This window comes from Hemiscyllium ocellatum, chromosome 33 (assembly GCF_020745735.1).
Source record: "Hemiscyllium ocellatum isolate sHemOce1 chromosome 33, sHemOce1.pat.X.cur, whole genome shotgun sequence".
Lineage (NCBI taxonomy): Eukaryota > Metazoa > Chordata > Chondrichthyes > Orectolobiformes > Hemiscylliidae > Hemiscyllium > Hemiscyllium ocellatum.
The window spans coordinates 19,325,529-19,397,617 of NC_083433.1; the positions used below are offsets into that span (position 1 = coordinate 19,325,529).

At 49.1% G+C, this 72,089-nt stretch overlaps 2 protein-coding genes across 2 annotated transcripts; one reads left to right on the top strand and one right to left on the bottom strand.

Moving 5' to 3' along the window:
• Window positions 1-6,138: 6,138 nt before the first annotated feature.
• LOC132831441 (small integral membrane protein 45) lies at window positions 6,139-6,345 on the bottom strand. The gene has a single exon (XM_060849593.1). The coding sequence runs from the start codon at window positions 6,343-6,345 to the stop codon at window positions 6,139-6,141; it is 207 nt and encodes a 68-aa protein (XP_060705576.1).
• Window positions 6,346-18,684: 12,339 nt separating this feature from the next.
• On the top strand, window positions 18,685-39,438 carry pane1 (proliferation associated nuclear element). The gene is made up of 6 exons (XM_060849587.1): window positions 18,685-18,843; window positions 20,777-20,856; window positions 25,921-26,019; window positions 33,609-33,688; window positions 34,892-34,983; window positions 39,070-39,438. The coding sequence occupies exons 1-6, from the start codon at window positions 18,787-18,789 to the stop codon at window positions 39,208-39,210; spliced, it is 549 nt and encodes a 182-aa protein (XP_060705570.1). The 5' UTR covers window positions 18,685-18,786; the 3' UTR covers window positions 39,211-39,438.
• The last annotated feature ends 32,651 nt before the right edge of the window (window positions 39,439-72,089 follow it).

Consider the following 72,089-nt stretch of genomic DNA (forward strand, 5'->3'; position numbering starts at 1 on the left):
GTCTCTGAAGGAGCACGGTGTTCTGTCTCTGCAAGATAAAGATTTCCTCTTCAAAATGTCCCCCCTGTTTGTTTAGCTCAGAGTTAATAATGTAAGAGATAGCAGCAGAATTAGGTCATTCCTTCCACAGCTCTGCCATTCTGATAAGATCAAATGCTGATATTCCTCCTCAAACCCATTTAACAATCCAGACCGCATCCAGCTTTGACTTAAGAGTGTGAAAATCTGTCAGTTTTACTCAAAGGTGAACTCGATGACCGAGCCTGCATTGCCTACGGGGCCAGAATGCTACTGGCACGGTGGTTCAGTGGTTAGCCTTATAGCAGCCAGGACCTGGGTTCGATTCCAGTCCTTGGGCAACTGTGTGTGGAGTTTGCACGTTCTCGCTGTGGGTTTTCTCCCACAGTCCAAAGATATGCAGGCTAGATGAGTTGGCCATACTAAATTGCCCATAGTGTTAGGGGAATGGGTCTGGATGGATTACTCCTCTTGGGAGGTGTAGACTTGTTGGCGGAACTGTCTGTTTCCACACTGTAGGGAATCTCTTCATTAGATTTCCTAGCCCCTTCAGTGAAAGGATTCATCCTCATCGCAATTCTCAGTGAGATCCCCCCTCTCTGTGATCACCATGGAGATGCAGACAGGCTGTTTCCCCTCGAGGGAGGATCAGGATCTGAGGGGACAGCTTCCAAAGAAAGGGAAGACGGAGGTGAGGAGGAATTTCTTCTCTTGCGGCACCTGTGAAATTCTCTTCCTCAGAAAATGTACTTTAGGGGTCCTCACCCAGTCTGGGCCTACATGTGACTCCATACCCACAGCAATGTGGTTAACCTCTGGGCAATTACGGTTGGGCAATTAAGGCTGGTTTAGCCAGAGATGCCCTCGTCCCCTGCATTAATTGAAAGAATAGAGCAGCTGTCAGTGAATCTATTCAAAGCCACATTTGATGGATTTCTGACCAACAAAAACCATAAGACATAGGAGCAGAAATTAGCCCATTCAGCCCATCGAGTCTGCTCCGCCATTCCATCATGGTTGATAGGTTTCTCAACCCCATTCTTCTGCTTTCTCCCCGTAACCCTTGATCCCCTGACAATCAAGCACCTATCTATCTCAGTCTTAGATACACTCGATGGCCTGGCCTCCACACCCTTCCGTGGCAATAAATTCCATAGATTCACCCTCTCTGTGGCTGAAGAAGGAATAGCATGGATGTTTTGGAACCAGATAGAAAATGGAGATAACACCACAACCAGATCAGCTGTGACATTACTGAATGGAGGATCAGGCTGAATAGCCTACACCAGTTCCTCCTTCTTATGTTCTTAAGACATTACCCTAACATCTAGCTAGGCTAATATATTAGTTGGGATTTTTACCTCACGAATGTATTCTACTTCCTGACTGTGGGATATAGGTAAATTTATGTTACTTCTGCAATTCTGCAATTATAATTACTGATATAAAAATAAGTGAACTCATATCAGTGTGTAATTGTTTCAGCCAGGAGCTGAGTCAACAAGAATGGAAACTATGTGGAGGAAATGCATAATTTTTTTTTGTATTAGCTAAAATTGTACGCAAGAAAGAAAGGGGACTGCAAAACAATGGTAGAATTACAGGCACTAGATAAGATGCTGTGAAGAGAGGCAGTTAAACTAGATATGCCTGTATAAACAGTAGGTATAAACATCTGTTTCCCACTTTTACAGAAACACAGGAACAAACCCTAATTAAAAGGGCTTAGTGATAAGATGCTGAGAGGGGAGGCACAGATGGAGGGAGTAGATAATGGTAAGGCAAGAAATGCCTAACAATAACCCACAGTGGGATGAGGTCAAATGGCCCTGTGAAGCCAGACATAAGCATTTTGTCACAGACAAGGCCGGATAAGACACGAGATAAACAGGAGTAATGGGTACCGGTCTTAGGGAAGTGGAGGATGTAAACGGGGGGGGGGGGGGGGGGGGGGGGGGGGGGGGGGGGGGGGAAACAATGAAATAAGAAAACAATATGAAGGAACCAAATTATATAAATATCGAGCATTTGTTGAATTCAGTGTGTTTTGTCCCTGCCTTGTGGACATCGCACCCACTTGCAAGTGTGAAATAAAGGGCACTACTGATTCGGATCTTGTCTCGACTGAAATTATTGAAGCGAGTGAGCTTTGTTTCTCACACTGACCCTCTTTCATAATAATTATTTATTCTGGGCAGCGGATTGCTGTTGGCTCTGTTCTGGTGGATGGATGGTTGCATTAAAATGGCACAATCAGCAATTAAACAAATCCGCATTCAGCATAGATGGCATTAGAAATAATGCTCAGGAAAGATCACAAGCCACTCAGTCCTTGGAGGTTGTACGTGATGTTGGTGAGGGCCTCTTTGGGAGTACTGTATCCAGTTCCGGTCACTATGTTAAAGGACAGGGAGAGGTTATTAAACTGGAGAGGGTTCAGAAGAGATTTACCAGCATCATCATCATAGAATCGCTACAGTGTGGAAACAGGCCATTTGGCCCACCAAGTTCACACTGACTCTCTCGAGAGTAACCCACCCAGATCCATTCCTCTACCTTATTTTCTACATTTCCCCCTGACTAATGCACCTAACCTACACATCCCTGTGGACAATGGGCAACTTCCCACAGCCAATTTACACATCTTTGAACTGTGGGAAGAAACCGGAGCACCCGGAGGAAACCCACGCAGACACAGGGAGAACGTGCAAACTCCACACAGATAGTCACCCGAGGCTGGAATCGAACCCAGGCCCCTGGCGCTGTGAGGCAGTGGTGCTAACCACTGAGCCACCATGCCACCCATATATTGCCAGGAATGGAAGATTTGGGTGATAAAAATAGGATGGACTTTTTTAACTGGCATGTAGGAGGTTGGGATGTGACTTTACTGAAGTTAATACAATCATGAGGGGCATAGATAAGGTGAATAGCCAAGGTCTTTTCCCCAGGGTTGGGGAGTTCAAAACTAGGGGCCTATTTTAAAGGTGGAACAAGAAAGATTTAAGAAGGACATGAGGGGCAACATTTTACAGAGAGAGTATGTGGAATGGACGTCCAGAGGAAGTGATGGATGCGGGTACAGTTACAATGCTTAAAAGACATTTGGATAAGTTCATGATTAGGGAAGGTTTGGAGGGATCTGGGAAAATGCAGGCAGATGGGACTAGTTTAGGTTGGGATCAGGGTCAGCAGAGACTGGTTGGACTGAAGAGCTTGTTTCCATACCGAATGACTTGATGGAATGGATTTGTGAAAGGGAGGTTGCAATCTGAACAGGAGTAGGTTTTATAGCCTTTCAAGCCTGGTCCTCCCTTCCATAAGATCACAGCTGCTCAAACTTCCTGATCTAACAACCATTGAGCTTGTAAATGCTTCATAGAGCCATAGAATCATAGAGCTGTACAGCATGGAAACAGACCTTCGGTCCAACCCGTCCATGCCGACCAGATATCCCAACCCAATCTAGTCCCACCTGCCAGCACCCAGCCCATATCCCTCCAAACCCTTCCTATTCGTATATCCATCCAAATGCCTCTTAAATGCTGTAATTGTACCAGCCTCCACCACATCTTCTGGCAGCTCATTCCATACACGTACCACCCTCTGTGTGAAAAAGTTGCCCCTTAGGTCCCTTTTATATTTTTCCCCTCTCACCCTAAACCTATGCCTTCCAGTTCCTCCACCACAAGGAAAAGATTTTGTTTATTTAACCGATCCATACCCCTCATGCTTTTATAAATCTCTATAAGGTCATCCCTCAGTCTCCGACGCTCCAGGGAAACAGCCCCAGTTTATTCAGCCTCTCCCTATAGTTCAAATCCTCCAAACCTGACAACATCCTTGTAAATCTTTTCTGAACCCTTTCAAGTTTCACAACATCCTTCCGATAGAAAGGAGACCAGAATTGCACACAATATTCCAACAGTGCCCTAACCAATGTCCTGTACAGCTGCAACATGACCTCCCAATTCCTGTACTCAATACTCTGACCAATAAAGGAAAGCATACCAAACGCCTTCTTCACTATCCTATCTACCTGCGACTCCACTTTCAAGGAGCTATGAACCTGCACTCCAATGTCTCTTTGTTCAGCAACACTCCCCAGGACCTTACCATTAAGTGTATACGTCCTGCTAAGATTTGCTTTCCCAAAATGCAGCACCTCACATTTATCTAAATTAAACTCCATCTGCCACTTCTCAGCCCATTAGCCCATCTGGTTCAGATCCTGTTGTAATCCGAGGTAACCCTCTTTGTTGTCCAGTACACCTTTAATTTTGGTGTCATCTGCAAACTTACTAACTATACCTCCTATGTTCACATCCAAATCATTTGTATCAATGTTGGGGCACTTAGGGGCATTGAATGGGATTTCCTGTCAGCAGTACTCCCATATTCTCTCTTGCCCAATCATTGACCTTCGCCCCCTGCCCACCATCCTCTCCTTTGCATCTCCCCATCTTGGTGCATGACCTTCCAAAGGTTTGGGAATTTGACTGGAGCTGCTCCCCCCTCCATCCGCTTGGCTGTGAGCTCAGGAAAATGGCCATTTTCTGCCAACAAGGAACAAGAGCGACTCAGCAAATTCCGAGCACCATGTTCCTTTTGTTAGTCAGTCACTGTCAAACGTCCCTACTGCCAGGGAGCTGATAGACTTTAAACTTGAAAACCTATTTCGGGGACTCCCATCCTTCTCACCTCATCGTGGAGGATAGTAACTTCTCCAGATGCTCAGTTCTGAGGAAGGGTCACTCGACCTGGAACGTTCACTTTGATTTCTCTCCACAGATGCTGCCAGACCTGCTGCACTTTTCCATCAACTTCTGTTTTTGGTCCAGGTGTTACACTGGGAGTAGGAGTAGGCCATTCGGCCCTTGAAGCCTGCTCCGCCCATTCAATACGATCATGCCTGATCATCCAACTCAGTCCCCTGTTCCTGTTTTCTTTCCCGTACCCTTTAATCCTCCCAGCTGTAACGACTGTACCTCTCTCCTCCTTGAAAACGTTCAATGTTTTGGCCTCAACTACTTTCTGTGGCAGAGAATTCCACAGGCTCACCACTCTCTGGGTGAAAATTCTCTGTATCTCTGTCCTAAATGGGCCATAAAGATGTACAGCATGGAAACAGACCCTTCAGTCCAACCCAATCTAATCCCACCTGCCAGCACCCGGCCCATATCCCACCAAACCCTTCCTATTCATATACCCATCCAAATGCCTTTTAAATGTTGCAATTGTACCAGCCTCCACCACTTCCTCTGGCAGCTCATTCCATACATGTACCACCCTCTGTGTGAAAAAGTTGACCCTTTTATATCTTTCCCATCTCACCCTAAATCTATGCCCTCTAGTTCTGGACTCCCCCACCCCAGGAAAATACCTTATCTATTTATCCTATCCACGCCCCTCATAATTCTGTAAACTTCTATAAGGTCACCCTTCAGCCCCCAACGCTCCAGGGAAAACAGCCCCAGTCTGTTTATAGCTCAAATCCTCCAACCCTGGCAACATCCCTGTCAATCTTTTCTGATCCCGTATCCTTAAACACCCTAGTCATCGGGAATATCCTTTCTGCATTGACTGGGTCTGGTCCTGTTAGAATTTTATAAATTTCTGTAAGATTCCCCCCTCATTCTTTGAACTCCTGTGAATATTATCCCAAACATCTGTTCCTTCTTCATACATAAGGCCTCCTATCCCAGGAATCAATCTGACACACTAAAACAAGTTATTGAACTTTCACAAATAAATATTGCTTGCTATCCTCCTATTAGGATGAACTTGACAATCAACTTTTAAGGAGAATTTTCTTCATGACCTCAAAATTAAATTGTAATTGCCATGCCAAAGGATCTATTTGAAGAATTTGGTATTTTATTACAGAGGAACCTCGATTATTCGGCATTTGATTAACCAGACTTCAGATCGTCCGAACAAGATCACAAGGTTGCGATGCTTGGCTAACTATGTTATCCGGCATCGATTATCCTGCATTCAAAATACTTTCCGCCCATTTCCTTCGGGATAATCGAGGTTCCTCTGTAAATGCTTATGGATTGCGCCAATGTTTGAGGACAGAAGCTAATGTTTGTTCACGTGGATCTGCAGTGGCCACTCTCAGACCTCGGGGGCCCGAAATCCCAGATTGTCCCGGATCATCAGTGTTTTCCGGACCTCCCGCTCCGTGATGGGGCGCTGGGTCCGCCACTTGTGCGCCTCCTGCAGGCCGGGCTCAAAGTAATAGATGCAGGCCCCGAAGCCGACCAGGATCAGAATGGAGATCATCAGGTAGACGGGCACAAACCAGTCCAGGAAGTGAGGCATCTCTGGAAAAGAATGGGAAACTAAACGGGTTTAGTCAAGACATTTTTATTTGTCATTGATTGTTTTATTTGAAACAGGCGAATGCATGGACTTGACGAATGTTGCCTCACTGAGTTGAGCAGCTTCAGGGTCAAAGCTTGGAGGGTGGGGGATGGGTGGTACACCCGCAGTGAGGGTGTAATGGGCCAAGTGTCCTCCATCTGTGCTGTAATCATGGAACCCCTACAGTGTGTGGAATCAGGCCATTTAGCCCATCAGTCCACGCTGACCCAGCAAAAATCATCCCATCCTTGCATTTCCCATGGCCAATTCACCTGGCTTGTGAGAGGAAACCGGAGCACCCGGAGGAAACCCACACAGACACGGGGAGAACGTGCAAACTCCAAACAGACAGTCGCCTGAGGCTGGAATCAAACCTGGGCCCCTGGCGCTGTGAGGCAGCAGTGCTAACTGTACCATCTCTAACCATCCTGTGAGTTTTAAAATCTAAGAAGGTGAGGCCGTGGCGAATGGTTTATATCAAAGCCAGATTCCAAGGAAGTGCGTGCCTCAGGAAATGGAGCGGTTTGAAAACTAAGGTAACAACGTTCGAGTTGGGATGCTGCTTGTTTGGGAGGCTAGTGCAGGTCAGCTTTCTTAGGGGAAATGGGATGTGAAGTAGTCAGCAGAGTTTGCGGGGAAGAGTGTGGTGAACATGGTGACTGTTTGGGAAGGGACAACACAGCTACAATGTGCTTCAGTGCTGAAGTTAGACATTAATATCTCAGCCCTCTGACCTTATTGTATACATATACTCGAGTAATAGTCGATCTCATGTCAAAATCGACCCCCTATTTTTGGCCAAACAAATTTTTCATGTATCTCATGTAAAAGTTAACTGTAGTTCTTCACAGATAACAGATCAACGTTTATGAGTCAGTGTGCCGACCGTCACATCCCTCTCCAGCTTTCCAGTCTGCTCCACGCCCCGTCTTGCAGTGCTAACTGTACCATCTCTCACCATCCTGTGAGTTTTAAAATTTAAGAACGTGAGGCCGTGGTGAATGGTTTAAATCAAAGCCAGATTCCAAGGAAGTGTGTGCCGCAGGAAATGGAGCGGTTTGAAAACAAAGGCTGTTGTGTTCCACTCCGGATTTACAGAATTACCATAATTTGTTTGTTTTTACTGTATTCATTTAGAGATCAGTTGGGCTTCTGCTAATGATACAGGACGAAGTTTTATGGGCATGAAGTTCAGCCCCTCAAAAATAGTAAGTAATAGTCGACCCTGTAAATTTAACCTTAAAAAGTAGTCAAAAGAATTCGACTATTACTCGGGTATATTCGGTAATGTGAAGTATGGTCAATGTAAAAACATTATCTGAGATGGATTGGGATGTCTTTTCCAGACCTCAGAAGGAATGGGACTATTGACCATGACCTTTCCCGTCAACAAGTCTTGCCCAGGGAGAGTGCGGGTGAGCTGTTGACAGAATTAGTTCATATTGATGCACAAAAGGTGTCTGAGATGGAAGAATACAGCTTTGCATTTATATCGGATCTTCCATGACCCCCAAGTGTTTTACAACTCGTTCAGATATTTTTACAAAGTGAGGTCACCGTGCGCAGCAACAAACTTATACACAGCAACCTCTACCAAACAGCAACGTGCGAAAGAGCAGATTGTGCAATGTAAAGATTGTTAAAAACAGGAGCAAGAGGCACTTGGACCCTCAAGCCTGCTCTGTCATTCAAGAAGACATTACTGGCTTGGTCATGGCCTTAACTCTAACTTGCGGCCTGCACGACCCTCTACCCCCAAAGCCTTTGACTCTCGGCTCAACTGAAAACCTAACGCAACCCTGAACCTAATCAACATCCCAGCCCCCAGTGCCTGCTGGGAAAGGGAATCATAAAGACTAAAGACCTCCGAGAAGAATAAATGTGTCCTCCCTTTATTCTGAAACTGAGGGATCAATATTGATCTGGTGAAATAAACCTCGCTGACTTTCTCTGAGATAGATTTTGATTTAGGTTTTATTATCAAGTGCATTCAATTACAGAGGAAGAGAGGACAGTGTACACTACACAAGGCCCCATCTTGGTACCAAGTACCTCAGTACAAAATCTTAGTTAGCGAGATAGAAAAATAAAGACATTATTTAAAAGGTTCAACACTACAGTCTTATTAGTGTAAAGGTAGAAAAATAAGGAAATGCAGTTTAAAAAAAAATGACAATCCTTTCTGGGTCTGAAGATGCTCCAAGCTGGGCTTTTCCCAAGAAGATTTGCTCTGCAACCACCCCCCCCTCACCCCACCCCACCCAAACTGGGATCACTCTCCCCTTCCCCCACACTGGGCTCACTGCACCCCCCCAACACTCGACTCACTGCCCCCCCTCACCCCACACTGGGCTCACTCCCCCTCCCCCACATTGGATTCATTCTACACACACACACACACACACACACACACACACACACACACACACACACACACACACACACACAGACACACACACACGGCTCACTCTCCCCCATACTGGGCATGCTTTCACCTGCACTCGGTCAACACCCACCCATGCTCACCAGTCACCCTCGCCACTGACTGTCACCACTGACCTCCATTCAAGCATGCCAGGCTGGAAGGTGCTGGGGGATATTTAATACCACCTCAGAGAGCAGCTTTGTGTCTCCTCGGGGAACAGCCCCTCTGATAATGCAGCACTCCCTCACAATCCCGGTCCATTCCTAGCTCAACCTGGGGCACAGTTCCATTGCTTGCCAGTAATGTCTCAGGTAGCACAAAGAAGTAGAGTGGGTGGCTTGTGAAATGGATGTTTCTAAACCCAGCAGAGTCCTGTGAGCACTATGCAACAGTGATCATGCTGAGTTACATCAAACAGACTGTAGCATGTTCCCTCTGTCTCAGCGAGTGCAGCAGTAGCAGTGTCCCAGAGGCTCACTGCTCATTATGGCAACATAGTTCAGACTTGACTACTATCTTTCTTCAGAAATGGTTTGTCCTCATCGCTCTCTTGTCAAGTTTGTAACGAAACCGTGGATAGACTTGCCTTTCCATCTTGTCACCCTGCAGCTTATTACTGTACATAGAGGTTAATGCTACAAAGCATCACTTTGGGCCAAAGGACCATCCTAACAATTTATCAGTTTTCCTCCAGTTGATAGTACACTTTGTCAGATGGAGTCAAAAATGCTTCTGTGTACACTCCACTGAGGCAGCACAATGGTTAGCACCGCTGCCTCACAGCGCCAGTGACTCAGGTTCGATTCCACCCTCAGGCTGTGTGTGGAGTTTGCACATTCTCCCTGTGTCTGTGTGGGGTTTCCTCCCATGGTCCAAAGATGTGCAGGTTAGGGTGGATTGGCCACGGGAATGTGACCAGGCTGGGTGGGTCAGCCGTTGGGAACAAGGCTGGGGGCATGGGTCTGGGTGAGATACACCTTGGAGGGTCAGTGTAGGCTTGAGGGGCTGAATGGCTTGCTTCCACACTGTAGAGAATTCTCTGATTACTAACCTCAGCACTGTGAGGGTAGGGGGTCACTGCAGTCTTGTCTGGGGACATATATTCCCCGCAAGGTGGGCAATTAGCATTGAGAGGGTGGGTGGGAAGTGAGGGCCTCTCTCCATTGTCCCCCTGATCCTATAGAAAGGAGCCAGCATTCAGTTCAGAGAACTGCTCAGGTTGAAGGTGGGCCCCACTGTACAGCAGCTGGGTCTAAGGCTCAAGGCCTAGTCGCTGGCTAAGGCAACATCTCAAGCTCTCATTATTTTTAGAGGAGTTGCCGATGGGAGATTGGACAAGAAGACTCCTTTCTTACTGAGACACGCTAACACATGTTAATCTGTGTGTGTGAAACCTCCCCTCCTCCCCCCACCCAACTACGAGGCCTTAAGGGAAAGATAACTGTGTTGCCTCATGAACAATAGATCACCTGGGGGTGGGGGGGGAGGTGCTGAGATTAATGAGGAAGTGAGGACTGCAGATGCTGGAGATCAGAGTCAAAATGTGTGGTGCTGGAAAAGCACAGCCTGTCAGGCAGCATCTGAGGAGCAGGAGAGTCAACGTTTCGGGCAACAGCCCTTCTGCAGGATGTGGGGTGGTCCAAGGGGGCTGAGAGATAAATGGGGATAGGTGGCATGGTGGCAGAGTGGTTAGCACTGCTGTCTCACAGCGCCAGGGACCTGGGTTTGATTCCTCCCTCTGGTGACTGACTGTGTGGAGTTTGCACGTTCTCCCCATGTCTGCGTGGGTTTCCTCCGGGTGCTCCGGTTTCCTCCCACAGTCCAAAGATGTGCAGGTCAGGTGAATCGACCGTGCTAAAATTGCCTGTGGGGTTAGTGCATTAGTCAGGGCTAAATACAGTGTAGGGGAATAGGTTGGTGTGGGTTATTCTTCAGAGGGTCGGTGAGGACTTGTTGGGCCAAATGGCCTGTTTCCATACTGTAGCGAATCTAATCTAAAGCTATGACCTTCTCCACATCCGCTACCTGGACCTGCTAATGGCCAACTTGGCCAAGCACCAGAGCTGGCCCACACACCCCTCTGCACCAGATGAAAAACCCAGCTCTTTATTTTTTCATGTGAAGAATCCCACACCAAATTCCAAGGAGCATTATCCTAATCACCTCTGGAGCTGTTCTGATTTACCCTTAAAGAGTTTCTCTGAGTCTACACATGTATATAAACGTGAACCATAATAAATATTTTGTTGGATTCTTCAATACCATCTTACACACGTCTTACATTATGGGAGGTGATGCCAGCGTTATCCCAGTTGCGAAAATAATCTGCTGGAGATAAAACTCACATTACCGTTACCCGATGGACATTTTTCTCACCCCCAAAGTCAAAATGTGTGGTGCTGGAAAAGCACAGCAGGTCAGGTAGCATCCAAGGAGCAGGAAAATTGAGGTTTCGGGCAAAAGCCCTTCATCAGGGCTTTTGCCCAAAACGTTGACGTTCCTGCTCCTCGGATGCTGCCTGACTTACTGTGCTTTTCCAGCACCACACATTTTGACTCTGATCTCCAGCATCTGCAGTCCACACTTCCTCAGTAGTCTCACCTACCACGCCCCCCCGCCAACCACGCCCAGTTAGCACTGCTGTCTCGCAGCGCCAGAGACCTGGGTTCAATTCCTGCCTCAGGCGACTGACGGTGTGGAGTTTGTACATTCTCCCCGTGTCTGCGTGGGTTTCCTCCGGGTGCTCTGGTTTCCTCCCACAGTCCAAAGATGTGCGGGTCAGGTGAATTGGCCATGCTAAATTGCCCGTAGTGTTAGGTGAAGGGGTAAATGTCGGGGAATGGGTCTGGGTGGGTTACTCTTCGGAGGGTGGGTGTGGACTTGTTGGGCTGAAGGGCCTGTTTCCACACTGTAAGTAATCTAAACTGTAATCTCTGAGGTCGAAATACCGACCTTCACTCTGGCTGTCTATCATGACAATGTAATCTGTCCTGCAGTATTTCCCCTTCTTTCTCTTAGAGTCATAGAAATGTACAGCACGGAAACAGACCCTTCGATCCAACCTGTCCATGCTAACCAGATATCCCAACCCAATCTAGTCCCATCTGCCAGCACCCGGCCCATATCCTTCCAAACCCTTCTTATTCATATACCCATCCAAATGCCTTTTAAATGTTGCAATTGTACCAGCCTCCACCACTTCCTCTGGCAGCTCATTCCATACACGTACCACCCTCTGTGTGAAAAAGTTGCCCCTTCGGTCTCTTTTATATCTTTCCCCTCTCGCCCTAAACCTATGCCCTCTAGTTCTGGACTCTCCCACCCCAGGGAAAAGATCTTGTCTGTTTACCCTATCCATGCCTCTCTTGATTTTATAAGTCTTTATAAGATCACCCCTCAGCCTCCAAAGCTCCAGGGAAAACAACCCCAGTCTATTCTACTTCTCCCTATAGCCCAAATCCTCTATATCTGGCAACATCCTTGTAAATCTTTTCTGAGCTCTTTCAAGTTTCACAACATCTCTCCAATAGGAAGAAGACCAGAATTGCAAGCAATATTCCAACAGTGGCCTAACCAATGTCCTGTACAGCTGCAACATAACCTCCCAACTCCTATACTCAAAACTCTGACAAATAAAGGAAAGTATACCAAACACCTTCTTCACTATCCTATCTGCCTGCTACTCCACTTTCGAGGAGCTATGAACTTGCACTCCAAGGTCTCTTTGTTCAGCAACACTCCCTGGGACCTTACCATTAAGTATATAAGTCCTGCTAAGATTTGCTTTCCCAAAATGCAACACCTCGCATTTATCTGAATTAAACTTCTCAGCCCATTGGCCAATTTAACCAAGATCCTGTTGTAATCTGAGGTAACCTGTTTTGCTGTCCACTACACCTCCAATTTTGGTGTCATCTGCAAACTTACTAACTATACCTCTTATACTCACATCCAAATCATTTATAAAAATGACGAAAAGTAATGAACCCAGCACCGGTCCTTGTGGCACTCCACTGGTCACAGGCCTCCAGTCTGAAAAACAACCCTCCACCACCACCCTCTGTCTTCTACCTTTGAGCCAGTTTTGTATCCAAATGGCTAGCTCTCCCTGTATTCCACGAGATCTAACCTTGTTAACCAGTCTCCCATGGGGAACCTTGTCAAACGCTTGACTGAAGTCCATATAGATCACATCTACCGCTCTGCCCTCATCAATCCTCTTTGTTTCTTAGAACATAGAACATAGAACAGTACAGCACAGAACAAGCCCTTCAGCCCACGATGTTGTGCCGACCATTGATCGTCATGTGAGGTAAACCTAATGTACGAACGCTCAAATTTCTGTGACCATATGCATCTCCAGCAGTCTCTTAAATGTCCCTAATGACCTCGCTTCCACAACTGCTGCTGGCAACGCAGTCCATGCTCTCACAACTCTCTGTGTAAAGAACCCGCCTCTGACATCCCCTCTATACTTTCCGCCAAACAGCTTAAAACTATGATCCCCCGTGTTAACAATTTCTGCCCTGGGAAAAAGTTTCTGGCTATCAACTCTATCTATGCCTCTCATTATCTCGTTCTCCTCAATTAGGTCCCCTCTCTTCCTTCTTTTTTCCAATGAATAAAGTCCGAGCTCAGTCAACCTACCTTTGTAAGATAAGCCCTCCATTCCAGGCAGCATCCTGGTAAACCCCCTCTGAACCCTCTCCAAAGCATCCACATCTTTCCTATAATAGGGCGACCAGAACTGGACACAGTATTCCAAGTGCAGTCTAACCAAAGTTTTATAGAGCTGCAACAAGATCTCACAGCTCTTAAACTCAATCCCCCTGTTAATGAAAGCCAAAACACCATATGCTTTCTTAACAACCCTGTCCACTTGGGTGACCATTTTAAGGGATCTATGTACCTGCACACCAAGATCCCTCTGTTCCTCCACACTGCCAAGAATCCTGTCTTTAATCCTGTACTCTACTTTCAAGTTCGACCTTCCAAAATGCATCACCTCGCATTTATCCAGGTTGAACTCCATCTGCCACCTCTCAGCCCATCTCTGCATCCTGTCAATGTCCCTCTGCAGCCTACAACAGTCCTCTATACTGTCAACGACACCCCCAACCTTTGTGTTGTCTGCAAACTTGCTGACCCATCCTTCAATCCCCTCATCCAAGTCATTAATAAAAATTACAAAGAGTAGAGGCCCAAGAACAGAGCCCTGTGGAGCACCACTCATCACTGACTTCCAGGCAGAATACTTTCCTTCCACTATGACATCTTAAAAAATCTCAATCAAGTTTGTGAGACATGATTTCCCACTCACAAAGCATGTCGACTATCCCTAATCAGTCCTTGCATTTCCAAATACATGTACATCCTGTCCCTCAGGATTCCCTCCAACAACTTGCCCAACACCGACATCAGGCTCACTGGTCTATAGTTCCCTGGCTTGTTCTTACCATGTTTCTTAAATGTTGTGTCCTTATTCAAAAAGGGCAGTAGAGATGACTCAGGTAATTAAACACCAGTGAGCCTTACGTCTGTTGTAGGAAAAGTTTTGGAAAGGATTATAAGACATAGGATTTATAATAATCTAGCAAGCAATAATTTGATTTCAGATAGTCAACATGATTTTGTCAAGGGTAGGTCGTGTCTCACAAACCTCATTGAGTTCTTGAGAAGGTGACCAAGCATGTAGATGAGAGTAGGACAGTTGACGTGGTTTACATGGACTTCAGCAAAGCCTTTGGTAAAGGTTCCACATGGTAGACTGTTGGAGAAAATGCAGAGGTATGGGATTGAGGGTGATTTAGCAGTTTGGATTAGAAATTGACTTTCTGAAAGAACCTAGAGGGTGATGGTTGATGGAAAATATTCAGCCTGGAGTCCGGTTACTAGTGGTGTGCCACAAGGATCTGTTTTGGTACCACTGCTGTTTGTCATTTTTATAAATGGCTGAGACACAGGCATAAGTGGATGGGCTAGTAAGTTTGCAGATGACACTAAAGTCGGTGGAGTAGTGGACAGTGTGGAAGAATGTTACAGGTTGCAGGGGGACTTGGATAAACTGCAGAATTGGGCTGAGAGGTGGCAAATGGAGTTCAATGCAGCTAAATGTGAGGTGATTCACTTTGGGAAGAATAACAGGAGGGCAGAATACTGGTAGTGTGGATGTGCAGAGGGATCTTGGAGGCCATGTATATAGATCCCTGAAAGTTGCCACCCAGGTGGATAGTGCTGTTAAGAAGGCATACGGTGTGTTAGGTTTTATTGATCGAGGGATTGAGTTCCAGAGCCGCAATATCATGCTGCAACTATACAAAACGCTGGTGTGGCCGTACTTGGGATATTGTGTACAGTTACAGGATGGATGTGGAAGCATTGGAAAAGGTGTAGAAGAGATTGACCAGGATGTTGCCTGGTCTGGAGGGAAGGTGTTATGAGGAAAGGCTGAGAGACTTGGATCTGTTCTCATTAGAAGGAAGAAGGCTAAGGGGGATTTGATAGAGACATACAAGATGATCAGAGGATTAGATCGGGTAGACAGTGAAAGTCTTTTTCATAGGATGATGATGTCAGCTTGTACGAGGGGGCATTACTATGAATTGAGGGCTGATAGGTTTAAGACAGATGTCAGAGGCAGGTTCTTTACTCAGAGAGTGGTAAGGGCATGGAATGTCCTACCTGCCAATGTAGTCAACTCAGCCACATTCGGGAGATTTAAACAATCCTCGGATAAGCACATGGATGATGATGGGATAGTGTAGGGGGTGAGCTTAAATTAGTTCACAGGTCGGAGCAACATCGAGGGCCGAAGGGCCTGTTCTGCGCTGGTATTGTTCTATGTTCTATGATATCTGGATGGCATGGAGGAGTTGGACTGAAGGGTCTGTTTCGGCGCTTTACATCTCTATGACTCTACGAGTCTAAATTGACCTTCTGGAGAACAGGGAAAGAAATCTGCCATCCTTATCTGGTCAGGCCTGTGTGTGACAACAGACCCACAGCAATAACTGCCCTCTGGGGTAATAATCATAGCCAAGGGAGTGCAGATCCTACAAACAAATACTTTTTTTAAAAAACACAGAAATGCTGGCCTCTCTCAGAATCAAAGGAGACTTCGCAAGATTAATTTCTCATCAATCAGTTGACAGACAGGACCCAAATTCCCAATTATCCAGGGGATTTGGGAGATGTCAATGTTAATCCCAGGAGGGACAGGGCTCAGCAGAGACTCCTGTGAGAGTGTGAGCATTTGCTGGCACCTTTGGGAATGCAGGGAATGCTGGAAGAGGCAAGGATATAGCGCAGGAAGCATGCAGATCTGTTGGACCAGTGCCCACTTACCCGATGGGGATGGAGCTGTTTTCCTGATGGACTTGAGACCAGAGGACAGACAGGGTGTAGGGCTGGAGGTCTCACCAGGATGGCCACTTCCTCGTTGTTCTCTTCAAGGTGCCCTTGACCAGGTTAAAGCCATGGGTTCTGCAGTGAGTCACCAGCCCCCAGTCTCTCCATTCCTGGCCCAGTCCTGCGCTCTGTCTCTCTCTCTCTCTCTCTCTCTGCATAACATCAATCTGGCAAACGTCCAGCCTGCACAGACCCCTCCCTGAAGGCTTCTCTCAGCCAATCGGAGTTTATGTTTTGGGGCTGAATAGATCTTTTTCTCATCCCTCCGTTGCCAAGGTAACCGGCTCACCGAGCTGTTTCATGTGGTGCTGAGGAGAGAGAGAGAGAATGGGGGAGGGTGCAAGGGATTGGAGGGAAGAGAGAGGGGGACAGAGGGAGGAGGGGAGAGAAAGAATGGGAGAAAGGGAAGGAGAGAGAGGGACAGAGAGGGAAAGGGGAGGGAGAGAGGGAAGAGAGAGACAGAAAGACAGCAGGAGACAAGGACGGTAGGGAGAGAGAGTGAGTCGGAGGGAGACAGTGTGGGAGAGAGAAAGGGATAGAGAGAGTGCATGACAGAAAGGGAAGGAGACAGTGTATGAGAGAGTGAGTGTGGAAATGAGACAAAGGGATAAGGAGAGAAGGACAGAGAGAGTGAGGAAGAAAGAGGAAGAGAGATAACAGGGGAGAGAGAGTGGGAAAGGAGAGAAAGGGACAGAGAGAGGGAGATAGGAAAGGAGACTGAAATACAGTGTACAGGAGGGGGAGAGGGAGTGAGAGAAAGAGGGAGGAGGGAGACAGACAGTGAGGGAGAGAGGAAAGATATTGAAAGGGAGAGAAAGTGAGGAAAATAAATGGGGAGGGAGAGATGGTGGGGGAGTGGGAGAGAGAGAGAGAGAGAGAGAGAGATGAAACATCACATCAAAGGTTGACCTAGAAACGCTCAGAAACAGTGTCAACAAAGGCAGGCAGGGTCTGGAATTTTAAGTGATGGTTCCTTTCCTCTGGCACTGGTTGTTGTTCAGTGAATAGTCTGATTGTCCTGATTATTGATTATTGATAGTATGTTTCAGACTGATGGTGATGATTTGGAGATGCCGGTGTTGGACTGGGGTGTACAAACTTAAAAATCACACAACACCAGGTTGTAGTCCATCAGGTTTATTTGGAAGCATGAGCTTTCAAAGCGCTGTTCCTTCGTCAGGTGGTTGAAAGCTAGTGCTTCCAAATAAACCTGTTGGACTATAACCTGGTGTTGTGAGATTTTTAACTCAGGCTGATGGGTTTTAAATAATTTTGTACAGGAACACTTCAAATCCATAGCATTACTTTTAGTTACATACAGAACGAACAAGTAATGCTCACATCAGTTGGTGTTACTGGTTTAGCTGTTGCACATTCAAATCAGTGTGTCTGCTGGTTCATGCTCCGAGCCAGGGATTTGAACACAGTATATGCAGACTAATGCACTGGTGGGGAATTGAGGGAGCTCTGTCCTGCTAAACCGAGGCCCCATCTGGTTTTGTGCATAGATGATCCCACTGCACTATCTTGAAAGAAGAATAGGGTTCCTTCCTGATGTCTGGGTAAATGATTGCCCCTAAGTCAATACAAATGGAAAATGATTCAGTCATCGTTACCAGCCTGTGGACATATTTTTAAGGTGTCAGGAGAAAGATTTAAAAAGAGGAAGGGCAATTATTTTACACAGACTATGGTTTGTGTGTGGAACAAATGTCCAGAGGAATGATGAGGAGGTGCTGGTGTTGGACTGGGGTGGACAAAGTTAAAAATCACACATCACTAGGTTACAGTCCAACAGGTTTATTTGAAAGTACTAGCTTTCGGAGCGACGCTCCTTTATCAGGTAACTGGTGGGGTGGCATCAAAGGACACAAAATTTAAAGGAAAAAAAATGTGTCTGAGATTACGGACAACATGGACTTGGGGTAAGGCTGGGAGAAGGGGAGGGGAGGGTGAGGGATAGAGGTGAGGTAAGAGGGTAAGGGTGGGGGAGGTGGATGTGTAGAGGTAGGGTGGGGAGGAGGAGTGGTAGAGTTGAGGGACAGTGTGAGTGGGGGAGGGGTAGAGGTGGGGTAGAGGGGACGGTGGGGGAGAGGTAGAGGTGGTGGCTGGGGGGATGGTGGGGGAGGGGTAGAGGTGGGGGACGAGGGGATGGGAGGATGGCGGTGGAGGGGTAGAGGTGGGGATGGGGGGACAGTGGGGGAGGGGTAGAGGTGGGGGATGGGAGGGATGGTGGGGGAGGGGTAGAGGTGGGGGATGGTAGACGGTGGGGGAGGGGTAGAGGTGGGGGATGGAGGGACGGTGGGGGAGGGGTAGAGGTGGGGGATGGGGGGGCCGGCGGGGGAGGGGAAGGCGCTGCACTGTCGCTCCTCCGGCCTCTAGGTGCCGCTCTGACCGCGCTCCCCGGGACCCCGTGACGTCACGACCCGGTTTGAGCGGGCGGCGGGAACGGGAAAGGGAACAGCGGGAGCGCGCGGGCGGCGGGAACGGGAAAGGGAACAGCGGGAGCGCGCGGGCGGCGGGAACGGGAAAGGGAACAGCGGGAGCGCGCGGGCGGCGGTACCGAGATGTCGGTGTTGAAGCCGCAGAACAAACACCCGGATCTTAACAACGGCACCGTCCTGGTGGGTGAGGGCCTGAGGGCGGGGCGATACCCCCCTCCCCCACCCACTCACCCCCCTCCCCATCCCCTCCCCATCCCCTCCTCACCCCCTCCCCCCCTCCCCCCCCCCATCCCCTCCTCACCCCCTCCCCCCCTCCCCACCCCCTCCCCATCCCCTCCTCACCCCCTCCCCCCCTCCCCACCCCCCTCCCCATCCCCTCCTCACCCCCTCCCCTCCTCACCCCCCCCCCACTCACACCCTCCTCACCCCCCTCCCCCACTCTCTCACCCCCCTCCCCCACTCCTCACCCCTCCCCATCCCCTCCTCACCCCCTCCCCATCCCCTCCTCCCCCACTCCTCACCCCCTCCCCATCCCCTCCTCACCCCCTCCCCATCCCCTCCTCACCCCCTCCTCACCCCCTCCCCATCCCCTCCTCACCCCCTCCCCACCCCCTCCCCATCCCCTCCCCACCCCCTCCTCACCCCCTCCCCACCCCCTCCTCACCCCCTCCCCACCCCCCTCCTCACCCCCTCCCCACCCCCTCCCCATCCCCTCCCCACCCCTCCCCACCCCCTCCCCACCCCCTCCTCACCCCCTCCCCACCCCCTCCCCATCCCCTCCCCACCCCCTCCCCATCCCCTCCCCACCCCTCCCCATCCCCTCCCCACCCCCTCCCCATCCCCTCCCCACCCCCTCCCCATCCCCTCCTCACCCCCTCCCCATCCCCTCCTCACCCCCTCCCCATCCCCTCCTCACCCCCTCCCCTCCCCTCCTCACCCCCTCCCCTCCCCTCCTCACCCCCTCCCCTCCTCACCCCCTACCCTCCTCACCCCTCCCCCACTCACACCCTCCCCCACTCACACCCTCCTCACCCCCTCCCCCACTCACACCCTCCTCACCCCCCCCCACTCACACCCTCCTCACCCCCTCCCCCACTCCTCACCCCCCCTCCCCCACTCCTCCTCACCCCCCTCCCCCACTCCTCACCCCCCCCTCCCCCACTCCTCACCCCCTCCCCATCCCCTCCCCATCCCCTCCTCACCCCCTCCCCATCCCCTCCTCACCCCCTCCCCATCCCCTCCCCACCCCCTCCCCATCCCCTCCCCATCCCCTCCCCATCCCCTCCTCACCCCCTCCCCATCCCCTCCTCACCCCCTCCTCACCCCCTCCTCACCCCCTCCTCACCCCCTCCTCACCCCCTCCCCATCCCCTCCTCACCCCCTCCCCATCCCCTCCTCACCCCCTCCCCATCCCCTCCTCACCCCCTCCCCATCCCCTCCTCACCCCCTCCCCATCCCCTCCTCACCCCCTCCCCATCCCCTCCTCACCCCCTCCCCCACTCACACCCTCCTCACCCCCTCCCCCACTCACACCCTCCTCACCCCCTCCCCCACTCACACCCTCCCCCACTCACACCCTCCTCACCCCCCTCCCCCACTCCTCACCCCCCTCCCCCACTCCTCACCCCCCTCCCCCACTCACCCTCAATTCCCCCTCCCCCACTACTCACCCCTCCCCCACTCACCCCCCCACACTCACCCACCCACACTCTCCCACTACCCCACCACTCACTTTCCCCTCCCTCTGCCTTTGATCCCCTCCCTTTCCTATTCCCCCCTTTTCTCCGTGCTTCTCTCACATCTTTCTTCCCTCCTGGCAGACACGTGATGGGCTGAATGGCCTTCGCCTCGTTTTACGTTCCCTTGTCTCAGATTCTCTCTGATCCCGCTACCATTCTTACTGATAATCAAAGGGGGCGGATTGTGGGCTTTACTGAGGGGGAGGATCAGACTTGTCCATGATTCCCCCCCTGGTCTGTATGTGTTACTGAGGGGAATGGGGGAAGGCATCAAATATATCCATCAGGTGTACTGCCTTTAACAAATGGGAGGATGTTCTTGATTCATTGTTGGATAATTTGGAGCTGAAGAGTTTTTTTTCTTCTTTTTGCAGCTGGTGGGAGCTGATGGTCTTCATTTGGACCAACTCGCGGCTGCGATCCTGAAGGAGAACAAATCCTTTGAAGTGAACATGTAAGTTCTAAAGACAATCACAAGGACATCAAAATCATTGAGAAACTACTGTGTCGACATACCAGCAATCATTGGTACAGCTGAATATTTTTCTGTGCATGTGTCATTCAATGATTCCGTGTTTAGATCAGAGTGGTGCTGGAAAAGCACAGCAGGACAGGCAGCATCCGCGGAGCAGGAAAATTGACATTTCGGGCAAAAGCCCTTCATCAGGAGGGGATTGGCAAATAGATTGGACTTGTTTCAGATGGAGGAATTGTTGTTGCTAGTTCAAGTGACCAGCCACATGTTCTGTCCCTCAGTTAGATCAATCCTTTATACATACCTAGCCTCCTACCCCATAATACCTCCTGATGAAGGGCTCTGGCCCGAAACGTCGAATTTCCTGTTCCTTGGATGCTGCCTAACCTGCTGTGCTTTAACCAGCAACACATTTTCAGCTCTGATCTCCAGCATCTGCAGACCTCACTTTTTACTCCTACCCCATAAACCTTACTGAGGGGGTATGCCAATGTTTTGGAAGATTTTACACCTTTCCTTCCCCTTTTATGTGAATTTGGCACGAGTCAGTAAGGGCCCGCAGGAACCAAGGCGAAGTGACATATTGAATTCAAAATTGGCTGACAGGTAGGAGGCAGGATATAGAATTCCTACAGTGTGGAAACTGGCCCTTCGGCCCAACAAGTCCACAATGACCCTCTGAAGGTTAACCCACCCAGACCCATTCCCCTATCCTATACTTATCCCTGACTAATGTCCCTAACCTACACATCCCTGAATGCTATGGGCAATTTAGCACTGTCAGTTAACCTGCACATCTTTGGATTGTGGGAGGAAACTGGAGCACCCAGAGGAAACCCCACACAGTCACCCAAAGCTGGAATCAAACCCGGGTCCCTGGCGCTGTGAGGCAGCAGTGCTAACCACTGAGCCACCGTGCTGCCACAGATGATGGTTACAGAGATGCTTACAGAGAGTCTGTTTTCCAGTAGGGTTACGCAGGGCTAGGTGCAGGGAACCTTGGTGCTTGTGGTGTGTGTTAATGATTTGGACTTAGACAAAGTGGGTGTGTTTCAAGAAATTTGTAGATGGCACAAAAATTGTTGAGGTGGTGAGTGGTAACCATAAACTGCAGAGAGATACTAATGGTCTGGTCAGGTGGATAAAGCAGTAGCGAATGGAATTTAACTGGGAAAAGTGTGTTATAATGTACTTGGGGAGTGTTAGTATGGCAAGAGATTACAGTATGAATGATAGGAATGTGAAAAGAACTGAGGATCTGATGGACTTTAGTGTGCAAATCCACAGATGTCTCAGTCTTAGAGCAGGCAAATAAGATGCTGAACAAGTTAAATGGGATACTTTATCAGCTGAGACATACAGAATACAAATGTTGGAACAGGGCAGAATGCTGGTTGAGCCACAACTAGAGTACTATGTGCAGTTCTGATCACCACATTATAGGAAGGATGTGATTACACTAGGGAGGGTGCAGATTTACCAGGATGCTGCCAGGGCTGGAGAATTTAGAAGTCAGCATCTGAATGAGCGGTTGAGTCTGAAATTCTTGTAACATTTAAGACATTCACTTTCATTGCCATAGCCTCAATGACTGAGAGCTGGAAACTGATAATAATGTAGTCAGATCTTAGATCAGCATGGATACAATGGGCTGAATAGTCTCTTCTCTGCAACCATGTCCTGAAACAAACTCGCTACCACGGCCACATTTGCTTCCTCAGTGCCTGCCTCCGTAACCAACTCATCCCACACGGACTCTGGACCACCTTTAAACCAGCAGAGTTTGGCCGACCTGCCTAGCTCCTTTTCCACCCATCCACTCCACCCTCTCCTCCCTGACCTATCACCTTCATCCCCTCCCCCACTCACCCATTGTACTCTATGCTACTTTCTCCCCACCCCCACCCTCCTCTAGCTTATCTCTCCACCCTTCAGGCTCACTGCCTTTATTCCTGATGAAGGGCTTTTGCCCGAAACGTCGATTTCGCTGCTCGTTGGATGCTGCCTGAACTGCTGTGCTTTTCCAGCACCACTGATCCAGAATCTGGTTTCCAGTATCTGCAGTCATTGTTTTTACCTTGTAAACATAGAGTCCAGCACAGCCTGATGGGACCCAACTCTTGGGCTAGAAATAGCTTAAAAGAGGGCAGTGTTGTCAGGAAAAGTATTAAGCCTGAGCATGGGATCTGGTTAAATATTAACAAAGGTTTACCATTGAATTGATAAAGATGGAAAAAAACTAAATATGAGAGTAAGCTAGCCAGAAATATAAAAACCATAAGAGTTTGTATGAAAAAGGAAGAGAGTTGAGAAAGTAAATGTGGATCCGTTACACACGAGTGAAATAGCGATAAGGTGAAAAAGAGCTGAGATGGTAAACTCATTTTGTCGTCTTCACAGTTGTAGAAATTGTGGGAAGCCAGGAGTCTTAATGAGAATGAAAAACAAAAATTGACAGGTGAAGACAATGTATGGGAGAAATTAATGGGGGACTTAAAGCTGATAAATGTCCCGGGACTTGATGGTCTACATCCTTGGGCTTTAGAAAATTTGGCTGAAATGATAGTAGATGGGACATTGCCTTTGAACATCCAGAATTCCTTGCTTCTGTAGTGATCTGGAAAGCAAAGCAAAATGCACCCCTGCTGTTTCAGAAAAGAAGGGGTGAAGAAAATAGCCTGTTCCAGATGAGTAGGAAAAACGCTAGGTGGAGTTATTAAGAATATAGCATCAGCACATTTGGAAAATCATAACATAACTCAGCAGTGTGAACATGGCGTTGCGTAAAGGATATTATGTTTTATAAATCTAACAGTCCAGGGGTCTAACTAGCAAGGCCGTCTCTGACTCTTATTCAAGGTACATGCCGCATATTTGAATTGTAAGAAAATGTTTGATTAGGTGCTACATAGATGTTGCGCGGAGTTAGGGCTCATAGGCGTGATGGGAGGTCATTGTATTGAAACTTTTGTAACTGAGGGTAGATGTTGAGGGGCTGTTTCTCCATAACTGGGGTGTCCTGTGCCAGGGATCAATGTGGTGAAAGTGAGGACTGCAGATGCTGGAGATCAGAGTGGTGCTGGAAAAGTACAGCAAGGTCAGGCAGCAACCAAGGTCCAGGAAAGTCGACGTTTCGGGCAAAAGCCCTTCATCAGGAATTCCTTCATCAGATTTTCCTGCTCAGATACTGCCTGACGTGCTGTGCTTTTACAACACCACTCTAATCTTGCCAGGGCTCAATGTGCCAGACTAATGGCATCAAACATTTAAAACTAAGTGAGAAGTTCTCACTTGTGAATTGATGGGCTGAATGGCTTACCTCTGCTCCATGTCTTATGTGAATTATTCAGTTATTGAATATATTCAACACTAAAATTGATGGATTTTAGACAGTGTAGGAATTGAGGAAAATGCAGATAAGAAAGTGGGTTTATGTAGAAGCTCAACCAAGAACTGATTGTGGAGTAGACTGAGAAGGAGATGGTGTGGCCTGCTCCTCCTGTTTAATATAAAATTATACAAAGTTACTTCTTGCGGTAATCCTGAATAATCTGAAGCTGTTTTCATCAAAGTGTGGCTGATGGCAATGGATGGAAATAATAAGGATTACTTGGCTTTCCTTTCTGTGTTGTTGGTCTGTACTCAGCTTGACATTTGCACATGTGACTTAACAAGATTTAACTCTGTGTAATTTGCCCTTGTTTTGTTTGCTTTCCTCATAAATAAGGCAAACTTGGCAGAACAGTGGAGGAGGAGGATTATATCGTGGGTGGCAATCAGAAAAAAATCTTGTGTTTTAAACCTAGATCCTTTATACTGCAGGAGAGGATGAGGAAAATTGTCAAATGGGCAAATTAGAATCATAGAGATGTACAGCACGGAAACAGACCCTTCGGTCCAACTCGTCCATGCTGACCGGATATCCCAACCCAATCTAATCCCAGCAGCCAGCCCATATCCCTCCAAAGCCTTCCTATTCATATACCCATCCAGATGTCTTTTAAGTGTTACAATTGTACCAGCCTCCACCACTTCCTCTGGCAGCTCATTCCATACACGTACCACCCTCTGAGTGAAAAGGTTGCCCCTCTCACCCTAAACCTATGCCCTCCAGTCCCGGACTCCCCGACCCCAGAGAAAAGACTTTGTCTATTTATGCTATCTGTACCCCTCATGATTTTATAAACCGCTGTAAGGTCACCCCTCAGCCTCTGACTCTCCAGGGAAAACAGCTCCAGCCTATTCAACCTCTCCCTATAGCTCAAACCCTCCCGACCCTGGCTATATCCTTGTAAATCTTTTCTGAACTTTTTGTGGAGTGTTCAAATCCTAGAGGCAGAGTTCATGTCTGTTTGTTTTTGTCCGGTGATGGACTACTGTGTTGTTTGGACGGTTGCACATTATGCACTGGCTTACTGCGCGATCCGAAAAAGCCCTCAAATGAATACTTTAAAGTAATTGCAAGAAATGATTTTTAATAAGAAACATGGTTAGAGCTGTGTAAATCGGTATGTAGTGGCAATTCACTGAAAAGCTTTGCATACTGTATGCCAACTCAATAGCAAAGGAAGTTTTCCACCTGCCGCATAGCCTCTGTCCATCTGGAAGCGTGTTCATTTCCAGCCCTCTGCAAGTGCTGCTTTGAATCAACCATGAGGTGTTGTCATGTTATGTAAGACTGAGGACAATGGTCAGTTTCACACTGCCATTTCACTCTTGTAGAATGTCAGTCACACAACCTGCCATCCCAGCCATTGCATTTTTCTCCAAAATTGTGTTCATGAGACTTTTAACTAGATAAATTACAACTAAGATAAGCCCTTCCTGAAGAAGGGCTTATGCCCGAAACGTCGATTCTCCTGCTCCTCGGATGCTGCCTGGCCTGCTGTGTTTTTCCAGCACCACATTTCTCAACTCTGGTCTCCAGCATCTGCAGTCCTCACTTTCTCCAAATTGCAACTAACATCAACACACCTTCAGGTTTACTTGATAACTTACAGTTGGGGTGCTTGTATAACTCTCATACTTTTTCATTTCTTGTAGTCACTTAGCAAAACGCCTGCCATTACCTGCGGAGAATGAGCACAGCAGACCACGGATAGACCTCATTGTCTTCCTCATGGACTTGCGCAGTCAGCACAGGTGAGCTGAAGCTGTCTTTGAATGTGCAGACTGAATCCAGTTACCATAAAGTCTAGGCGGTGAAACATTGTCCCGTGGTGCTGGAGAGTAGCAGTTGCGGAGACCGGCAACCAGTGAGGCAGCTGTTCCCAATATCTGTTCCTCACCATACTTAAAGTGTGCCTGGGTGTTGCACTGCCTCGACAGCTATAACAATCAGATCCTCTGTAGGCACAGCTACATTTTATTGCAATGGTTTGGCAGCACAGTGCAGGGAACTTTTCGTCTTGATCAGCTTATTGTCCTAATTTAGGCAGAATGGAATGTTCTCTTTACACAGAAGTATTTAGCTTGTCTGCTGGGACGAACCTCAGTATATTGCAAGAATAAAGTAATTCAGATATCAGAATTGGCATTAACATTCGAATTTTAGTTCTGTACTGCGAGCATAAACCCAGACAATTCCAAATTAACATCAACATGTGTTACTGAATGAAACCATTGACAGGAATGTTGCCTCACATGATCACAACAATATAGATGCAAAGTCATCTTTTGAGTCTTTTCATTGAATGTGTGCAAATAACTGAATGCAACTGTTTTAAGTTGATTTAATGAAAACTCTGCACACCCGAATAGATGATGTAGCAGTCGGATGCTGTCGAGGTCCTGTGCTCATTAATATTTGCATCGGTTGCTATGAGAAACATGTTTTGAGCTTTAATTGTATTTCTTATACCGCAGACAATGCATTCATAATCTTTGAATGTGCAGCTGCCTATACAGATTTCCTTATACACCTTTGTCAAGCACTCAAGTTTACTTTTAAGGTGGGGCAAGCTCTGCTCCCATTTCTCGATGGAGAAATTCTTGTTTGAGAAATTCACTAGTGAGTTCTCCACAACTGTCAACTGCAAACCTACCTTTGTCGGTCAATATACGTGTTGGGATTCATATGATTGCATATACTATAAGACCATAAGAAATAGGAGCAGAATTAAGCCATTTAATCCAGCAAGTCCCACAGTGTCATTTGATCATGGCTGATCTGTTTCTCAACCCCAGTCTCCTGCCTTTTTACCGTAACCCTTGATCCCCTTACTAATCAAGAACCTATCTATCTCTGTCTTACATACACTCATTGAGGGGCATGGATGGGATAAATAGGAAGGGTCTGTTCCCTGGGGTGGGGGAGTCCAAAACTAGAGGGTATAGTTTTAGGGTGAGAGGGGGAAAGACTTAAAAGGGACCTGAACCATAACTTTTTCATGCAGAGGGTGGTGTGTGTATGGAATGAGCTGCCAGAGGATGTGGTGGAAGCTGGTACACAGACAACATTTAAAAGGCATCTGGATGGGTATATCAATTGGAAGGGTTTGGAGGGATAACAGCCAAGTGCTGGCAAATCAGACTAAATTAGGTTAGGATATCTGGTCGGCATGGACGAATTTGACTGAAGTGTTTGTTTCCGTGTTGTACAACTCTATGACTTGGCCTCCACAGCTTTCTCCAGCCATGAGTTCCACAGATTAACCCCCCCCCCCCGCTTGCTGAAGAAATTCCTCCTCTGTTCTAAATAATTGTACCTTCACACTGAGGCTGTCCCCTCGGGTCCTAGTCTCTCCTACTAATGGAAACGTCTTCTCCATGTCCATTCTCATCAAGATCTGCCAGTATTCTGTAAATTTCAGTCAGATCCCTCTTGTCTTTCTGAACTCCATTGAGTACAGACCCAAAGTCCTCAACTGTTCCTCATAGGACAAACCCTTCATCCCCGGGATCATTCTTGTAAAACTCCTCTGGATTCCCTCCAAGGCCTCACATCCTCCCTTACATATGGGCCCCAGAACTGCTCTCAATATTCCAAACTTCATCTGACCAAAGCCTTGTGCAATCTCAGCAGTACATCCCTGCTCTTGCATTCTAGCCCTCTTGAAATGCATTTGTCTTCTTCCAACTGAACCCTTATGTTATCCTTTCAGGAATCTGGAACTAGGACTCAGAAGTCACTTTGTGATTTAGATTTCACAAGCCTTTCCATGTTTAGAAAACAGTCTACACTTTCTTCCTGCTAAAGTGCATCACACTTTTCCCACAGTAAATTGCATCTGCCACTTCTTTTCCCACCCTCCTAGCCTGTGCAAGTGCTTCTGCAGATTCCCTGATTCCTCAACACGACTGATCCTTCTGCCTATCTTTGTGTCATCTGCAAACTTCCCAACAATGCTGTCATTTCCTTTATTCAACTTGTTAATGTATAACATGAACAGTTGTGGTCCCAACACTGACCCCTGCGGAACTCCACTTGTCACCGGCTGCCATCCTGAAAAGGACCCCATTATCCCCATTCTCTGCCTTCTGCTGGTCAGCCAGTCCTCCACCCATGGCAGTAACTCGCCCCTGATACCATGGACGATTCTCTTATTTAGCAGCCTCCTCTGTGACAACTTGTCAAAAGCCTTCTGGGAATCCAAATTAATCGCATCCACTGGCTCTCCTTTGTTTAACTTGCTTGTTAACTCCTCAAAGAATTCCAGTAGACTGTCTGGCATGATCTCCCCGTGATGAAGCTGTGCTGACTCAGCACTATTTTACCATGCACTTCCAAGTACCACTCAATCTCATCCTCCGGTAATGACACTCAAATCTTACCAGTGATTGAGGTCAGTCTAAGCGACGTATAATTTCTTCTGCCTCCACCCCTTCTTAAACGGACATGTTACATTAGCCATTATCCAGTCCTCAAGGGTTCTCCCTGACTCCAATGATTTCTGAAAGATCACCACCAATGCCTTTACAATCTCCAGTAATGTTCACAAACTGTACTACATAATAACAGTTTAAATTATTGTCCAGGTCTTCCAAAGAGTGGCAATCATTGTAGGATTGCCAGTCCTCTTGATTATTCTCCTGATTTGAGGCTGTTCTGCATTTCCTCCTGGATGCTGAGAGTCTGGCTTTATCATCAATGTGGTGTGCAGCGTTTCTTGTTACAGCAGACTAGAGTCGGGGGCTAGCAGGTTTGAGTGGGGCAGGCAGAATATTTGTCGTCTTTTGCTGCCATCTGGTATGTTGGAAGTTTAAACATGAGTGAATACATGAGTAGCTGAATGAAGTAAGTGGGTAGGATGGGTGCAGTGATGGTCGGGGGAGTTTTCAAGTGGGTGTAGTTAGGGGGGGTCTGGAAAGTAGTGGCAGTAGGGGTTTTGGTAGCAGTTGTGAAATTATCCAAGAGCTAGATTTTGTTTATCTGTTTCACATCTCCTGGATGACTGTCCAGGTAAGTCTCTCAGTACTGTCTAAAGTCTTTGGCTGTAGCACAGAATTGTCGATGTTCGCAGAGGATTGCACATCTGAAGTTGAAACCTCCTGGCTAGTTCCTACATAAGTCAGCATGTTGGGACCTCCACAAGGTACTGATATGCATTTCAGTCATATGTGCTATCTCTGATGATCTGGAGACCAGGAAATTTGTTTTAATGTCTTTTGACTGTCTTCACTTATTTCCCTAGTTGTTCTTATTTTTGCTTTACTTTGTATTTCTGAACAATGCACCCAATCCAAATCTCTTTCTGGTTTTATATGTTACAAAATAATCTGTATTTTCAAAGTACCTTTCATGATCTCAGGCTATGGCAAAGTACTTTACAGATTGATTTAAGTACTTTTTAAATGTTGTCACTATTATATTGAGTTGAATTGAATTAAACGTATTGTGACGTGTACCGAGGCACAGTGAAAAGCTTTGTCTTGCGAGCAATACAGGCCGATCACAGAGTTAAGTAGCATAGATATAATGTGACACAGCAAGCTTTGTCAAACAGCAAAGAGAGAAATAGCCAGTTATCCAGTTTTAGTTAACAGGTATCTGCAAAGAACTGGCTAAGAATTCATTTTTAAAAGCTTTTGCTATGATAATCAAACCAAAATCAATATAAATTAAACATATTAAACTGTGTTCAGTTAAAATTGTAAACTGTATTTTTAAGTACCTGGGACAACAAAGGTTCTATAGATCTCCAGTTTACTGATGGTTCCTAGCACAAATGGCACCATGTGCAGTCCCTTCAGAACTCTGTTCTTCTAAGGCAGAGTTGCTTCATTTGTGCAGGAGATTGGCACAAAATCCCATTTAATGTAAGTGTTTGTATACCTCACATCCAGCAAACGGCACACCTTTCCTGATCCTTCAATGCTGTACTCAAGGAATCACCCCTGCAACTATGCCACAACGTTTGGCGTCTTACACACGGAGCTTCCTCATTGCTATTGTTTTGTCATACAGTCACAGAGACGTACAGCACAGAAACTGAACCCTTGGTCCAACTCATCCATGCTGACCACGAATCTGAAATTAATCTCGTCCCATTTGCCAGCATTTGGCCCATATCCCTCTAAACCCTTCCTGTTCATGTACCCGTCCAGGTGCCTTTTAAATGTTGTAATTGTACCAGCTTCCACCACTTTGTCTGGCATCTCATTCCATACATGTACCACCCTTTGTGTCAAAAAAGCTGCCCTTTAGGTCTCTTTTAAATCTTACCCCTCTCATCTTAAACCTATGCCCTCTAGTTTTGGGTACTCCTAACCAGGCGAAAAGACCTTGTCTGTTCTGGCTATCGATGTTCCTCATGATTTTATAAACCTCTATAAGGTCACCCCTCAGCCTGACGCTCCAGGGAAAATGGCACCAGCCTATTCAGCATTACCTATAGCTTGAACTCTCCAATCCCAGCAACATTCTTGTAAGTCCTTTCTGAACCCTTTCAAGTGTTTAGACCACAAGACATTGGGCTGAATGGCTAAATTTCTGCTCCATCGAGCCTGCTGTACTTTTCAATCATGGCTGATAGCTTTCTCAACCCCATTCTCCCGCTTTCTCCCTGTAACCCTTGATCCCTTTGATATTCAAGGACCTGGCCTCCACAGCCTTCTGTGGCAATGAATTCCATAGATTCCGCACTCTCTGGCTGAAGACGTTTCTCCTTATCTCTGTTCTAACAGGTCTTCTCTTTACTCTAAGGCTGTGCCCTTGGGTCCTTGTCTCTCCTCCCAATGGAAACATCATCACCACATCCACTCTGTCCAGGCCATTCAGTATGTTTCAATTAGATCCCCCTCCATCGAGTATGGACCCAGAGACCTCAAACATTGCTCAAATGTTAAGCTTTTCATTCCTGAGACCGTTTGCGTGAACCTCCTCTGAACATGCTGCAGGACCAGTCCATCTTCCCTGAGATATGGGGCCCAAAACTGTGCACAATACGCGAAATGTGGTCTGACCAGAGCCTCAGAATATTCAAGTCCTCTCAAAGTAAATGCTATCATTGCATTTGCCTTCCTAACTACTGACTCAACCTGTGAGTTTACCTTGAGAGAATCCTGGACTAGAACTCCCAAGCCTCTTTGCATAGAATCACAGAGATGTACAGCACGGAAACAGACTCTTTGGTCCAACCCATCCATGCCGACCAGATATCCCAACCCAGTCTAGTCCCACCTGCCAGCACCCGGCCCATATCCCTCCAAACCCTTCCTATTCAAAAACCCACCCAAATGCCTCTTAAATGTTGTCATTGTACCAGCCTTCCCCCCCTTCCTCTGGCAGCTCATTCCATACACGTACCACCCTCTGTGTGAAAAAGTTGCCCCTTAGGTCTCTTTATATCTTTCCCCTCTCGCCCTAAACCTATGCCCTCTAGTTCTGGACTCCCCGACCCCAGGGAAAATACTTTGCCTATTTATCCTATCCATGCCTCTCATGATTTTATAAACCTCTATAAGGTCACCCCTCAGCCTCCGACGTTCCAGGGAAAACAGCCCCAACCTGTTCAGCCTCTCCCTGTAGCTCAAATCCTCCAACCCTGGCAACATCCTTGTAAATCTTTTCTGAACCCTTTCAAGTTTCACAACATCTTTCCGATAGGAAGGAGACCAGAATTGCTCACAATATCCCAACAGTGGCCTAACCAATATCCTGTACAGCTACAACATGACCCTCCCAACTCTTATACAGACTTAAATTTTCTTCCCATTTAGAAAAGAGTCCATGCCTCTATTCTTACCAAAGTGTTTGACCTCATATTTTCCCACGATGTACTCCATCTGCCACTTCTTTGCCTACTCTCCTAACCTGTCCAAATCCTTGTGCAGCCTTCCTGTCTCCTCAATGCTACCTATCCCTCTATCTCTCTTTGCATTGCCTGCAAACTTAGCCAGAAGGCCCTCAGTTCCTTCATCTAGATCGTTAACATATAAAGTGGAATATTGTGGTGCCAACTTGCGGGACACCACTTGTCACCGGCTGCCACCCTGAGAAAGACCCTTTTATACCCACACTCTCCTGTCTGCTGGAAAGCGGAAAGTTGTCTCCTTCAACGGGGAAACCGTTAGACTGCTCAAGCGCGATATTCATTATGACAGCTGGTTGTAATTTTACCCCTCCGATTTGTGGTTTCCATGAACTTCCATTCACTAACAACCGAAACTACAGGCTGATTTTACCCCAGATATCTGATGTCACAACCAGGAATTCCAATCAGCAAACCCTTCTCAGAAAGCTGGGCCTTTCAGTTCCTTTTCCAAATAAGGACTGTCAAAAATAAAACAGGAAAACAGGGGCTTTGACAGAAAACACAGCTTGCAAATTGGATGCCATCACACAGTGAACACGTTGATGGGATAAACTATAATTTTATTCTATAATCTTAATGAATTGCATAGAATCCCAACAGTGTGGGGACAGGCCACTCAGACCAATAACTCCACACCGATCCTCCGAAGAGTAACCCACCCACACCCAGCCTCCTACCCTTTTCCCTGTAATCCTCACTTTCCCATGGCTAACATACCTACACATTCCTGAACCCTATGGGAAATTTAGTGTGGCCAGTTCACCCTGACCTGCACGCCTGTGGACTGAGAGAGGAAACCAGAGCACCCAGAGGAAACCAATGCCTACACGGGGAGAATGTGCAAACTCCACACAGACAGTCGCCCGAGGCTGGAATCGAACCTGGGTCCCTGGCGCTGTGAGGCAGCAGTGCTAACCACTGAGCCACTGTGTTGCCCTTGATGTGAATTTTCTCCTTTGATATATTGGGACCAATGCGTGAGATAAACTTTGGAGGGCCATTATCCCTGTCGTGTTAATCAGTGGCAAAATCTGAATGTAGACAATAAGAACCAAATCATCCACGTGGGCTGTAAGGTTTGACTCTGATTATTACTCCTCAGTAATTATGCACGCAGGCTGCAAATGCATGTTTGAGACCTCAACAGTGTCATTGTCATCAAATGGATAACTTATCTGTGATGGGTTAAAATGAGCATGGAATGGATGAATGAGGAATTTGATGAATAAAGACATTCTGGTACAGAATGCTGACAGGAGTTTGTTCTGAATGCTGGCTGTCACTTTTGGCTTTATTGTTAAAACATTGTCAACAAAAATGATTTGCAACTCTAAAAACTATGGATCTGTTTATAATCGGCTGTAAACTTTAAAGTATGTTAGTTATGTTTCTGTGTCATATTCACAACATTGCACGGTCTCTGTTTCCCCATTTTGATATAATTCTGCACTAAACCGCACTTTATATTTATTTTAGTGTTGAAACTGTGAAGGCATCCCTGGCTTACGTGGATGTGAATTATTTCCTCGGGAAAGTTTGCTTCCTTGCAGTTGGGGGTAAGTTTGAAATGAAAATTGAGTGAAAATCTTGGAAAGACTTTCATAACACTTAAGAGCAAAAATAGGCCATCCAGCCCACTGAGTCTGCTCCCCCAATCAATGAGATTGTGGCTGATCTGATAATCCTCAACTCCACTTTCCTGCCTTTTCCCATAGCCCGTGATTCTCCCTTACAGAGATAAAACTCTGCCTATATTAACCTTGCATATACTGAATGACTGAGCCTCAAAACCCCTCTGTGGTAAAGACTTCCACAGACTCACCACCCTCTGAGAGACAAAGTGTCTCCTTGTCTCTGTTTTAAATATATGATCCCTCGTTACGTCCCCTGGTGCTACATTCTCCCACAAGAAGCAACAACCTTTCTGCATCGACCTTGTCAAGTCCCCTAAGAATCTTGCATATTTCAGTAAGACCGTCTCTCACTCTTTTCTTTTCCAACGAGTTTAGGTCCAATCTACTTAACCTCTGCCTCAGGAATAATCCCTTCATACACAGCCGAGTAAATATTCTCTGGACTGCCTCCAATTCCAGTGCAGACGAACCTCGGTTCTCCGAATGACACAGGCGGGGAGTATTTCGTTGAGTCTAATTTTTAGGGTTTGGTGGGGAAGTGGACTTTTTTTAAATTTGGGAATTGGACAATGCTGACCGTGCCAGCACTTATTGCCCATCCCTAATTCCCTTGGAGAAGGCAGTGGTGAGCTGCTGCCTTGGAGAAGGCAGTGGTGAGCTGCTGCCTTGGAGAAGGCAGTGGTGAGCTGCTGCCTTGAAATGCTGTAGTCCATGGGGTGTAGATATACCCAGAGTTCTGTTAGGAAGCAATTTCCAGGATTTTGACCCAGGGACAATGAAGGAAGGGTGGTGTGTGTGGCTTGAAGGGGCACTTGTAGCTGGTTTCTGCTGCCCTTATCCTTCTGGATGATCCTGGGTTTGGAAGGTGCTGTTGGAGAAGCTTGGGTGAGTTGAGAAGTAAATGAGGGATAGATGAACAAGAATGAGTAAGGGACAGGACTGGGTGCAAAGCATGGGGATAAAAATTCCTGCATTTATAAGGTCCTGTTTTTGTATGGACTGCGAAATGATCAGAGAGAAGTCCACATGCGTGATGCTTTTGAATTGACCAGGGTAAATGAGCAGTGGAATGATATCCTCTTGAGATTTTGGCATTCCAGTTCAGATATGCCTTCTCTGGTGCAGGCCGGGCTGTGAAACACCAATCAATAGAGATGTATACCCTGAAGCAACTGGCAGATTCCTACTCGAGCCCCCTGATTCCTGCTGAGCTGGAGGTAAGGACAGATCATCATTGCGTTGGTTGTGATGTCAGAGTGCTATATGTCGGACATCACTTCCTCGTCTGGATTATTATGTAGCTCTGATTCTTGCTGGATTCAATTGGTTTTTCATCTGTTCTACGAGCTTGGCTGTCTTTTGAGACATATGGAATTATAAATCTGTTTGAGAGAGGGAAGAAGATAAACTAACGACCACTTAGTTCATTTTTATTCTATATCTCGAGGTATTGATGACACTTTTCGGGAGCTGGTGTCCGCCAGTTTTTGCCCATCCCTACTTCCCTTGGAGAAGGCAGTGGTGAGCTGCTGCCTTGGAGAAGGCAGTGGTGAGCTGCTGCCTTGAAATGCTGCAGTCCATGGGGTGTAGATATACCCAGAGTTCTGTTAGGAAGCAATTTCCAGGATTTTGACCCAGGGACAATGAAGGAATGGTCCAAATCAGGGTGGTGTGTGTGGCTTGAAGGGGCACTTGTAGCTGGTTTCTGCTGCCCTTATCCTTCTGGATAATCCAACAGCTTTTGGAAAGGAGTTGCTGTTTTCAGCAATGGCAGTAGGATTATTTCTGTAACTGCAGCTTCCTCATTTAAAGATGGCACCATCTTGCAGTTTAAATGTGATGCGGGAAGCTTAGTTTAATGTTAGTTTTCCCAGGTACGCTGACCATATCACAGCTCTAACTCACCCAACTCCTCCACTGTCGCTAAACGGCACTGACGTCCCAGTACTGGATGGACTGAAATTTCTTCCAATTAAATATTGGGAAGATAGGAATCATTGTTTCCTGTTCCTGACCAAACCCCAGTGCTGAATTCAAGGAGCAGGAGAATCGACGTTTCGGGCACAAGCCCTTCTTCAGGAATCTGAGGACTGCAGATGCTGGAGGTCAGAGTTGAGGACTGCAGATTTCCGAAACGTCGATTCTCCTGCTCCTTGGATGCTGCCTGACCTGCTGCTCTTTTCCAGCAACACATTTTCAGCTCTGATCTCCAGCCTCTGCAATCCTCACTTTCTCCCAGTGCTGATTTGCCTGCTTTACTTCTCTTCCTGGCAATAGTCTGAGTTCAGTCAACCTTGCAGTGACATTTCATCCTGAGCTGAGAGTCTAATTTCCTATCCATGCCATTAGTAAGGCTCCCTAATTCCTCCTCCTTCCTGACTGCATCCCACCTCAGCTCATAGTTTGCTGAAACCCTAAGTTTTGCCTTGGTTTCTTCTCGATTTGACTATTGCAATGCGTTTGTAGCTGGTTTACCCTCCGTGAATATTAAATCATTCAACACTCACTGTCTTCACTTGCAGCAGGTCCAGTTTATCTGTCACCCCTGTACATTGTCACCCCATGGAGCAGTGTTTGACTTTAGAATTCTCTTCCTTGTTTTCAAATCCCACCATGTCCCTCACTGCCACCTTTCATCCCCAAACCAGATACCTTGTGAGGTCTCTACACTGTTCGAATTACAGCCTCTGGTGTGTTCACAATTATTATCGCTCCACCATTGATGGCTGTGCCTTCAGTTACCAGAACCCAATCACTGGAATCCCCTCCCTGACCCAGTCTTTATACCTTTAAGATGTTCCTTCAAACCAAGCATTGGGCTCTCTTGATACTTTCTGTGGCTCTGCATCCTGTTTTATTGTAATGTTCACATGGAACTCCCCGGGACATTACGTTATAAATATAACCTGGTTTGTTTTCAGAATTCCTGGTGTTATAGACCAGACAAAGCCCCCTCAAAATATTCAGAAGTTAGTCTAGACCCTAACCTTTTATTATTTTAACAGTAAGTACCAGGCGTTGCGTTCTGGATGCAATTCGATTGGTTAAACTATCAGATTTGAAGGGAAACACACTTTATTCATCCACTGTAGTTAAAACATGACAAAAGAACGAAGAAATTGGAATAACTTAGTTCTGTTGGAAAATTTAATAGAATAGATTATTTGACTACTGACTGTTCTAATATAGTAACATCCCATAAACACACTCTTGGCAAATACAAATTCAGTAAAACATTGTCTGCCAGATACTTCTGTAGTTCAGAAGGAAAAACAGGAGAAGACTCAGAGAGAGAAAGAGAGAGAGAAAAAAAAATAAAAAAACAGGAAAAGATGTACTGCAGCTTCCAAACAGAGTTTGAAGACCCCAGCAGCAGCTGCTGCTGAAAATCAAAAACTAAAAATCCTGGTTCTGTGGGAGCTTGACCCCACCCGTTCAGGCTTCTTCTATTGTTCCAACTTTTAAAAAAACCAAGGCGCCTCAAACTGTATATTTTACGTGCTTTAAGTGAACAGCTCGGCATCTCTGACTTAAAACCTCACTTTAAAAACAAAACAAGGACAAAATGCCCCTTTCAAAGACATCGTATTATCGTACTGGTCCCTCAGTCGTGCTGCTGTGGGGAGATCTCAAGCAGAGAGCAAGTGGAGATCTGCAAGAAGATTGTCCTGAGTTTAGATTAGATTCCCTACAGTATGGAAACAGGCCCTTCAGCCCAACAAGTCCACACTGACCCTTGGAAGAGTAACCCACCCAGACCCATTCACTCCTGACTAATGCATCTAACACTATGGGCAATTTAGCATGGCTAATTCACCCTAACCTGCACATCTGTAGACTGTGGGAGGAAACCCACGCAGGCACTGGGAGAATGTGAAAATTCTACACAGACAGTTGCCCGAGGTTGGAATTGAATCTAGATCCTGGTGCTGTGAGGCAGCAGTGCTAACCCCTGAGCCAACCCTGTGCTGCCCTTATATGGCAATGTGTCTTGAAGTCACCTTGGAACAGGTTTAGTACCTGATTAGTTCAAAAGCAGAATTAGAAGTGATTTTGGTATTGATGCTACATAAAATCGCTTATAGAGGAAGGAAAAGGACAAGCTGAAATGTTCTGTTTGAGTGCCAATAATAGAAAATTTACATCATTTGTCAATCACATTTACTCTGTATACTTAAAGCTAGGCTCACTCAGTGGATGTCTGGACACTTTAATGTTACAGGTTTTTTCCAGTGAGTCACTTGAACATTTTTTTTCAACCACTCTCGATGTGAATTTAAAAACTTGTTTTATCACAAGGCCAGGGAGGGAGGGAGGGAGGATGAAAGTAGAAAAGTGATTAGCTGGCCTCATTATTGACCTGTTCTGAGGAAGGGTCGCTGAATCTGAAATGTTAACTCTGATTTGTCTTCACAGGTGCTGCCAGACCTACTGAGCTTTTCCAGCAACTTCTGTTCTTGTTTCTCATTGTTGTGTCAATGTTTTACTAGTTCAGGCACGCTGACAAGTACGTTCAGTATACCTGGAAAAATCATGATGTGCAGTTGCCTGGGGTGGGCAGAGTTACAAATCTCTGATTTTTATCTTTACCCGGGGAAGGATTTTTAACTTTACTTGGAGAAGGAGCTGGACTGGTTGTTAACAGTACATTTTCAAAGTTATTTTTGGGATTTTTTCTCCATCTTAGATGGATTTAGATGCTCTTTGTATCTAATGTAACCATTCAAAGTGCTAAACTAGTGTGGGTGCCCAATTTCTGCTTTTCAAAGCATTTTTGAGAGGAAATTTATTTTGCAAAACACTATCACAATCCTCCAACTATTTTACCCAGTTCAAATCTGAAATACCTACAAGTTTCCTTGCATTGCTGTGAGGATTGCTGGTGTTTGATAAGAGTTTTGGGCTGAATTTCAATTTTTGGACCTAGCCCTATATGCAAATTTTGAAATGGATTTAGTTTGGGATTTCAAAGAGCTCCTGTCCATGAGATTGCTGCATGGCATTTTAGAGTTGCACTTGGTCATCTCAGGAGGGAAACCCGCTGAGTGGGTCAATCAGCAGTGTCAGCTTGGTCTCAGAAAATAGTTTGGAGGAGAATTAAAGACAGCTGCTTGCCGTCTTATCTTGAAATCACGCAGGATGCAGGGAGACCGAAGGAGGGTCAAAGGTACGGTGTTCCCAAAACACTAATGTCTGCATGTACCTGAGCACAAAATGGATCTTGACAGTGTTCTGGAATTTCTGATTTGACCTTTGTATTCAAACAGGATGACACTGGAGTGGAATAACCTTGTATCGTTTAGTCCGCAGAGAGAAGATCAGCGATAGCCCAGAGACTCATTCAGATATTGAAGGTAGCAGCAGGCTTGGTACCAGGCATGTCTGCCCTCGCTCTCAGCTCCTTGATCAGACCTTCCTTCAAGACTGAAACAGAGAGATGCTGAGCAGTATAATGAAATGGCAGCTCTTCTGTTCAAGATTGAGGATCCACTTTGTGTTTTGTCCCGTTCACTTAGACATGTGCAACGGCAGTTTACCTTTTGTTTAGTCGGGAAAGGAAAAATGATGATAACATAGATTTCCTCAGCTGTGGAATCCTCTGATGAGATTGCTTCACTGAAAATATCTGTAAATAATTCATCGTGCAATAGAAATAAAATATGTTTTGTCCAGTTTGTTTCATTCAGATCAACTGCCATACACCTCTGTTGGTTTCCTTATTCTTAAGTCACGTTGAGGTTGTACAGGACATTGGTGAGGCCTCTTCTGCAGTACTGTGCCCAGTTCTGGTCTCCTTGTTATAGGAAGGATATCATTAAGCTGGACAGGGTTGAGGAGAGATTTACCAGGATGTTAGTGGGTATGGAGGATTAAGTTATGAAGAAAGTCTGGATCGACTGGGACTTTTTCCATTGGAGCGCAGGAGGTTGAGAGGTGACCTTATAGAGGTTTATAAAATCATGAGGTGTATAGATAGGGTGAAGGGTAAGTGGGGGATTTCAAGACTTGGTAGCACATTGGGTGAGAGGAGATTTTTAAAAAAGACACGAGGGGGCCACATTCTTTACACAGAGGGTGGTTTGCGTGTGGAATGAACTTGCAGAGCAAGTGGTGGATGTGGGCACAAATACAACATTTGAAAGTCACTTGGATAATTCCATGAATTGGAAAGGTTTGGAGCCAGGAGCAGGTAGACAGGAGAGTTCAGTTTGAGATTATGTTGGACTAAAGGGTGTGTTTCTGTGCTGTGTGACTCCATAAGTAGAAGGCTTACGCATTGTCCCCATGTCCCCCCCCCCCCCCCGCCCCCTTATAATTCTCACAAATGCTCTTACTCTCCTCCTAGCCTGGATAAATTTGACTAAACGTCAGGAACAAAGTTGCCCACTTGTTTGACATTTGTTCCCACACATGGGCCACTTGCTGCCCTCCCCACTGTCACACACAGCCAATATTGTGTATTTTCGACAAGGTACACTGCAACCTCTCTTGAAATACTTCCAAGACACTTTCCAAGCCTGTGACTTTTAACTTCTAAAAGGACGCAGACATCACATGCATGGTAACTTAAGGAAGTGACCCTAGAAATAGTTGGTAAGGTGGTGGTTCTCTTTCAAAAATTCGATAGACCTTGGAACAGTTCCAATTGATTGGGCTCTATCCCCATCTATCGTTTACTCCTAACCTCCTGTCCCCCACCCTATCTTCTGTACACAAACAGACATTTTCCTAGCTCCCATCAGTGAGGACCTGAAATGTTAACTCTGCTTTCTCTCCACAGATACCGTCAGACTTTCTGAGCTTTCTCAGCGATTTCTATTTTTGTAACTGAATTTACAGTTGTGTTGCTATAATCGCACCAACTCGCAGTTAAAATGAGTCATATATTTGCAATAGATCCTTTTCACAATGGCTAGTTTGTCTCTTGTGGCTGTTTACAGACTTGCGTATTTGCAGCATTTTCAGGTTTGTTTAAAGCTTTCTATCATTCGTTTCTGCAGTTCTTTAAATAGCGTGTGACTATGATAAAATGCTGGCACTTACATTTTCTGAGATTGTAAGTATCCCTGGCATATGTTGCAGTTTCACTAAGTAACAGTCCTGGGAGACCTCAAAGTACTGACTCATTGTCACCAGCTTCCCAAAGGCTTCGACAGGGAGAACAAAGCTGCTCTCGATACTCCAGGTGTCCCCTCACCAAGTCCATGTATATCTGCAGTACAACATCCCAACTTCTGAAATCAAGTCCTCTTGCAATGAAATAGGTTAACAATCACACAACACCAGGTTATAGTCCAACAGGTTTAATTGGAAGCACACTAGCTTTCGGAGCGACGCTCCTTCATCAGGTGACAACCACCATTAGGTGACAACCATCTGATGAAGGAGCGTCGCTCCGAAAGCTAGTGTGCTTCCAATTAAACCTGTTGGACTATAACCTGGTGTTGTGTGATTTTTAACTTTGTGCACCCCAGTCCAACACCGGCGTCTCCAAATGCAATGAAATACTTTGTTAAAAAAAGTTCCAAAGTCCTTTCACCCACCTCTAAAAAGAGAATACAGGTATCCACAATCTGAACTCCACAGGTATTAAATACAAAGCCATCATAAAGTGATGCTGTGTGGTACATTTGCTACTGAGAAGGGCTTAGACGTCAGCGATGGCTCAGATGGTAGCACATTTACCTCCAATCAGAAGACAATGGGTTTAAGTGGAGGTGATACAATTACAACGTTGTAAATACATCTGGATGGGTGTACGAATAGGAAGAGTTTGGAGGGATATGGGACAAATGCTGGCAAATGGGACTAGGTTAGATTGAGATGTAAGGTTGGTGTGGATGAGTTGGACTGGTGGGTTTGTTTCTATATTGTATGACTATAACTCCAACTTTCCCTCGTGACTTCAAGAACAGAGTGACTGTATTACTAGAGGTGTCATTTATAAAGAGAGGCCCTGTTGACCCTCTCAGGTGAACATATTTTGACATTGTAGTAGTCTGCCCGTACCTGTGGGCAGTATGTTCCAGAACCTAATGCAGAAGCCTGAAACCGCAGATAGGAGCGAACCCATTCATTTCAACAGGAAACGTATCTTCCCAGTAGCCTCCTGGTCCCTGATTCCAGAAGGTTCCCTATAATACGTTTGGGCCGCGGGTAACTGAAACCGTGGAAGACAGTTCACAGATATGGGGGTCGTCCTGTATTTTTAAGAAGAGCAGAAGACGTCTTCCACGTGTTGTGACCAGCATTTACCCCAAAGCTGACATTGCTCATACAAACCGTCTGGTTACCATCCCATTTCAGTGCCAGCATTTGTTGCCCCATCCCCAATTGCCCTTGAACTGAGAGGAGAAAGTGAGGTCTGCAGATGCTGGAGATCAGAGCTGAAAATGTGTTGCTGGAAAAGTGCAGCAGGTCAGGCAGCATCCAAGGAACAGGAGATTCGCTGTTTCGAGCATAAGCCCTTCTTCAGGAAGAAGGGCTTATGCCCGAAACGTCGAATCTCCTGTTCCTCGGATGCTGTCTGACCTGCTGCGCTTTTCCAGCAACACATTTTCAGCCTTGAACTGAGAGGCTGTGTCAGGTCATTTCAGAGGGCACCTAATAGTCCACCACATTGGAGTGAGTCTGGAGTCACGTGTAAGACCAGGTTGGGTAAGTTTCCTTTCCTTAGTGAACCAGGTGTTGGCGACAGTTGATGGTGGTTTTGTGGTCACCATCACTGAGATTAACTTTCAATTCCAGATTTTCAATTAGCTGAGTTGAAGTCCACAGTAGTGGGACTTGTATCCAGAGAAATAGCCTAGGCTTATGAATTACTAATCCTGTGACATTACCTCGACATCACCATCTCGTTTAGGGCAGAGGAGATGTCTATCATCATTTGGTAAGTGCTCTGTTGTCTTGGTGACAATGATCTTCCAAGCATCCTGATGCCCTTCTCCTGGGAGTTCTGGTGAAGCCAGTCTTCCATTTTGTTAAGGTGCTGCCTGAACTATCAACCTCTGTTTCCTTCCATTGATAACTCCATTTTTGATTTGATTTGTTATTGTCACGTACTGAGATACAGTGAAAAGTATTGTATGGTGGTCCTATCCAGGCAAATCTTACCTGCAGAATATAATGCTACAGCTGCAGACAATCAGAAAATGCATACAGTGTGGAAACAGGCCATTCAGCCCATCACACCGCTCCCTTGAAGAGCAACCCACCCAGATCCACAGCTGATCTGATTGTAACCTCAAATCTGCATTCACGCCTCCCCTGCTAACTTTTCACTCCCTTTACTTAAGAATCTAATTACCACTGCCTTTAAAATAGTCAAATATTTTGCTTCATTCATCTCTCTGGTAGTGAGTTTCAAACATTCACCACTCTCTGAGAGAAAGTGTCGCTGATTTAAATGGGCCCCCGGTTTTCAAACAGTGACCCTGAGTTCTAGATCCTACCACAACAAGAAACATTCTCCTTCCATCTCCCCAAAGAAGACTATAGAGGATTTTAAGTAAAAACAGAAAATGCTGGAGAAATTTAATAACGTGTGGCAGCACCTGGGGCGAGGGAAACAGAAATTAGTGTTTTGAGTCCGGTCTGATTCTTCCACAGAATGCTGGGAAACGGTGTCTAATTTTTTTTTGTTATTTGTGGAGTTTGCACATCCTCTCTGTGTCTGCGTGGGTTTCCTCTGGGTGCTCTCGTTTCCTCCCACAGCCCAAAGATGTGCAGGTTAGGGTGAATTGGCCGTGCTAAATTGCCCGTAGTGTTCAAGGAGAAAGTGAGGACTGCAGATGCTGGAGATCAGAGCTGAAAATGTGTTGCTGGAAAAGCGCAGCAGGTCAGGCAGCATCCAAGGAGCAGGAGAATTGACGTTTCGGGCATGAGCCCTTCTTCAGGATAGTGTTCAAGGATGTGTAAGTTAGGTGCATTAGTCAGGGTAAATATAGAGTAGGGGAAATGGGTCTGGGTGGGTTACTTTTTGGAGAGTTAGTATGGAGTTATTGGGTTGAAGGGCCTGTTTTGACACGGTAGGGATTCAATGATAATCTACTTTTCCTCATCAACCTGTTCAGGGATGTTATTACACACCTCTGGAGCAGGTGAGACTTGAACTCTGTACCTCCTGGTCCAGGGGTAGGGCCTCTGTGTCACAAGAGGACCCCTTGTGTTTATTTTTTATGTTGTTGGCAGAGTTGGGAGAAGTTATAAAACTATAAACCCAGCTCCCCATCTTTGATTGTTGGAGCAGTTGGAGAGAACCCGCAGTAATGGTGAGTTGCCAGAAGGTGGTGCTGTTGCTTTACGGGCGCTCAATAATTGGATGGAACACATTTCGACAAAACATTTAAAAATACTTTCAAGAACTCTTTTATCTCAAAAAAAAGCAATAGTTTTATAAATAGAGCAACATTACAAGAAAGGTACTTGGTTGAACATTTAAAGTCGAAGAGTGTGGTGCTGGAAAAACACAGCAGGTCAGGCAGCATCCGAGGAGCAGGAGAGATAATGTTTTGAGCAAAAGCCCTTCATCAGGAATTGTCTTTAACGTTTAAATTGTCATAACATTTCAGGCTGCGGGCCTAGTCTTTGGTCAGACCACATTCAGAGTATCGTGTGCAGTTTTGGGCCGTATATCTCAGGAAGGATGGACTGGCCCCTGGAACGTGTTCAGAGAAGATTCACAAAAATGGCCCCAGGATTGAAAAGCTTAACGCATGAGGAATGTTTGAGGACTTTGGGGTCTATACTTGATGGAGTTTAGAAAGATTGGGGGTGGGGGGGGGGGGGGGGCGGTGGGTGTGTGGGATCTAACTGAAAAGCACGGAATACTGAATGGCCGGGACAGAGCGGATGTTGGGGAGATGTTTCCATTGGGAGGAGAGACGAGGACCCAAGGGCACAGCCTTAGAGTAAAGGGAAGACCTTTTAGAGTGGAGATAAGAAGACACGTCTTCAGCCAGAGAGAGGGGGATCTATGGAATTCATTGCCACAGAAGGCTGTGGAGGTCTTTGAGTATATTTAAGACTGGGATCGATAGGTTCCTGAGTATCAAGAGGATCATGGGATATGGGGTTGAGACATTTCTCAGCCATGATTGAATGATGGAGCAAACTCAATGGGCTGAATGGCCTCATTTCTGCTCCAACATCTTATGGTCTTTTAGTTAGGGCAAGTGGGACTAGAGTAGATGTAGTGTTAACTTTGGCAGTACCGGGCAAAGGGGCTGTTCTATACTGTGTGATTCAGCGAAAGCTGGGAATTATTTTGGACATGTATCAGTGTGGGTGAGGTATATCCATTTTAGCCATTCAAGAGGGAATTCATCGAATCCCTACAGTGTGGAAGCAGGCCATTCAGCCCAGTGAGTCCACACCGACCCTCTGAATAGTATCCCACCCAAGACCCACCGCCCTACCCTGCTCCTGTAACCCTGCAACTCCCTTGGCTAATCCACCCTAACCTGCACATCTCGGGACTGTGGGAGGAAACCCACGCAGACATGGGGAGAAGGTGCAAACTCCACACAGACAGACGCCCGAAGGTGGAATCGAACCCGGGTCCCTGGTGCTGTGAGGCAGCAGTGCTCACCACTAAATACTGGGACCCAGCACAGGACGCAAACTCACGAATCTCAGATTAAAGAGTCTCATCTACCAAGTGAGCAAACCATCTCTCTGTGGAAGTGAAGAGGCCATTGTTAACTGAGAGTTTTCTTGTAAGTGGCCAGGAGTTGGGCAGATCGACTCCCGCCTGGGAGCAGATTGTCAAAGACAGATTTGGGCTCTCTGAGTGTTTAAAGTATTTGGTTGTTACGAAGGAGGGAGGAGCTTGTTGGGGCCTGTGTTAGCAACAGCAGTGAGACAGACAGTGTCACAGAGTCAGAGAGGTTTTCAGCAGAGAGACAGGACCTTCGGCCCAACTCACCCATGCTGTCCCGTTTTCACAATTTAAACTTGCCCAATTTGCCTACGTTTGATTCATGCCTCTCCGTACCTATCCCCTCCATGTACCGTCTAAATGATGAAATTGTACTCACTTCCACCTCTGCCCCTGGCAGACACACACCACCCCCTGTGTGAAAACATTGCCCCTCTGGACCCTTCTGTATCTCTCACTTTAAACCTGTGCCCTCTAGTTTTTGACTCCCCGACCCTGGGGAAAACCCGTTGGCTGTCTGCCTTATCTGTGTCCCTCATGATTTTATAACCGTCCATAAGGTCACCCCTCAGTCTGACTTATCTGTGTCTGTTTTATCTGTCTGCCTTATCTGTGTCCCTCATGATTTTATAACCCTCTGTAAGGTCACCCCTCAGTCCCCTACGCTTCAGGGAGAAAAAGCCCAGGGGAAGAGATGTTGGACCCTGACATCAGAGGCTCACGGTTAAACACGTGTACCTTAATGTCGTTTCCGCATCCTGACCCCTCTCTGTTTCAGAGAGATGGCAATCTCCTCAGCTCTCCACTGTCCTGAGTGTGTGTGTGTGTGTGTGTGTGTGTGTGTGTGTGTGTGTGTGTGTGTGTGTGTGTGTGTGTCTGCGTGCATGCGTGCATGTATGTCTGTGTCTGTGTGTATGCACATGTCTGTGTGTGCTGTTGTATGTGTGTGCGTGTGTGAATGTGTGTGTATGTGTGCGTGCGCACGTGTGTATGTCAGTGTCTGTGTGTGTGTGTCTGTGTACTGTTGTATGTGTGTGCATGTGTGCGTGCGCACGTTTGTATGTCAGTGTCTGTGTGTGTGAGCGTGTCTATATGTGCTGTGTGTGTTCACTGTTCTGTGTGTGCATGTCTGTGTGCTGTTGTGTGTCTGTGTGTGTTGTGTTTGTGTGTGTTGTGTTTGTTTGTGTGTGTGCGTGTTTATTTGAGAGAGGTTCATTTGAAAAGCAGACAACGTCAGCAGTTAGCTCAGGGTGGGTGGTGGTGAAGCCGGGCAAGTCCTGTGCCACGGTGTCTGCGGAGAAAGTGGGATTGAGCTGGGGCTGGCACCTCCTGATCTTTCACCAGATTCCCAAACCAAACAGCGGACTCCGTGCCAGGTAGATAGTTAAACAGGATGTTGCCAGGGTTGGAGGATCTGAGCTATAGGGAGAGGCTGAACAGGCTGGGGCTGTTTTCCCTGGAGCGTTGGAGGCTGAGGGGTGACCTTATAGAGGTTTATAAAATCATGAGGGGCATGGATAGCGTAAACAGACAAGGTGTTTTCCCTGGGGTGGGAGAGTCCAGAACTAGAGGGGCATAGGTTTAGGGTGAGAGGGGAAAGATATAAAAGGGACCTAAGGGGCAACTTTTTCACACAGAGGGTGGTACGTGTATGGAATGAGTTGCCAGAGGAAGTGGTGGAGGCTGGTACAATTGCAACATTTAAGAGGCATCTGGATGGGTATATGAATAGGAAGGGTTTGGAGGGATGTGGGCCGGGTGCTGGCAGGTGGGACTAGACTGGGTTGGGATATCTGGTCAGCATGGACGGGTTGGACCGAAGGGTCTGTTTCCATGCTGTACAGCTCTATGACTGTAGACGTTTACTGATTCCCGACGTTTACTGCTGCTCTGAGGAGGTTTCGTTCCCAGTCAAGGGGAGCCCTGGGTTGTGGATTATTACCAGTACATCACCACCTCCTCATCGCCGAGGTGTGGGAAAGGTAACAACCAATTTGTGTAGAGCCAGCTCCCAGCAATGACCAGGTAATCTGCTTCAGTATTGTGGTCAATGATAGGCATTTGCCAGAAACCCAGGAACCTCCTCCCCTGCTCTCCTTCAAAACAGTTCCTGGAGAGTTTTTTTAACGTTCAGGCGCAGGGGTGAATTGGTGCCTCTGACAGTGCAGCGCCTCCTCCAGCAAGGTCAGAGGGATGACAGGCATGAGGGCCTCCACTCAGGAGGAGAGTTGCAAAGTAGGGGACCATTTCCAAATCTGTACTGATCCCCGGACTTGCAGAAGGGTGTTTCATTCCATACCCAGGAATCAGAGGCACCAGCGAGGGGGCCCAGAGTTAGCAGGGCGGAGAGTCCCGAGGGTACCGTGTGTATCTCGATCAGGAGAGGATTGACAGACTGGGCCTCTCCCCATTGGAAAGACACGGACAGAGGGTAGACATCTCTGAAAGGGTTGATGGAATGAATTCTGAGCGGGTTTAATGTGAGTGGGTTTAATTTTATGAGGACACACGAACTCCTAGTCACCAATCTGTGGAGGAGGGGACTGAAGCCAATCTCTGCTCAGTTTTCGCTTCATTCGCAAACTGGTCCATGACATGGAAACCTCCAAACCCTCCCCTCCCCCATGTGTCAACATCCAACCTCCTGCTCTCCTCCCCCTCATCTCCCTCCTCACTCCCCTTCCTTCCCCCATCTCCCTCCTCACTCCCCTTCCTCCCCCCATCTCCCTCCTCACTCCCCTTCCTCCCCCCTCATCTCCCTCCTCACTCCCCTTCCTCCCCCTCATCTCCCTCCTCACTCCCCTTCCTTCCCCCATCTCCCTCCTCACTCCCCTTCCTTCCCCCATCTCCCTCCTCACTCCCCTTCCTCCCCCTCATCTCCCTCCTCACTCCCCTTCCTCCCCCTCATCTCCCTCCTCACTCCCCTTCCTTCCCTCATCTCCCTCCTCACTCCCCTTCCTTCCCTCATCTCCCTCCTCACTCCCCTTCCTCCCCCCTCATCTCCCTCCTCACTCCCCTTCCTTCCCTCATCTCCCTCCTCACTCCCCTTCCTCCCCCCTCATCTCCCTCCTCACTCCCCTTCCTCCCCCTCATCTCCCTCCTCACTCCCCTTCCTTCCCTCATCTCCCTCCTCACTCCCCTTCCTCCCCCTCATCTCCCTCCTCACTCCCCCCTCATCTCCCTCCTCCCTCCCCTTCCTCCCCCCATCTCCCTCCTCACTCCCCCTCATCTCCCTCCTCACTCCCCTTCCTTCCCCCCATCTCCCTCCTCACTCCCCTCATCTCCCTCCTCACTCCCCCTCATCTCCCTCCTCACTCCCCCCTCATCTCCCTCCTCACTCCCCTTCCTTCCCCCCATCTCCCTCCTCACTCCCCCTCATCTCCCTCCTCACTCCCCCTCATCTCCCTCCTCACTCCCCCCTCATCTCCCTCCTCACTCCCCTTCCTTCCCTCATCTCCCTCCTCACTCCCCTTCCTCCCCCCATCTCCCTCCTCACTCCCCCCTCATCTCCCTCCTCACTCCCCTTCCTTCCCCCCATCTCCCTCCTCACTCCCCCCTCATCTCCCTCCTCCCTCCCCTTCCTCCCCCTCATCTCCCTCCTCACTCCCCTTCCTTCCCCCATCTCCCTCCTCACTCCCCTTCCTTCCCCCATCTCCCTCCTCACTCCCCCCTCATCTCCCTCCTCACTCCCCTTCCTTCCCCCCATCTCCCTCCTCACTCCCCTTCCTTCCCCCCATCTCCCTCCTCACTCCCCCCTCATCTCCCTCCTCACTCCCCTTCCTTCCCTCATCTCCCTCCTCACTCCCCTTCCTTCCCTCATCTCCCTCCTCACTCCCCTTCCTCCCCCTCATCTCCCTCCTCACTCCCCTTCCTTCCCTCATCTCCCTCCTCACTCCCCTTCCTCCCCCTCATCTCCCTCCTCACTCCCCCCTCATCTCCCTCCTCCCTCCCCTTCCTCCCCCCATCTCCCTCCTCACTCCCCTTCCTCCCCCTCATCTCCCTCCTCACTCCCCCTCATCTCCCTCCTCACTCCCCTTCCTTCCCCCATCTCCCTCCTCACTCCCCCCTCATCTCCCTCCTCCCTCCCCTTCCTCCCCCTCATCTCCCTCCTCACTCCCCCCTCATCTCCCTCCTCACTCCCCTTCCTTCCCCCTCATCTCCCTCCTCCCTCCCCTTCCTCCCCCCATCTCCCTCCTCACTCCCCCCTCATCTCCCTCCTCCCTCCCCTTCCTTCCCCCATCTCCCTCCTCCCTCCCCTTCCTTCCCCCCATCTCCCTCCTCACTCCCCTTCCTCCCCCTCATCTCCCTCCTCACTCCCCCCTCATCTCCCTCCTCACTCCCCTTCCTCCCCTCATCTCCCTCCTCACTCCCCCCTCATCTCCCTCCTCACTCCCCCCTCATCTCCCTCCTCACTCCCCCCTCATCTCCCTCCTCACTCCCCTTCCTCCCCCCATCTCCCTCCTCACTCCCCCCTCATCTCCCTCCTCACTCCCCTTCCTCCCCCTCATCTCCCTCCTCACTCCCCCCTCATCTCCCTCCTCACTCCCCCCTCATCTCCCTCCTCACTCCCCCCTCATCTCCCTCCTCACTCCCCTTCCTCCCCCCATCTCCCTCCTCACTCCCCCTCATCTCCCTCCTCACTCCCCTTCCTCCCCCATCTCCCTCCTCACTCCCCCCTCATCTCCCTCCTCACTCCCCTTCCTTCCCCCATCTCCCTCCTCACTCCCCTTCCTTCCCCCCATCTCCCTCCTCACTCCCCCCTCATCTCCCTCCTCACTCCCCTTCCTTCCCCCATCTCCCTCCTCACTCCCCTTCCTCCCCCATCTCCCTCCTCACTCCCCTTCCTCCCCCCTCATCTCCCTCCTCACTCCCCTTCCTCCCCCTCATCTCCCTCCTCACTCCCCTTCCTTCCCCCATCTCCCTCCTCACTCCCCTTCCTTCCCCCATCTCCCTCCTCACTCCCCTTCCTCCCCCCTCATCTCCCTCCTCACTCCCCTTCCTTCCCTCATCTCCCTCCTCACTCCCCTTCCTTCCCTCATCTCCCTCCTCACTCCCCTTCCTCCCCCCTCATCTCCCTCCTCACTCCCCTTCCTTCCCTCATCTCCCTCCTCCCTCCCCTTCCTCCCCCCTCATCTCCCTCCTCACTCCCCTTCCTCCCCCCATCTCCCTCCTCACTCCCCCTCATCTCCCTCCTCCCTCCCCTTCCTCCCCCCATCTCCCTCCTCACTCCCCCTCATCTCCCTCCTCACTCCCCCCTCATCTCCCTCCTCACTCCCCTTCCTTCCCTCATCTCCCTCCTCACTCCCCTTCCTTCCCTCATCTCCCTCCTCCCTCCCCTTCCTCCCCCCTCATCTCCCTCCTCACTCCCCTTCCTTCCCCATCTCCCTCCTCCCTCCCCTTCCTCCCCCCTCATCTCCCTCCTCACTCCCCCCTCATCTCCCTCCTCCCTCCCCTTCCTCCCCCCTCATCTCCCTCCTCACTCCCCCCTCATCTCCCTCCTCCCTCCCCTTCCTCCCCCCTCATCTCCCTCCTCACTCCCCTTCCTTCCCTCATCTCCCTCCTCCCTCCCCTTCCTCCCCCCTCATCTCCCTCCTCACTCCCCCCTCATCTCCCTCCTCCCTCCCCTTCCTCCCCCCATCTCCCTCCTCCCTCCCCTTCCTCCCCTCATCTCCCTCCTCACTCCCCTTCCTTCCCTCATCTCCCTCCTCACTCCCCTCATCTCCCTCCTCACTCCCCTTTCACTCCTTCTCCTCCTTATCACCCTCCCCTTCCCTCTCCTACCTCTTCCACCCCCATCCACTCCCTCTCCTCCCCTTCCTCTCCTTCCATCCTACCCCCCTCTCTCTCCCCCTTCCCTTCAGTCTCTCTCTCCCCTCCCCACTATTATCCAATGCCCCAGTGATTACCAGTGAGGGCTCCCGGCCAGAGTAAGGTCGCCTTTGTAATGATGGAGAGAGAGTGGGGCTGAGAGCTCTCACCTTACACTTGGCACCAACTGGGCATTCCGCAGTGTAATGCCAACGTGAATCTTGCTGCTGTTATAAGTGGCAGCCGTGAGTCATCATTGCACCGTCCAGAGGAAACAGACAAGGGACGAGGGAGTTTATCTTGGTTGAGTTCAATTAGCTAAGAATTTGGCGGGGGTGGGTGGGGGGGGATTGATTGCACCAGCACAGACTGAATGGGCCAAACGGCCTGATTCTCCTGGTGTAAGAGTTCAGTGCTGCTGGGATTCTGTCTCCTGACTCCATTAACCTCCTATCTCACAGGCCACCCAATTATCTCCAGGGTCACTCAGTACAACTTGAACGAAAATTCTTGATATAAAGTTTGCATTGAACCATTCACTGCAGGAATCCACTCGAGGGGCTCCGCAGAACAGTGTCAATGGTGCTCTGAAAGATTTAATCCCCTGAGTGTATCATCTCGGGAGGGAACTCAGTGAAGCGTTGACTTAAAATACATGAAAAATTTGCCTCGGGTTTTCGGAGAGTGCAGGCGATGGGAGCAGTCAGACTGAAACTGTCAAAGTTATCTTTGTGACACTCTGTGGTTTTCGGTTTACACAGTGTGGCAGCTCAGGGACTGACAGAGGAGATTCCACTGACTCGACATCTCACGGCCAGGGCCCAGCCCTCAGATTTCACCGAGAGCTCTCCACCCCCTTCCCCTCCCATCCCTTACAACACCACTCCTCAAACCAAGACCCTGCCTCACTCCGACTGATCGTAACTAAGGCCCTGTCCCCCTCCGACTGATCGTAACTAAGGCCCTGTCTCCCTCCGACTGATCGTAACCAAGACCCTGTCCCCCTCCGACTGATCGTAACTAAGACCCTGTCTCCCTCCGACTGATCGTAACCAAGACCCTGTCTCCCTCCGACTGATCGTAATCAAGACCCTGTCCCCCTCCGACTGATCGTAACTAAGACCCTGTCTCCCTCCGACTAATCGTAACCAAGACCCTGTCTCCCTCCGAAGGATCGTAACTAAGACCCTGTCTCCCTCTGACTAATCGTAACTACGACCCTGTCTCCCTCTGACTGATCGTAACTAAGACCCTGTCTCCCTCTGACTAATCGTAACTACGACCCTGTCTCCCTCTGACTGATCGTAACTACGACCCTGTCTCCCTCTGACTAATCGTAACTAAGACCCTGTCTCCCTCTGACTAATCGTAACTACGACCCTGTCTCCCTCTGACTGATCGTAACTACGACCCTGTCTCCCTCCGATTGATCGTAACCAAGACCCTGTCTCCCTCTGACTAATCGTAACTACGACCCTGTCTCCCTCTGACTGATCGTAACTACGACCCTGTCTCCCTCTGACTAATCGTAACTAAAACCCTGTCTCCCTCCGACTGATCGTAACTACGACCCTGTCTCCCTCTGACTGATCGTAACTAAGACCCTGTCTCCCTCCGACTGATCGTAACTACGACCCTGTCTCCCTCTGACTGATCGTAACTACGACCCTGTCTCCCTCCGATTGATCGTAACCAAGACCCTGTCTCCCTCTGACTAATCGTAACTACGACCCTGTCTCCCTCTGACTGATCGTAACTACGACCCTGTCTCCCTCTGACTAATCGTAACTAAAACCCTGTCTCCCTCCGACTGATCGTAACTACGACCCTGTCTCCCTCTGACTGATCGTAACTACGACCCTGTCTCCCTCTGACTAATCGTAACTAAGACCCTGTCTCCCTCTGACTAATCGTAACTACGACCCTGTCTCCCTCTGACTGATCGTAACTACGACCCTGTCTCCCTCCGATTGATCGTAACCAAGACCCTGTCTCCCTCTGACTAATCGTAACTACGACCCTGTCTCCCTCTGACTGATCGTAACTACGACCCTGTCTCCCTCTGACTAATCGTAACTAAAACCCTGTCTCCCTCCGACTGATCGTAACTACGACCCTGTCTCCCTCTGACTGATCGTAACTAAGACCCTGTCTCCCTCCGACTGATCGTAACTACGACCCTGTCTCCCTCTGACTGATCGTAACTACGACCCTGTCTCCCTCCGATTGATCGTAACCAAGACCCTGTCTCCCTCTGACTAATCGTAACTACGACCCTGTCTCCCTCTGACTGATCGTAACTACGACCCTGTCTCCCTCTGACTAATCGTAACTAAAACCCTGTCTCCCTCCGACTGATCGTAACTACGACCCTGTCTCCCTCTGACTGATCGTAACTAAGACCCTGTCTCCCTCCGACTGATCGTAACTAAAACCCTGTCTCCCTCCGACTGATCGTAACTACGACCCTGTCTCCCTCTGACTGATCGTAACTAAGACCCTGTCTCCCTCCGACTGATCGTAACTACGACCCTGTCTCCCTCTGACTGATCGTAACTAAGACCCTGTCTCCCTCCGACTGATCGTAACTACGACCCTGTCTCCCGCCGACTGATCGTAACTACGACCCTGTCTCCCTCTGACTAATCGTAACTAAGGCCCTGTCTCCCTCCGACTAATCGTAACTAAGACCCTGTCTCCCTCCGACTGATCGTAACTACGACCCTGTCTCCCTCTGACTGATCGTAACTAAGACCCTGTCTCCCTCTGACTGATCGTAACTACGACCCTGTCTCCCTCCGACTGATCGTAACTAAGACCCTGTCTCCCTTGACTGATTGTAACCAAGACCCTGTCTCCCTCCGACTGATCGTAACTAAGACCCTGTCTCCCTCAGACTGATCGTAACTAAGGCCCTGTCTCCCTCCGACTGATCGTAACTAAGACCCTGTCTCCCTTGACTGATTGTAACTAAGACCCTGTCTCCCTCCGACTGATCGTAACCAAGACCCTGTCTCCGCTCCGACTGATCGTAACTACGACACTGTCTCCCTCCGACTGATTGTAACCAAGACCCTGTCTCCCTCCGAAGGATCGTAACTAAGACCTTGTCTCCCTCCGACTGATTGTAACTAAGGCACTGTCTCCCTCTGACTGATCGTAACTAAGACCCTGTCTCCCTTCCGATCGGTCGTAACTAAGGCCCTCTCTCCCTCCAACTGATCGTAACTAAGACCCTGTCTCCCTCCGACTGATCGTAACTAAGGCCATGTCTCCCCTCCGACTGATCGTAACTACGACACTGTCTCCCTCCGACTGATCGTAACCAAGACCCTGTCTCCCTCCGACTGATCGTAACCAAGACCCTGGCTCCCCTCCGACTGATCGTAACTAAGGCCCTGTCTCCCTCCGACTGATCGTAACTACAACCCTGTCTCCCTCCGAGTGATCGTAACTAAGACCATGTCTCCCTCCGACTGATTGTAACTAAGGCCCTGTCTCCGTCGGACTGATCGTAACTAAGACGCTGTCTCCCTTCCGATCGGTCGTAACTAAGGCCCTGTCTCTCTCCGATCGGTTGTAACTAAGGCCCTCTCTCCCTCCAACTGATCGTAACTATGGCCCAGTCTCCTTCCGACTGATCGTAACTAAGACCTGTCTCCATCTGACTGATCGTAACTAAGACCCTGTCTCCCTCCAATCGGTCGTAACTAAGGCCCTCTCTCCCTCCAACTGATCGTAACTATGGCCCAGTCTCCTTCCGACTGATCGTAACTAAGACCCTGTCTCCCTCTGACTGATCGTAACCAAGACCCAGTCTCCCTCCGACTGATCGTAACTAAGACCCTGTCTCCCGTCCGACTGATCGTAACCAAGACCCTGTCACCCTCCGACTGATCGTTACCGAGACCCTGTCTCCCTCTGACTGATCGTAACTAAGACCCTGTCTCCCCTCCGACTGATCGTAACTAAGACCCTGTCACCCTCCGACTGATCGTAACCAAGACCCTGTCTCCCTCCGACTGATCGTAACTAAGACACTGTCTCCCTCCGACAAATTGTAACTAAGACCCTGTCACCCTCTGACTGATCGTAACTAAGACCCTGTTTCCCTCCGACTGATCGTAACTAAGACCCTGTCTCCCCTCCGACTGATCGTAACCAAGACCCTGTCTCCCTCCGACTGATCGTAACCAAGACCCTGTCTCCCTCCGACTGATCGTAACGAAGACCATGTCTCCCTCCGACTGATCATAACTAAGACCCTGTTTCCCTCCGACTGATCGTAACTGAGACCCTGTCCCCCTCTGACTGATCGTAACTGAGACCCTGTCCCCCTCCGACTGATCGTAACTAAGACCCTGTCTCACTCCGACTGATCGTAACTCAGGCCCTGTCTCCTCCGACTGATCGTAACTAAGACCCTGTCTCCTCCGATCAGTCGTAACTTAGACCCTGTCCCCCTCCGACTGATCGTAACTGAGACCCTGTCTCCCTCCGATCAGTCGTAACTTAGACCCTGTCCCCCTCCGACTGATCGTAACTAAGACCCTGTCTCCCTCTGACTGATCGTAACTAAGGCCCTGTCTCCTCCGACTGATCGTAACTAAGACCCTATGTCCTCCGATCAGTCGTAACTTAGACCCTGTCCCCCTCCGACTGATCGTAACTGAGGCCCTGTCTCCCTCCGATCAGTCGTAACTTAGACCCTGTCCCCCTCCGACTGATCGTAACTAAGACCCTGTCTCCCTCCGACTGATCGTAAATAAGACCCTGTCTCCCTCCGACTGATCGTAACTGTGACCATGTTTCCCTCTGACTGATCGTAACTTAGACCCTGTTTCCCTCCGACTGATCGTAACCAAGAGCCTGTCCCCCCTCCGACTGATCGTAACTAAGACCCTGTCTCCCTATGAGTGATTGTAACTAAGGCCCTGTCTCCCTCCGATTGATCGTAACCAAGACCCTGTCTCCCCTCCGACTGATCGTAACTAAGGCCCTGTCTCCCTCCGACTGATCGTAACCAAGACCCTGTCTCCCCTCCGAGTGATTGTAACTCAGACCTTGTCTCCCTCTGACTGATCGTAACTAAGGCCCTGTCTCCCTCCGACTGATCGTAACTAAGACCCTGTCTCCCTTGACTGATTGTAACCAAGACCCTGTCTCCCCTCCGACTGATCGTAACTACGACCCGTCTCCCTCCGACTGATCGTAACCAAGACCCTGTCTCCCTCCGAGTGATTGTAACTAAGACCTTGTCTCCCTCCGACTGATTGTAACTAAGGCCCTGTCTCTCTCCGACTGATCGTAACTATGGCCCAGTCTCCTTCCGACTGATCGTAACTAAGACCTGTCTCCATCCGACTGATCGTAACTAAGACCCTGTCTCCCTTCAATCGGTCGTAACTAAGGCCCTCTCTCCCTCTAACTGATCGTAACTATGGCCCAGTCTCCCTCTGACTGATCGTAACTACGGCACTGTCTCCCTCTGACTGATTGTAACCAAGACCCTGTCTCCCTCCGACTGATCGTAACTAAGGCCCTGTCTCCCCTCTGACTGATCGTAACCAAGACCCTGTCCCCCTCCGACTGATCGTAACTAAGACCCTGTCCCCTCCGACCGATCGTAACCAAGACCCTGTCACCCTCCGACTGATCGTAACTAAGACCCAGTCTCCCTCCGACTGATCGTAACTAAGGCCCTGTCTCCCGTCCGACTGATCGTAACCAAGACCCTGTCCCCCTCCGACTGATCGTAACTGAGGCCCTGTCTCCCTCCGATCAGTCGTAACTTAGACCCTGTCCCCCTCCGACTGATCGTAACTGAGGCCCTGTCTCCCTCCGATCAGTCGTAACTTAGACCCTGTCCCCCTCCGACTGATCGTAACTAAGACCCTGTCTCCCTCCGACTGATCGTAAATAAGACCCTGTCTCCCTCCGACTGATCGTAACTACGACCCTGTTTCCCTCCGACTGATCGTAACTGTGACCCTGTTTCCCTCTGACTGATCGTAACTTAGACCCTGTTTCCCTCCGACTGATCGTAACCAAGAGCCTGTCCCCCCTCCGACTGATCGTAACGAAGACCATGTCTCCCTCCGACTGATCGTAACTAAGACCCTGTCTCCCTCTGACTGATCGTAACCAAGAGCCTGTCCCCCCTCCGACTGATCGTAACGAAGACCATGTCTCCCTCCGACTGATCGTAACCAAGAGCCTGTCCCCCCTCCGACTGATCGTAACGAAGACCATGTCTCCCTCCGACTGATCATAACTAAGACCCTGTCTCCCTCCGACTGATCGTAACTAAGACCCTGTCTCCCCTCCGACTGATCGTAACTAAGGCCCTGTCTCCCTCCGACTGATCGTAACTAAGGCCCTGTCTCCCTCCGACTGATCGTAACCAAGACCCTGTCTCCCCTCCGACTGATCGTAACTAAGGCCCTGTCTCCCTCCGACTGATCGTAACTAAGACCCTGTCTCCCTCCGACTGATCGTAACTAAGACCCTGTCTCCCCTCCGACTGATCGTAACTAAGGCCCTTTCTCCCTCCGACTGATCGTAACTACGACCCTGTCTCCCTCCGAGTGATTGGAACTAAGACCTTGTCTCCCTCCGACTGATCGTAACCAAGACCCTGTCTCCCCTCCGAGTGATTGTAACTAAGACCTTGTCTCCCTCCGATTGATTGTAACCAAGACCCTGTCTCCCCTCCGACTGTTCGTAACTAAGGCCCTGTCTCCCTCCGACTGATCGTAACTACGACCCTGTCTCCCCTCCGACTGATCGTAACCAAGAGCCTGTCCCCCCTCCGACTGATCGTAACTAAGACCCTGTCTCCCTCTGACTGATCGTAACTAAGGCCCTGTCTCCTCCGACTGATCGTAACTAAGACCCTGTGTCCTCCGATCAGTCGTAACTTAGACCCTGTCCCCCTCCGACTGATCGTAACTGAGGCCCTGTCTCCCTCCGATCAGTCGTAACTTAGACCCTGTCCCCCTCCGACTGATCGTAACTGAGGCCCTGTCTCCCTCCGATCAGTCGTAACTTAGACCCTGTCCCCCTCCGACTGATCGTAACTAAGACCCTGTCTCCCTCCGACTGATCGTAACTACGACCCTGTTTCCCTCCGACTGATCGTAACTGTGACCCTGTTTCCCTCTGACTGATCGTAACTTAGACCCTGTTTCCCTCCAACTGATCGTAACCAAGAGCCTGTCCCCCTCCGACTGATCGTAACGAAGACCATGTCTCCCTCCGACTGATCGTAACTAAGACCCTGTCTCCCTCTGACTGATCGTAACCAAGAGCCTGTCCCCCCTCCGACTGATCGTAACGAAGACCATGTCTCCCTCCGACTGATCGTAACCAAGAGCCTGTCCCCCCTCCGACTGATCGTAACGAAGACCATGTCTCCCTCCGACTGATCGTAACTAAGACCCTGTCTCCCTCTGACTGATCGTAACTAAGACCCTGTCTCCCTCCGAGTGATTGTAACTAAGACCCTGTCTCCCTCCGACTGATCGTAACTAAGACCCTGTCTCCCCTCCGACTGATCGTAACTAAGGCCCTGTCTCCCTCCGACTGATCGTAACTAAGGCCCTGTCTCCCTCCGACTGATCGTAACCAGGACCCTGTCTCCCCTCCGACTGATCGTAACCAAGACCCTGTCTCCCCTCCGAGTGATTGTAACTAAGACCTTGTCTCCCTCCGACTGATCGTAACTAAGGCCCTGTCTCCCTCCGACTGATCGTAACTAAGACCCTGTCTCCCCTCCGACTGATTGTAACTAAGACCTTGTCTCCCTCCGACTGATCGTAACGAAGACCATGTCTCCCTCCGACTGATCGTAACCAAGACCCTGTCTCCCTCCGACTGATCGTAACTAAGACCCTGTCTCCTCCGACTGATCGTAACTAAGGCCCTGTCTCCTCCGACTGATCGTAACTAAGACCCTGTGTCCTCCGATCAGTCGTAACTTAGACCCTGTCCCCCTCCGACTGATCGTAACTGAGGCCCTGTCTCCCTCCGATCAGTCGTAACTTAGACCCTGTCCCCCTCCGACTGATCGTAACTGAGGCCCTGTCTCCCTCCGATCAGTCGTAACTTAGACCCTGTCCCCCTCCGACTGATCGTAACTAAGACCCTGTCTCCCTCCGACTGATCGTAAATAAGACCCTGTCTCCCTCCGACTGATCGTAACTACGACCCTGTTTCCCTCCGACTGATCGTAACTGTGACCCTGTTTCCCTCTGACTGATCGTAACTTAGACCCTGTTTCCCTCCGACTGATCGTAACCAAGAGCCTGTCCCCCCTCCGACTGATCGTAACGAAGACCATGTCTCCCTCCGACTGATCGTAACTAAGACCCTGTCTCCCTCTGACTGATCGTAACCAAGAGCCTGTCCCCCCTCCGACTGATCGTAACGAAGACCATGTCTCCCTCCGACTGATCGTAACCAAGAGCCTGTCCCCCTCCGACTGATCGTAACGAAGACCATGTCTCCCTCCGACTGATCGTAACTAAGACCCTGTCTCCCTCCGATTGATCGTAACTAAGACCCTGTCTCCCTCCGAGTGATTGTAACTAAGGCCCTGTCTCCCTCCGTCTGATCGTAACTAAGACCCTGTCTCCCCTCCGACTGATCGTAACTACGACCCTGTCTCCCCTCCGAGTGATTGTAACTAAGACCTTGTCTCCCTCCGACTGATCGTAACTACGACCCTGTCTCCCCTCCGACTGATCGTAACCAAGAGCCTGTCCCCCCTCCGACTGATCGTAACTAAGACCCTGTCTCCCTCTGACTGATCGTAACTAAGGCCCTGTCTCCTCCGACTGATCGTAACTAAGACCCTGTGTCCTCCGATCAGTCGTAACTTAGACCCTGTCCCCCTCCGACTGATCGTAACTGAGGCCCTGTCTCCCTCCGATCAGTCGTAACTTAGACCCTGTCCCCCTCCGACTGATCGTAACTGAGGCCCTGTCTCCCTCCGATCAGTCGTAACTTAGACCCTGTCCCCCTCCGACTGATCGTAACTAAGACCCTGTCTCCCTCCGACTGATCGTAAATAAGACCCTGTCTCCCTCCGACTGATCGTAACTACGACCCTGTTTCCCTCCGACTGATCGTAACTGTGACCCTGTTTCCCTCTGACTGATCGTAACTTAGACCCTGTTTCCCTCCGACTGATCGTAACCAAGAGCCTGTCCCCCCTCTGACTGATCGTAACGAAGACCATGTCTCCCTCCGACTGATCGTAACTAAGACCCTGTCTCCCTCTGACTGATCGTAACCAAGAGCCTGTCCCCCCTCCGACTGATCGTAACGAAGACCATGTCTCCCTCCGACTGATCGTAACCAAGAGCCTGTCCCCCCTCCGACTGATCGTAACGAAGACCATGTCTCCCTCCGACTGATCGTAACTAAGACCCTGTCTCCCTCCGAGTGATTGTAACTAAGACCCTGTCTCCCTCCGACTGATCGTAACTAAGACCCTGTCTCCCTCCGACTGATCGTAACTAAGGCCCTGTCTCCCTCCGACTGATCGTAACTAAGGCCCTGTCTCCCTCCGACTGATCGTAACCAGGACCCTGTCTCCCCTCCGACTGATCGTAACCAAGACCCTGTCTCCCCTCCGACTGTTCGTAACTACGACCCTGTCTCCCTCCGACTGATCGTAACTACGACCCTGTCTCCCCTCCGAGTGATTGTAACTAAGACCTTGTCTCCCTCCGACTGATCGTAACTAAGGCCCTGTCTCCCTCCGACTGATCGTAACTAAGACCCTGTCTCCCCTCCGACTGATTGTAACTAAGACCTTGTCTCCCTCCGACTGATCGTAACGAAGACCATGTCTCCCTCCGACTGATCGTAACCAAGACCCTGTCTCCCTCCGACTGATCGTAACTAAGGCCCTGTCTCCCTCCGACTGATCGTAACGAAGACCATGTCTCCCTCCGACTGATTGTAACCAAGACCCTGTCTCCCTCCGACTGATCGTAACTAAGGCCCTGTCTCCCTCCGACTGATCGTAACCAAGACCCTGTCTCCCTCCGACTGATTGTAACCAAGACCCTGTCTCCCCTCCGACTGATCGTAACTAAGGCCCTGTCTCCCTCCGACTGATCGTAACTATGACCCTGTCTCCCCTCCGAGTGATTGTAACTAAGACCTTGTCTCGCTCCGACTGATCGTAACTACGACCCTGTCTCCCCTCCGAGTGACTGTAACTAAGACCTTGTCTCCCTCCGACTGATTGTAACCAAGACCCTGTCTCCCCTCCGACTGATCGTAACTACGACCCTGTCTCCCTCCGACTGATCGTAACTACGACCCTGTCTCCCTCCGACTGATCGTAACTACGACCCTGTCTCCCCTCCGAGTGATTGTAACTAAGATCTTGTCTCCCTCCGACTGATCGTAACTAAGGCCCTGTCTCCCTCCGACTGATCGTAACCAAAACCCTGTCTCCCCTCCAAGTGATTGTAACTAAGACCTTGTCTCCCTCCGACTGATTGTAACCAAGACCCTGTCTCCCTCCGACTGATCGTAACTAAGACCTTGTCTCCCTCCGACTGATCGTAACTAAGGCCCTGTCTCCCTCCGACTGATCGTAACTAAGACCCTGTCTCCCTTCCGACTGATCGTAACTAAGGCCCTGTCTCTCTCCGACTGATCGTAACTATGGCCCAGTCTCCTTCCGACTGATCGTAACTAAGACCTGTCTCCATCCGACTGATCGTAACTAAGACCCTGTCTCCCTCCAATCGGTCGTAGCTAAGGCCCTCTCTCCCTCCAACTGATCGTAACTATGACCCAGTCTCCCTCTGACTGATCGTAACCAAGACCCTGTCCCCCTCCGACTGATCGTAACTAAGACCCTGTCCCCCTCCGACTGATCGTAACTAAGACCCTGTCCCCTCCGACCGATTGAAACTAAGACCCTGTCTCCCCTCTGACTGATCGTAACCAAGACCCTGTCCCCCTCCGACTGATCGTAACTAAGACCCTGTCCCCTCCGACTGATCGTAACTAAGACCCTGTCTCCCCTCTGACTGATCGTAACCAAGACCCTGTCCCCCTCCGACTGATCGTAACTAAGACCCTGTCCCCTCCGACTGATCGTAACCAAGACCCTGTCTCCCCTCTGACTGATCGTAACCAAGACCCTGTCCCCCTCCGACTGATCGTAACTAAGACCCTGTCTCCCCTCTGACTGATCGTAACCAAGACCCTGTCCCCCTCCAACTGATCGTAACTAAGACCCTGTCCCCTCCGACCGATCGTAACTAAGACCCTGTCTCCCCTCTGACTGATCGTAACCAAGACCCTGTCCCCCTCCGACTGATCGTAACTAAGACCCTGTCCCCTCCGACTGATCGTAACCAAGACCCTGTCCCCCTCCGACTGATCGTAACTAAGACCCAGTCCCCTCCGACTGTTCGTAACCAAGACCCTGTCTCCCTCCGACAAATCGTAACTAAGACCCTGTTTCCCTCCGACTGATCGTAACTAAGACCCTGTCTCCCCGACTGATCGTAACTAAGACCCTGCCTCCCTCCGACTGATCGTAACCAAGAGCCTGTCCCCCCTCCGACTGATCGTAACTAAGACCCTGTCTCCCTCTGACTGATCGTAACCAAGACCCTGTCTCCCTCCGACAAATCGTAACTAAGACCCTGTTTCCCTCCGACTGATCGTAACTAAGACCCTGTCTCCCCGACTGATCGTAACTAAGACCCTGCCTCCCTCCGACTGATCGTAACCAAGAGCCTGTCCCCCCTCCGACTGATCGTAACAAAGACCCTGTCCCCCCTCCGACTGATCGTAACGAAGACCCTTTCTCCCTCCGACTGATCGTAAATAAGACCCTGTCTCCCTCCGACTGATCGTAATTAAGAACCTGTCTCCCTCCGACTGATCGTAACCAAGACCCTGTCTCCCTCCGACTGATCGTAACCAAGACCCTGTCCCCCTCCGACTGATCGTAAATAAGACCCTTTCTCCCTCCGACTGATCATAACTAAGACCCTGTCTCCCTCCGACTGATCGTAACTTCGGCCCTGTCTCCCTCCGACTGATCGTAACTAAGACCCTGTCCCCCTCTGACTGATCGTAACCAAGACCCTGTCTCCCTCTGACTGATCGTAACTGAGACCCTGTCTCCCTCCGACTGATCGTAACCAAGACCCTGTCTCCCTCCGACTGATTGTAACCAAGACCCTGTCCCCCTCCGACTGATCGTAAATAAGACCCTTTCTCCCTCCGACTGATCGTAACTAAGGCCCTGTCTCCCTCAGATTGATTGTAACCAAGATTCTGTCCCCCTCCGATCGTTTATAACTAAGACCCTTTCTCCCTCCGACTGATCGTAACCAAGACCTTGTCTCTCTCCAACTGATCGTAACTAATACCCTGTCTCTCCTCCGACTGATCGTAACCAAGACCCTGTCCCCCTCCGACTGATCGTAACTAAGACCTTGTCTCTCTCCAACTGATTGTAACTAAGACCCTGTCTCTCCTCTGAAGGATCGTAACTAAGACCCTGTCCCCCTCCGACTGATCGTAACTAAGACCCTGTCTCCCTCCGACTGATCGTAATCAAGGCCCTGTCTCCCTCCGACTGATCGTAACCAAGACCTTGTCTCTCTCCAACTGATCGTAACTAAGACCCTGTCTCCCTCCGACTGATCATAACTAAGACCTTGTCTCCCTCTGACTGATCGTAACCAAGACCCTGTCTCCCTCCGACTGATCGTAACTAAGGCCCTGTCTCCTTCCGTCTGATCGTAACTGAGGCCCTGTCTCCCTCCGACTGATCATAACTCAGACCTTGTCTCCCTCTGACTGATCGTAACCAAGACCCTGTCTCCCTCCGACTGATCGTAACTAAGGCCCTGTCTCCCTCCGACTGATCGTAACTAAGGCCCTGTCTCCCTCCGACTGATCATAACTAAGACCCTGTCTCCCTCCGACTGATCGTAACCAAGACCCTGTCCCCCCTGACTAGTTGCACTCTAACTGTGTGTTCCCAAGGCTCAGTGCAGCCTCTGACCCACTGTCACCGAGATCCAGCCCTCTCGCCGTACTGCATCTTCTCGGGATTCTGTCTCCTGGAGTGAAGTGAATCCATTCATCCCGTGTAGCCAAGGCCCTTCAGTTATCTCCAGGGCCAGTCAGTACAACTCGGACATAATCCTCGCTAAAATTCTTTTTGTAACGTTTGCAGTGAATCAGTGGGTGCAGAGGTTCGGAAATCCCCTCAGAGCCTGGCTGCTGTCTGGCTGGCTGCCATTGATCCCTAGGCACTGAATGGGAGAAGAACAGCAACGTGCTGCCCACTTTCCTGTTCAATAGTTGTCTGTCAACCTATATCAGTATAACCGTCACGGTGTGTGGGATCGTGCTGTGCCGAAAGCTGATGCTTGTGCTTCCTACATGATGACAATGACTACACGTCAAAAATGCTCTCCTGGCCGTGAGATGTTTTGGCAGGTGCTGAGGTCATAAAAGGTGCTATCGAAATGCTTATTTCCCAATACCTCAGGGAATGCCAACCTCATTATGAAATATTCTCAGGAACGTTATTAGAATGAGAGACTAAATACCCAATAAAGTCATTGGTCAAATTGAAACAACGGAGGTCAGTTTGAGAGTGTCTGAGGCCATTATCCTTTGGTTCAGCCTGTGATGTTGAGTGGCCCATTATACAGAGAGACTGTCTTATACAGGAAATGTAGACGGGCAGTGTCTTCATGTAGTGGTGAATCATTAATACCAGATTCTAACAGCGATCACTGGGAAAAGGGATAGAACAGCAAGGGTGGCTCAGTGGTTAGCGCTGCTGCCTCACAGCGCCAGGAACCCAGGCCTGACTCAAACCTCTGCTAACTCTCTGTGTGGAGTTTGCACATTCTCTCCGTGTCTGCGTGGGTTTCCTCCGGGTGCTCCGGTTTCTTCCCACAGTCCAAAGATGTGCAGGTCAGGGTGGATTGGTCATGGGAAATGGGCCCATAGAGTCCTGGGGTAAGCAGGGTAGGTGGGTTAGCCATGGTATTGACCCACAGAGCCCTGGGGTAAGCAGGTTAGGTGGGTTAGCCATGGTATTGACCCACAGAGCCCTGGGGTAAGCAGGTTAGGTGGGTTAGCCATGGTATTGACCCACAGAGCCCTGGGGTAAGCAGGTTAGGTGGGTTAGCCATGGTATTGACCCACAGAGCCCTGGGGTAAGCAGGTTAGGTGGGTTAGCCACAGAAAATGCAGGGTTGCAGCGATAGGGAGTTTCACAATGACTACACATCAAAAAAGGGCCTCCTGGCTGTGAAACGTTTTGGCAGGTGCTGAGGTCATAAAAGGTGCCATCGAAATGTTTATTTCCCAATACCTCAGGGAATGCCAACCTCATAATGAAATATTCTCAAGAATTTGATAAGAATGAGAGACTAAACACCCAATACAGTCATTGGTCAAACTGAAACAAAGCAGGTCAGTTTGAGAGTGTCTGAGGCCAATACACTACTTGGGTTCAGCCTCTGATGTTGAGTGATAGGGATACTCATAGGGATGCTGCGTCGCAGGGTCAGTGTGGACTTCATGGGCTGAATGGCCTGCTTTCACAGTATAGGAGTTCCATTCTATAATAACCAAGCCAAGCAGTGTCTGAATTTTCTCAATTGGTCAATCGTCCCTTCAGAATAAACGCCTAGCAGGATCTTGGCAGTGGGCACGATCAGTGAGGTCAGATTGAACATTGTCACGAGCAGTGAATGCACGACCCAGAGAGAGTTCACACTCACAGAACATAGAACATAGAAAAATACAGCGCAGTACAGGCCCTTCGGCCCTCGATGTTGCGCCAACCCAAGCCCACCTAACCTACACTAGCCCACTATCCTCCATATGCCTATCCAATGCCCGTTTTAATGCCCATAAAGAGGGAGAGTCCACCACTGCTACTGGCAGGGCATTCCATGAACTCACAACTCCTCTTTGGTCAGAAGATATTGTTGGAAACATTTTGGAGAAGGGATGGATATTAGATGAAGCAGATCTTTGAGTGTTTTGAGTTTTATGGTCAGCCAAATCTTTGACAGAATTTTTACTTAGGTGTCGTTTCTCTATCCATATCTGCTCATCCGTTTTGACTGATAGACTGTGCCCTTTAATACGAACCTTATGTGATTGAGGTAGTTCTTATCAATATCTGAATAAACTCTTGTGGCTGCCTGGATTCGAATTTACAAACCTTACTTCCTCTTGCGTTATCTTTATCGTTCTTGAATGTCAATGTTTTGCCATCGTAAATTTCTCCATCTACAGTTTGAATGTCAGATGCCGAGTCACTGAATGAGTACACTAGTCATGCAATTTCTGCTGCCCCTCGCAAAGAGTTCATAAGAATCATCATATTGGACCTGAAACATGAAGTTGATTTCTCGCTCCACACATCCTTCCAGTCCTGCTGAGTTTCTCCAGCAGTCTCTCTCTGTGTTTGTTTCAGATTTTCGGCATCGGCTGTATTTTTCTTGCAGCCTCCCGCGAGTCGTACGAAGCCCAAGATCCTCGCAACCCTCAAACCATACAGTCGATAAAACTCCAATGTCTTAACAAACTCCATATCTCTGCATCTAGATCCGTTAGATGATTAGACCATGAGGCGTAAGAGCAGGAGTGGGCGAGAGAACCCATCGAGAGTGCTTTTCAAGGAGATAAACCTGCCATTTTACCGTAAACAATGATGTCGAATCAAAGATGTGCAGATAATGTCAAGAGGAGCTTTGACAGTGAACAGTCAGGACTGTTTCCAGGAGCAGGGGTGTTAGTAACTTAGAGGACACAGCTTGAGGGTGATTTTCAGCCATGGTGAACTTGTTTCCAAAGCATGTTGTTGTGGTCTGGAATTAATGGGGAGGTGACAGCCTATAGGTATTATCACTGGACCGCTAATCCAGAGACACGAGTAATGAGTCAGAGTGCTGGGAAAGCACAGCAGGTCAGGCAGCATCCGAGGAGCAGGAGAATTGACGTTTCGGGCATAAGCCCATCATCATTCTCCCCGTGTCTGCATAGGTTTCCTCCGGGTGCTCAGCTTTCCTCCCATAATCCAAAGGTGTGCAGGTCAGGGTGAATTGGCCAGGCTAAATTGCCCGTAGTGTGAGGTGCGTTAATCCACCTCCCCTACAACGCAGTATTTCCCATGACCAATCCACCTCCCCTATAACCCAGCATCTCCCGTGACAAATCCACTCCTCAAAATCCCATTATCTTCCATGACCAATCCACCTCCACTATGAACAAACATCTCCCATGGCCAATCCTCCTCTCCTATAACCGAATAATTCCCATGACTAATCCACCTCCCCTATAACTGAACATCTCCCATGGCCAATCCACCTCCCCTATAACCTATCATCTCCTATAAACAATCCACCTCCCCTATAACCCAGCATTCCCCATGACCAATCCACCTCCCCTATAACCCAGCATTCCCCATGACCAATCCACCTCCCCTATAACCCACATCTCCCATGGCCAATCCACCTCCTCTATAACCCAGCATTCCCCATGACCAATCCACCTCCCCTATAACCCAACATCTCCCATGACCAATCCACCTCCCCTATAACCCACATCTCCCATGGCCAATCCACCTCCTCTATAACCCAGCATCTCCCATGGCCAACCCACCTCCCCTATAACCCAGCATTCCCCATGGCAAATCCACCTCCCCTATAACCCAACATCTCCCATGGCCAATCCACCTCCCCTATAACCCAGCATTCCCCATGGCCAACCCACCTCCCCTATAACCCAACATCTCCCATGACCAATCCACCCCTATACCACAACATCTCTCATAACCAATCCACCTCCCCTATAACCCAACATCTCCCATGACCAATCCACCCCCTCCATAACCCAACATCTCCCATGACCAATCCACCCCTATAACACAACATCTCCCATGACCAATCCACCTCCCCTATAACCCAACATCTCCCATAACCAATCCACCTCCCCTATAACCCAACATCTCCCATGACCAATCCACACCCCCATAACCCAGCATTCCCCATGACCAATCCACCTCACCTAAAACTCAGCATTCCCTATGACCAAAGCACATCGCCTATAACTCAACATCTCCCATGGCCAATCCACCTCCTCTATAACCCAGCATTCCCCATGGCAAATCCACCTCCCCTATAACCCAACATCTCCCTTGGCCAATCCACTCCCCTATAACCCAGCATTCCACATAACCAATCCACCTCCCCCATTACCCAGCATTCCCCAGGGCCAACCCACCTCCCCTATAACCCAACATCTCCCATGACCAATCCACCCCTATAACACAACATCTCTCATAACCAACCCACCTCCCCTATAACCCAACATCTCCCATAACCAATCCACCCCCTCCATAACCCAACATCTCCCATGGCCAATCCACCCCTATAACACAACATCACTCATAACCAACCCACCTCCCCTATAACCCAACATCTCCCATGACCAATCCACCTCCTCTATAACCCAGCATTCCCCAGGGCCAATCCACCTCTCCTATAACCCAACATCTCCCATGGTCAATTCACTTCACCTGCACACTAAGGGGAATTTAGCCAATCTCCCTCACCTGGACTGTGGGAGGAAATCAGAATAAACCCACGCAGACCCCAGGAGAACATGCAAACTCTACATAGCACTCCCCCCCATCCCCGCCCCACCCCCCACCACCCCCTCCCCCCACCCCCACTCCCGGGTCCCTCGCATTGTGAGGTAGCAGTGCTAACCACTGAGCTGCTGTGTATGAGCAGTTGGTCCCATAGGTCCAGGAGAGAGAAAGTGATTCAATGAACAGCAGCCTTTTACGTATGAACAAACAAAAACCCACTCAGGCAGCATGTTTGTATGTTGGAATCCCCCAGAAAATTTCAGAGCATGTGTAAGGTCCCAACAGACTGTGCGATTGTGTTCACACCTCATGAAGCAGGGTCTAATAACGAAAGATTATCTCTGTACGATTGACATATCGGGGAATGTGAAGTTACCTACTGGATAACAGGATGTTCAGGAAATCCACTTGTCCTGTCAACCCGGAGCTGTCATGGATAATTACAGCAGAGGTTCCATTGCAGCAGCCAACCACACACCAGGCTCAGGTTACTTTTATATTCATTCACTGCACATGGTCATCACTGGCCAGGCAGCATTTATTGCCTCATCCCTAACTGTACAGAGGCCAGTTACCAGTCTCCCATGTTGCTGCGGGTCTCTGGGCAGATTTTCTTCCCCAAGGGACATTAGGGTTTTTTTTCTCATGAATAGTCACATAGTCATCACTTTTAATTCAACATTTTGTTTTTAAATTGAATTCCATTGGTGGGATTATGAATCCAGGTTTCCAAAACATTACCCCCGTCTGTGGAGTAATAGTCCAACAATAACGTCCCCCTCCAACAATAAGTGATCACCTCCCCAGCTGTTTGGCTGCTATACAAATACAGCTTTCTTACGCAAGTCCTAGGCTGGGACTCTAACCCAGAACTCCTCGTCCATAACACAGACACTACCCTCTGCAGCCCAACACCTCTGTAGGGGATGATGGGAGTAAGGCAGGCTCTCTATGCGGGAGTCCTCCCCCTTTTCTCTCGGGGATCTGGGGTGGAGGGTGTTGCACGCAGCAGTCCCCTGCAACCGCAGATTGCGGTGGTTCACGGACTCCCAGCCCAACTGCTTGTTCTGTGGCGCTGTGGAGTCCGTGGACCATGTGTATGTTGGGTGTGGGCGTTTGCACTCCCTTTTTGATTACCTCAAAAACCTCCTCCTCTGTTTCTGGTTGCACTTCAGTCCCACGCTCCTGATCTTCGGGCACCCGGTGCGGAGGAGGGAGGGCAGGTCTGAAGACCTCCTCGTGGGTCTGCTCCTGGGCCTGGCCAAACTGACCAGAAACAGGTCCAAGCAGCGGGCCGAGGGAGTCGTTAGGGCCTACTGCCTGCCTCTCTTCCGCAGTTACATTATGGCCCAGGTGTCCTTGGAGAAGGAGCACGCGGTGTCCACCAACACCCTGGAGTTGTTCAGGGAGAGGTGGGCGCCGCAGGGAGTGGAGTGCATCATTTCCCCCTCCAACTCTATTTTGATTTAATCCCTACCCTCCCCTTCACTGGTTGATCGCACAGCATTGCCCTTTGATGTGAAGGGCACTGCTTGTCACTGGCCACTGGGGTGTTTCCTTTCTTCCTGTGGTGGGAATTGAACAAAGATTTGTACATCTGTTGTCTCTCACTGTGTCTCCCACCTGCACACACACACACCATGGGGGCTGGGGAAAATAGAAGCAGTCAAAAAAGAAATAACCTGGAGATTGCTGAAAAGACAGTATAGCTAAGAGATTTAGAATCTCCTCAGTTTAGGGGACTGACTCTGTGCTGGCTGGTTCTACAGTCAGAAACAAAATAAAGATTGATAGCTATGGAAGCTGGGCGTGTGAATCGATATCTGCCCACACTGTGACCCCATCTTACTGTTACGGTGTCTGAGTGCAGTTTGTGTTTCTCATCGGTCGGGTGCATTGTCAGGTTGCCCGGTAATATCGCCTGCTAATGCCACTTAAAGCTGGTGTGTGCCCCTTGAAGGGCATTGTGACCGGAGTCAACAATGTGAGTCACTCAGGAAGCAAAACCAATGTGGCTGGCACTGGCTGGGAGACCATGGACAGGATGTTTTCAGACACGAGGCAGGAGTGACCTTCAACGCTGACGCTTAATTGGACATTGATGGTACACGCATTGGGCATGACATTAGGGTAGGTGGGATTGGCGCGTGGTGTGGTTCTGAGCATTGTAGCCAAGACAGGAAGTAAATGGAGCTTCAGGTGCCAGCTCACCAGGGGGCAAGGATACGTATGGACCCCATTGCCCCTTGGTGCCAGACGTGGTGAAAACTCTCATACCCCACAGAGGGGCACCTGGTCCGCTTAACACAGAACGCCAGAGTCAGGAGTAACATCCTCAATGCAGTTCCGCAAGAGATTGAATGACCTCATACGAGTGGTCAAGGCTGGTCAATGTATTTTTGAAAGCCATGCCCGACTGCTAGTCCCAGCTAATACTTGAGTCAACACCATTCACCTCCCAATGGCCTCAGTCAACGAGGAGTTGTCCCTCACAGTTGGATGTCTCAGTTTAACCTCAAACACCCACACACATCTCGCACACCAGTATCACATCTAAACAAAGGGGCAAACACTCGTAAACACATTGGCCTCTCTCAGTCAGCGCAAGGTGCTGCACGCTCAAAGGTAACAGAAACAAGTCTGGGGGATGGAGAGCACAGGAGTTGGCTACATTCCCTCCACTGTGTGATGCTCCTGGTCTCAATAGCGAGGGGTATCACCGACACTGGTCTGAAACCATCGACTGTGATGCCCCTTCACTCCTCCCCATGCCCTGGCCTGCCCACCCACCCCCGCGATTTCTCAGCTGCATCCCAGGCTTCCACCCAACTCTTCGCCAACTTTTCGCCAACTCCTCCATTCAGGTGCTCCAGGGGAGCCAACCTGGTCAGGCACGAGATGGAGGTGACCTGTGTCGCTGGATCAGACATTGAGGCCATGCATGTTGGGGACGACGGGCTGGAAGGAGAAACTTGTTGGGTGAGGTTCTGGGCACAAGGGGCGTTGTAGCCAAGACAGGAGGTGATGGAACTTCAGGTGCCAGCTCACCAGGGAGCAAGGACACTCATGGGACCCGCTACTGAGCATTCAGATGGGTACATCAAATGGAAAGCATTGACAGATTTACAGAGCAAACTGCATTGGCCAAGGGGTTAGAATGTAAACCCTTCTGACTC

Bases quoted from the DNA above. Each gene is read 5' to 3' on its own strand.
- LOC132831441 (XM_060849593.1), bottom strand. From the start codon at position 6,345: ATGCCTCACTTCCTGGACTGGTTTGTGCCCGTCTACCTGATGATCTCC.
- pane1 (XM_060849587.1), top strand. From the start codon at position 18,787: ATGTCGGTGTTGAAGCCGCAGAACAAACACCCGGATCTTAACAACGGC. The intron at 18,844-20,776 runs GTGGGTGAGGGC...TTCTTTTTGCAG, and splicing joins TTAACAACGGCACCGTCCTG to CTGGTGGGAGCTGATGGTCT. The intron at 26,020-33,608 runs GTGAGCTGAAGC...TATTTATTTTAG, and splicing joins GACTTGCGCAGTCAGCACAG to TGTTGAAACTGTGAAGGCAT.